The 70,480-nt window shown below is 41.3% G+C and overlaps 1 protein-coding gene across 5 annotated transcripts; it reads left to right on the forward strand.

Moving 5' to 3' along the window:
* The first annotated feature begins 2,883 nt into the window (after positions 1-2,883).
* Positions 2,884-58,637, forward strand: LOC130852549 (TRPM8 channel-associated factor 1). 5 transcript variants are annotated; one of them, XM_057733644.1, is made up of 9 exons: positions 2,884-2,962; positions 33,596-34,229; positions 46,704-47,698; positions 47,986-48,083; positions 49,219-49,432; positions 49,750-49,989; positions 51,026-51,363; positions 52,842-53,092; positions 55,674-58,637. In XM_057733644.1, exons 2-9 carry the CDS (start codon positions 33,610-33,612, stop codon positions 55,681-55,683), a joined length of 2,766 nt encoding a protein of 921 aa, XP_057589627.1. In that variant the 5' UTR covers positions 2,884-2,962; positions 33,596-33,609; the 3' UTR covers positions 55,684-58,637. The 5 variants fall into 5 exon arrangements, with proteins under 5 accessions (XP_057589627.1, XP_057589626.1, XP_057589631.1 ...); XM_057733643.1 differs by lacking the exon at positions 2,884-2,962 and adding an exon at positions 23,891-24,023; XM_057733648.1 differs by lacking the exon at positions 2,884-2,962 and adding an exon at positions 23,891-24,023 and having other exon boundaries at positions 33,599-34,229.
* Positions 58,638-70,480: the final 11,843 nt, after the last annotated feature.

Genomic DNA, 70,480 nt, shown 5'->3' on the forward strand with positions numbered 1-70,480 from the left:
GAGCCATGTGGAGGCTAGGAGCAGTGAGGGGGAAAGGGGGGGTACAGAGCACTGGTCAGCAAGTTCCAAATGAATAACCCAGCAGAAGGTGGGGGCTGTATTAGTCAGAATTCTCCAGAGAGAAACAGAACCAATAGGATAGATGGATGGATGGAAGGATGGATGGATGGATGGATGGATGGATGGATGGACGGATGGATTGAGAGAGAGAGAGATTTATTGATATTATAAGGAATTGGCTTCCACAGTTATGGAAGCTGGCAAGTCTCAAAATCTGCAGGGTGAGTCTGCAAGCTGGAGGCCCAGGAAAGTGGATGGTGCAACTCCAGTCTGAAGGTCAACAGGCACAGCACTCAGGAAGAGCCCATGTTTCAGCTGGAGTTTGCAGGCAGGACAAAGGCCACGTCCCAACTTGAAGGCAGGAAGAATTCCCTCTTACTCAGGGGAGGGTTAGCCTTTGCATTCATGGACACAAGCTCTGCTGCCTTCTCCCTTGCCTCCTTTAGTTGAAACTGGCATGCCAGGAGTCCTCTCACTTCCTGCCAAAGTCTGATCTCCCTCAGAACGACCCTGCCAGGCCTGACCTGGGATTGGAGGGCAGGCAAGGGGGTTCACTTCTCAGAAGTTTCCAGAAGTGGGCAACCTGGCAGCCCCGGCCCAGAGGGGCAGTTTCTGACTACAAAGTCCTCTGAAGTGGTGAAGGAAAAGCTGATGTTTGTGCATCTGAGTGGGGCGTCCTGGGGGACCTAGTGGATGCAGATGGATGTTGAGGGACTGCAGACTGAGTGCTGCTAAAGACCCGAGTTCCTTGGCCTTGAGATTTCTCTTGTTCTCCTTCTCTCTGCCAAGACAGCTGCATTTCGCTCTTGCCATATCCCTCCTCCTCTCAACAACTGACAGTCAGAACACAAAGCACATGCCTGCCTGCCCACAATCTCTTCCCAGACACACCCAAAGAGCCCCCCATTTTCACTTGGGGCTGTTTTTGCTGTGCAATTGGTCACAGAGTTTCAGAGCTAAAACATCTCATCCAATCTCCACCTACATCAAAAAAGAAATAAGGAAACACAGGCAGCTGAAAGGATGAGCACAGGTAGAGATGGAGCAAGACCTTGACATTCGGATATCTAATGAGACTCCAGAAGTTTCAGCACAAAATCCCTGAGGGCAAGATCACTGGCCCAGTCCTCTAGGCTTTGCTATGTGTGTGTGTTTGTGTGTGTGTGCGTGTGCGTGTGTGTGTGTGTGTGTGTGTGTGTGTGTTTTGGGGGCTGGCAGGAGACAAGGCGAGTGCAGCCCATGAACCTCCTCCAGCCTGCAAACACAAGCAGATTGCATGGACTTCAGCCAGCAAATTCCCTGCCAATGGGGACCAGGTTGTTCTGCTCAGCTCCTCTCCTCCCCTTGCTGCCTCCCCCCCAACCCCATCCCCCTCACCCCTCCTCCTCTGACGTCACCAACATGCTCTTTGCAGACTGGCTCTGGGGCTGGGGAGGAAAGTCTGGCTTAGGGGAGGGCCTGGGAGACAGGAGCCCACGCAGAACTTACACTGACAGCCCCTGGGAGTTTAGAATGTCCTTTCTTACACATGTGACTTGTATGTCAACATCTCTGAGAAGCAGCAGACCTTTAAGTGGCAGTAAGAGAACAATGCAAGTGTTCTGTTGATAAGGTGTTCTACCCACAACACTTCCCTACCTATAAAAGACTAAATTATCTGGGGGACAAAGATAAACACTGCAAAAGGGAGAAGGTGAACACGAAAGACATAAGGGAACTGGGCATGAAAAGGGTCTAGAATTGAGGGAGGCCTGTTGGATCCAGGACACAAAGGAACTAACAGGTTAAACCCGCTCAGAAATAAATGAAAGAGGAGAAGCAGAGAATGGGACCTGAGGACATAAACAGAGATCCAAGGGATGAGATGTTGGCTTTGAAGATGGAGCAAGGGGCCCAAGCCAAAGAATTTGGGCAGCCTCTCAAAGCTGGAAAAGGCAAGGAAATGCCTTCTCCTCTAGAGCCTCCAGAAGGAACCCTGAGCCCTGCCTACACTCTGATGTACCCAGTGAGATGCTTGCTCGCTAGACTTCTGACTACAGAGCTGCAAGAAAGCAAATGTGTTGTTTCAAGACACTAAGTTTGTGGTCATTTGTTAGGGCATCCGTAGGAAAGGAATGCACTCCTCAGCTGGTAAGTAGGAGATGTGGCAGTGGCTTCAGAGACCAGGCTTTCAACAGCCACACCTTTCTGTCTCTCCCTCACGCCCAATATCTGTCACCTATTTGTTGGTTAACAAAAAATTTTAACACCTTCCTGTTTTGTTTGGCTTATAAAACAATACATGTGATATTTGAAAACCATTCAGTGGTTATGAAGATAAGTATCAATAGCCAACTTCTTCATTCTTAGCCCTTCCCCCTATATAAGCACCATGAGATTGTTTTCCTCTTACATAAGAATGTAACCATATCCTCCATTTTAGTGCAACTTCATTCTTTTAATTAAAAATATGTCAAGGACGCATAGACTTAACCCGTCCTTGGAAATAACTCTGCGTTATACTATATGAAAACATATTATTATTTTCAACCGCTCACTGGTTCACAGTCTGACGGATTTCTTTTTCGACACATTGCCCTGCTGTCCCCCCAGGGCGGGGGCGGGGGTATCCATCCTGGATTTGAGGCCGCATCTTCATGCAGAAACTGACACAAAGCGGAGCCTCTGCGACTGGGGCAGCCAGCCAGGCTCCGCCCCCGCCGCCGCGGCCACCAATCAGATCCCGGGAGGGCCCCCCTTTTCGCCCCCACCCCCTCCGGGTCCTTTCCACGTCCCAGTCCTCCGCCAGCCGCCCAGTCCCTTTTCTCCTGAGGAGCTCCTGTCCCTTGGGAGCTGCCGCCGCCCCCTCCTAGCCGGTGCTCTCTGCCCCCAACCCGTGCTGCAGGGAATAGCGGGGCTCAGGGTGAGTGCGGGCCCGCGCTGGGTTCTGGACAGGAGAGGCCTGGCGGTGACACAGGCCACAGCCCAGAGCGCCGGGGGCCGGGTGGGGATGCGGATGCCCGGGATGTGCGTTTGTGTGGGGTCGAGGAGGCGTGGGTGCTGCCCTGGGGCCTCTGCGGGGAGGGCAGCATTTGAGTGCCACCGAGGACTGCTTGCTGTTCACTTCTCGGCTGCTTCTCTGGTGTCTCCCTGCAGCTCCATCTCTGTCCCCTTGTTGCTTCACTGTTATTCACCCTTGCTTGTCCGGAGGCGCGGGAGCCCCTGTCTTCTTGTGCTTTTTTGTGCTCCGCGGGGAGCCTTCGAGATTTGAGCCGAAAGGAACCATGGAGGCGATGTCATTTCACCTCCTGGGGACTTGCTCTTGAATCCTTTGGGGGTAGCTTGCTTCTGCAGAACCCCCCAGGTGAAAGTCCTCTCCTCCGCAAGCGCTCTACGCGCCCTCAGGCCCTCAGCGTGTCTCTGTGGGGGAGGGAGGGGCGAGGTGTGGGGGAGTGGGTGCGGGGAATGGGGCGGACTGTTTGGTCTGCAATTCATTTGACCAGAGGCAGTCAGTGTTGTACTGAACAGTTCCCAGGTAAACAGCCCCGAGCTGGCCGCTGACTTGGCTCAACCTGCAATGGAGGGAGAAGGCTTTACGTAAAGGAGAAAAAGATTTACAAACCAGATAATCATGGAAACTTCTTGGAAGAAATGCGGGTTTAAACACATAAAGGACAGGATGTATGTCTAGCTGACCATCCATCCATTCTTCCATGACCCAAAACATTTATTTGGAAATTGACTTCACTTCAATACTTTGTTTTCTTTTTTTTTTTTTGGTTTGATTTTTTAAAATTTATTAATAAAAGGTATATAAAACATATAAAGATAATAAAGTGAGTGCCTGACCATAGCCTAGGTTAAGAAATAGGACACAGCAGTAACTTAGAAGCTCCTCTGTATCCTAGGTCATGCCCATCCTTCTCCTTTCCCTGAAAGATAACATCTGTCCTGATTTTTTGTATTAATCATGTCTTTGCTTTCCTTTATAGTTTTACCATTTGTGTGTATATTCCAAAAACATATATATGTGTTGGTTTTCCCTATTTTTTACGTTCATATTAATGGCATTATACATATTCTTAAATTTTTGAGGTTCACCCCTGTTGATGATTCCTTCATTTTCACTGTTTATGGTTTGAATATACTATAATTTATCCATTCTACATTTGTTGGTTGTTGCTTCTTTGGGATTTGTGTTATCTATTGCTGTGTAACAAATTACCCCAACACTTAGCAGCTTAAAACAGAACAAACAAACAAAAAGCCTATTATCTCACAGTTTCAGTGGGTCAAGAATCCAGGAGGAGCTTTGCTGGGAGTCTGAGTCAGTTGTCTGTCACAGGCTCTAAGCAAGGAATCCGCTAGGACTACAGTCACCTCGAGGTTGGGTGGAGGGAACCCCTTTCAAGTTCACTCATATGACTGTTGGCAGGCCCGTTTGCCTCACTGGCTTTGGTTGGATACATTAGTTCTTTGCCACATGGGCCTCTGTATAGGATCTAGTCACAGCATGGCAGCTTGCTTCCACCAGAGTGAAGGCTTCCAGAGACAAGGACAAAAGCCAGAGTCTTTTTGTAACCTAATCTCAAAAGTGATATCCCATCATTTTTGCCTTCTTCCATTCATTAGAAGTGAGTCACTAGTTCCAGCCCATACTCAAAGGGAGGGAGTTAAACTAGACCATGACTATCTGGGGGCAGGGATTATTGGGGGTCCTTTTAAAGGCTGCCTACTACAGGGGATATTAACAAATAATATCCTCTGACTATCTTGCACATGCCTTCTGGTTCACATGCACCAGTTCACTCCTGTTCCTTGGAATGTACACCTAGGTGTAGAATACTGTGTTATAAGACTTGTGTATGTTCAGCTTTATTAGGTTATTGCTAAACTGTTTGTAGAGTGTTGAGCCACTTTGCAGTCTTCCAGCAACAGAAGAGAGTTCCTGTTTTTACACATACCTGTCACAATTTGGTATTATCAAATTTCATTTTTAGCCAGCCTAGCAGGCATGAAATGGCATTCCATTGATTTTGATTAGCATTTCTCTGATAACTAATGAAACTGACCATATTTTGTATAATGATGAGCTATTGTGCTTTCTCTCTGAGAAATTCTGCTTCCTCTCTTTTATTCATTTTCAGATTGGGTTGTTTATCTTTTTATCTCATTGGAATGCTTTCTTTATGTAATCTGGATGTGAATCAATCTCTGGCTAACCATATATGCTGCAAATACCTGCTTTCAGTTGAGTGCTTAGCTCTTCTTTCTCTCTATGTCTGTCTATCTCTGCCAATGAACTGTTTTGAATTTTAATTTCAATTTTACCATACTTTCCTCTAAAAGTTTTTAAAGTTTTATATTTGGCAATGTCTTAACCCACCTGGAATTTTCTTGTTATACTATTTACTCCAAAAGAATAATCAACTGTCCCAGCACCAGGGATCTGCATGAATCAAATTTTTCAAAAATGCATGAATTTGTTTGAAGTTCCCTATTCTCTCTCATACTTGTCTACCTCTACACCAATACAAAATTGTTAACTACTATAGTTTTACAATAACTCTTTAAATCTGGTAGGAGCTTCTCCCACCTCTTTATTCTAGTTCAAGAGTTTTTTTTAGCAATTCTTGGACCTTTGACCTTCCATATAAATATTTAAATAAATTTCTCAAGTTCTTCAAAACAGGAAGCAAACAAAGAAGCAACTTGCTGGAATTTTTGTTGATATTGCATTAATTCTGTGTATCAATTTGAGGAAAAATGGCCTCTTCAAGGTGAATTTTTCCATCTATGAACTTGGTATATAATGCCATTTATTTAGCTTACCGTTAATTTTTTTAATGTTTTGTAATATTTTTTATTGTTTTCCTTTTGCTCATTTCTGTTAACTTTATTTCTAAATACGTTATATTCTTACTGCTATTGTGTTTTATGAAAATTACATTTTGTAGCTTATTGTTTGTTGCTGGTGTATAGAAATCAAATTGCCTTTTCTATATTGATTATAAATTTGATAACCTCCATTAATAATTCTAAATTTACCTATAGAGTCAGATTTGCTACAAAGGCAGTTATATCATCTGAAAATGATGACAGTTTTATTTCTTCCTTTCTAATCCTTATACTTTTATTTTCTTTTTTCTGTCTACTGCGTTGGCTAGGAACCCCAGTATAATGTTAAATAGAAGTAGGGAGGGGTGTCTTGTTTTATCCTTAAGATAAGAAAGAAAAAGATTTTACTATATCAGCTTTGAATATTGCATTCATGATGGTTATTTTGTAAATGCTTTGTCCCATGATAAGAAAGTTCGTTTCTCTAAGCACTTTTATGAGTAAATCTTTCACGGAATGCTTCTCCTGTAGCTATTGATTTTCTTGTATGATTTTTTTAAGAATGTTACTGTGGTGAAAAAGGGAGTCCAACTCGAGGATGGACGATGCCTTAGAGGACTGGGGTGGGGAGGGTGGGGGGGACTCCGGGGGGGGGGGGAGTCAAGGAAGGGAGGGAATACGGGGATATGTGTATAAAAACAGATGATTGAACTTGGTGTACCCCCCCCAAAAAAAAAATGTTACTGTGGTGAAGTTTAGTATTCAATTTTAAATATTAAATCAAATTTACATTCTGGAATAAATTCTCTATGATAAATATGTAATAACTTTTAGATATAGATATAAGGATAAGCATTAGATATTTGCATCTATATATGTGAATTGAGATTGGCCTGTAAATATTCTTTATGATACTAAGCTTGTCTGTTGTTAATATCATTTCATAAAATAAGATGAGTAGTATTCTCACTATTGCTATTCTCTGGAAGAATATGTGCAAGATTGGAATTATCTGGTCAGATATTACTTCAAATCACCAGCAAAATACTCAGAATTTGGAGTTTAGTTTGTCAGAGAGTGTTAAACTTGTCAGTCCAATTACGTTAAGGATTATAGGACTATTTAGGTTTCCTGCGGAATCAGTTTTCATAAATTGGATTTTCTAAGATATTTAACCAAAATTAATGGAACAAACTTGTTCACAATATTCTCTCATTATCTGTTTAAATATTTTCTATTATTATGATCCTCTTTTCATTATTAATGTGTGTATATTTTCTTTCTCTTTTTTGGTTTAATTTTGCCAGAACTTGGACTACTTTGTTAGCTCTTTCACAAACACACAAAAAAAACTGTGTCTGTTTTCTTCATTATTATTTATTTCTTCTTTCTGCTTTCTTTGAATTTTTCTGTTATTTTCTAAGCTCTTAAAGTGTATGCTTAGCTTATTAATTTTGAGCTATCATTCTTACATAAGCTCTTCAGGCTATAAATTTGTGTCACTGCTCTTTAGATTTATCTTATAAGATTTGATATGAATATTTTGCTATCATGCTTTAAATATTTATCATTTCCATTATGGTTTCTTGTTTGAGCCATGAAATTTTAAGAAATGTGTATTTGAATTTCCAGTCACTCCATAAAGAATGTTTAATTATCTTCTAGTAAATGTTGCCCAGTTAATTTATAATTAATTCAGAGAATTATGATACCAGTTCCTTTGAATTAGTGAAGCTAGCTTTATAACCTAGCACATTGTCAGTTTTATTTGTGTGCTTGAAAATAATGTGCAGTCTCTAGTTATATATATAATGTCCTGTATATACCTTTAAAACAAGTGTGTTAATTATGCAATCCAGATCTGCCATATCTTTACCAATTTTTTATTGGCTTGAATTATCAATTACAAAAATAGGAACATTAAAATCTCTATGATAGTGGATTTTGAAATTTCTCATTGTAGATCTGTTTATTTTTACTTTATATATTTTGAGACAGTGTTATTAGGGAGTTGGAATAAATTGAAAATGTTATCATAATGTAGGGATATAAAATATTATGGCTACCTCTTTTTTTTTTTTTAATTCTTTTTTTATTTTATTTTTTTTTGGGGGGGTACATTAGGTTCAACCATCTGTTTTTATACACATATCCCCATATTCCCTCCCTTCCTTGACTCCCCCTCCTTGAGTCCCCCCCACCCTCCCTGCCCCAGTCCTCTAAGGCATCTTCCATCCTCGAGTTGGACTCCCTTTGTTATACAACAACTTCCCACTGACTATTTTACAGTTGGTAGTATATATATGTCTGTGCTACTCTCTCGCTTTGTCTCAGCTTCCCCTTCACCCCCCGCCCCCTCCCATACCTCGAGTTCTCCAGTCCATTCTCTGTATCTGCATCCTTATTCTTGTCACTGAGTTCATCAGTACCATTTTTAGATTCCGTATATGTGAGTTAGCATACAATATTTGTCCTTCTCTTTCTGACTTACTTCACTATGTATGACAGATTGTAGTTCTATCCACCTCATTACATATAGCTCCATCTCATCCCTTTTTATAGCTGAGTAATATTCCATTGTATATATATGCCACATCTTCTGTATCCATTCATTTGTTGATGGGCATTTAGGTTGCTTCCATGTCCTGGCTATTGTAAATAGTGCTGCAATAAACATTATGGTACAAGTTTCTTTTGGGATTATGGTTTTCTTTGGGTATATGCCCAGGAGTGGGATTACTGGATCATATGGTAGTTCTATTTGTAGTTTTTTAAGGAACCTCCAAATAGTTTTCCATAGTGGCTGTACCAAATTACATTCCCACCAACAGTGCAGGAGAGTTCCCTTTTCTCCACACCCTCTCCAACATTTGTGGTTTCCAGACTTTGTGATGATGGCCATTCTGACGGGTGTGAGGTGATACCTCATTGTGACTTTGACTTGCATTTCTCTGATGATGAGTGATGTTGAGCATCTTTTCATGTGTTTGTTGGCCATCTGTATGTCTTCTTTGGAGAAATGTCTATTTAGGTCTTCTGCCCATTTGTGGATGGGGTTATTTGCTTTTTTGGTGTTAAGCTTCATGAGCTGCTTGTATATTTTGGAGGTTAATCCTTTGTCCGTTGTTTCATAGGCAATTATTTTTTCCCATTCTGAGGGTTGCCTTTTAGTCTTGTTTATGGTTTCTTTTGCTGTGCAAAAGCTTTTAAGTTTCATGAGGTCCCATTCGTTTATTCTTGATTTTATTTCCCTGATTCTAGGAGGTGGATCAAAAAGGATGTTGCTTTGATGGATGTCATAGAGTGTTCTGCCTATGTTTTCCTCTAGGAGTTTTATAGTGTCTGGCCTTACATGTAGGTCTTTAATCCATTTGGAGTTTATTTTTGTGTATGGTGTTAGGAAGTGTTCTAATTTCATTCTTTTATATGTTGCTGTCCAATTTTCCCAGCACCACTTATTGAAGAGGCTGTCTTTTTTCCATTGTATACTCGTGCCTCCTTTGTCAAAGATAAGGTGCCCATATGTGTTTGGGCTTACTTCTGAGTTCTCTATTCTATTCCATTGATCGTCCTTTCTATTTTTGTGCCAGTACCATACTGTCTTGATCACTATGGCCTTGTAGTTTAGTTTGAAGTCAGGAAGCCTGATTCCACCAACTCCATTTTTCCTTCTCAAGATTGCTTTGGCTATTCGGGGTCTTTTGTGTTTCCATACAAATCGTAAGATTTCTGGCTCTAGTTCTGTGAAAAATGCCATTGGTAATTTGATCGGGATTGCATTGAATCTGTAAATTGCTTTGGGTAGTACAGTCATTTTCACGATGTTGATTCTTCCAATCCAGGAACATGGTATGTCCCTCCATCTGTTTGTGTCATCTTTGATTTCTTTCATCAATGTCGTAAAGTTTTCTGCATACAGATCTTTTGCCTCCTTAGGCAGGTTTATTCCTAGGTATTTGATTCTTTTTGTTGCAATGGTGAATGGGAGAGTTTCCTTAATTTCTCTTTCTGCTCTTCCGTTGTTAGTGTATAGGAATGCAAGAGATTTCTGTGCATTAATTTTGTATCCTGCTACTTTACTAAACTCATCAATTAGTGCTAGCAGTTTTCTGGTAGAGTCTTTAGCGTTTTCTATATATAATATCATGTCATCTGCAAAGAGTGACAATTTTACTTCTTCTTTTCCAATTTGGATTCCTTTTCTTTCTTTTTCTTTTCTGATTGCTGTGGCTAAAACTTCCAAAACTATGTTGAATAATAGTGGTGAGAGTGGACACCCTTGTCTTGTTCCTGTTCTTAGAGGGAATTCTTCCAGTTTTTCCCCATTGAGAACGATGTTGGCTTTTGGTTTTTCATATATGGCTTTTATTATGTTGAGGTAATTTCCTTCTATGCCCATTTTCTGGAGAGCTTTTATCATAAATGGATGTTGAACTTTGTCAAAAGCTTTTTCTGCATCTATTGAAATGATCATATGGTTTTTATCCTTCAATTTGTTGATATGATGTATCACATTGATTGATTTGCGTATATTGAAGAATCCTTGCATCCCAGGGATAAACCCCACTTGATCGTGGTGTATGATTTTTTTAATGTGCTGTTGGAGTCTGTTAGCTAGTATTTTGTTGAGGATTTTTGCATCTATATTCATCAGTGATATTGGTCTGTAGTTTTCTTTCTTTGTGACATCTTTGCCTTGTTTTGGTATCAGGGTGATGGTGGCCTCGTAGAATGAGTTTGGGAGTGTTCCGCCTTCTGCAATATTTTGGAAGAGTTTGAGAAGGATAGGTGTTAACTCTTCTCGAAATGTTTGATAGAATTCGCCTGTGAATCCATCTGGTCCTGGGCTTTTGTGTGTTGGGAGATTTTTAATCACTGCCTCAATTTCCGTACTTGTGATTAGTCTGTTCATGGTTTCTATTTCTTCCTGGTTCAGTCTTGGAAGACTGTATTTTTCTAAGAATGTATCCATTTCTTCCAGGTTATCCAATTTATAGGCATATAGTTGCTTGTAGTAGTCTCTCATGATGTTTTGTATTTCTGAGGTGTCCGTTGTTACTTCTCCTTTTTCATTTCTAATTCTGTTGATTTGCATCTTCTCCCTTTTTTTCTTGATGAGTCTGGCTAATGGTTTATCAATTTTGTTAATCTTCTAAAAGAACCAACTTTTAGTTTCATTTATTTTTCTTATGGTTTCTTTCCTTTCTTTTTCATTTATTTCTGCTCTGATCTTTATGATTTCTTTCCTTCTGCTCACTTTGGGGTTTCTTTGTTCTTCTTTCTCTAGTTGTTTGAGGTGTAAGGTTAGGTTGTTTATTCGATCATTTTCTTGTTTCTTAAGGTAGGACTGTATTGCTATAAACTTCCCTCTTAGAACTGCTTTTGCTGCATCCCATAGGTTTTGGGTTGTTGTGTTCTCGTTGTCATTTGTTTCTAGATATTTTTTGATTTCCTCTTTGATTTCTGTAGTGATTCCTTGGTTGTTTAAGAGTGAATTGTTTAGCTTCCATGTGTTTGTATTTTTTGCAGTTTTTTTCCTGTAATTGATATCTAGTCTCATGGCGTTGTGGTCTGAGAAGATGCTTGATATGATTTCAATTTTCTTGAATTTGCTGAGGTTTGATTTGTGACCCAAGATGTGATCTATCCTGGAAAATGTTCCATGTGCACTTGAGAAGAAAGTGTAGTCTGTCGTTTTTGGATGGAATGTCCTATAAATATCCATTAAGTCGAGATGGTCTAATGTGTCATTTAAAGCTTGTGTGTCTTTATTTATTTTCTGTTTGGATGATCTGTCCATTGATGTAAGTGGGGTGTTCAAGTCTCCCACTATTATTGTGTTCCTGTCGATGTCCCCTTTTATAGCTGTTAGCATTTGCCTTATGTATTGAGGTGCTCCTATATTGGGGGCATAGATATTTACCATTGTGATATGTTCTTCTTGAACGGATCCCTTGATCATTATGTAGTGTCCTTCCTTGTCTCTTGTAATAGTCTTTACTTTAAAGTCTAATTTGTCTGATATGAGTATTGCTACTCCAGCTTTCTTTTGACTTCCATTTGCATGGAATATCTTTTTCCATCCCTTCACTTTCAGTCTATATGTATCCCTTGGTCTGAAGTGGGTTTCTTGTAGGCAGCATATAGAAGGGTCTTGTTTTTGTATCCATTCAGCCAGTCTGTGTCTTTTGGTTGGAGCATTTAATCCATTGACATTTAAAGTGATTATTGACATGTGTGTTCCAATTACCATTTTCTTAATTGTTTTGGGTTTGTATTTGTAGGTGTTTTCCTTTTCTTGTGTTTCCTACTTAGAGAAGTTCCTTTAGCACTTGTTGTAAGGCTGGTTTGGTGGTGCTGAATTCTCTTAACTTTTGCTTGTCTGGAAAGCTTTTGATTTCTCCCTCAAATCTGAATGAGATTCTTGCTGGGTAGAGTATTCTTGGCTGTAGGTTTCTCTCTTTCAGGACTTTCAGGATATCCTGCCATTCCCTTCTGGCCTGCAGAGTTTCTGTAGAAAGGTCAGCTGTTATCCTGATGGGTTTTCCCTTATATGTTGTTTGTTGCTTTTCTCTTGCTGCTTTTAATATTTTTTCTTTGTGTTGAATTGTCGTTAGTTTGATTACTATGTGTCTTGGTGTATTTCTCCTTGGGTTTATTCTGTATGGGACTCTCTGTGCTTCTTGGACTTGGTGAATTATTTCCTTTCCCATGTTGGGGAAGTTTTCCACTATTACCTCTTCAAATATTTTCTCAGAACCTTTCTTGTTTTCTTCTTCTTCTGGGATACCTATAATTCGAATGTTGGTACATTTAAGGTTATCACTGAGGTCTCTGAGGCTGTCTTCTAGTCTTTTTATTCTTTTTTCTTTTTCCTGCTCTGTGGCAGTTATTTCCCCCATTCTATCTTCCAACTCACTTATTCGTTCTTCTGCCTCAGTCATTCTGCTGGTTATAGCATCTAGAGTATTTTTAATTTCAGTTATTTTGTTATCCATCGCTGTTTGTTTTTCTGAGTTCTTATGAACTGTTTCTTGTACTTTCTCTATTTTGTTATCGAGATTTTGTATCATTTTTACTATCATTACTCTAAATTCTTTTTCAGGCATTTTTCCTATTTCCTCTTCATTTATTTGGTCTTGTGGGTTTTTTTCCTGCTCCTTTGCCTGCATGGTGTTTCTTTGTTTCCTCATGGTTGTCCAAACTTTTGGGGTTGCTTGTCCCTCTTGAGTTGGTCCTTCTGTCTGGCGTTGCTTGCATCCGCAGAATGAGACCAAGTTCGGTTGTCAGCTCTAGAGTCCAGGCTCTTTCCCTATGGCTACCTCTTAATGCTTTTGTTTTGAATTCTTAATTTGTTCGTATATCATTAAATCAAGTTTTTTTTTGATTGGTGTTTACCTCATTTATCTTTCTTTCATCCTTTAAATCTTTCTATATCTGTGTTTTAAATATATATGTTGAATTTTGTCAAAAGCTTTCTGCATCTATTGAGATAATCATATGGTTTTTACTCATTAATTTGTTAATGTGGTATATCACACTGATTGATTTGTGGATATTGAAAAATCATAGCATCCCTGGGATAAACCGCACTTGATTGTGGTGTGTGATCTTTTCAATGTATTATTGGATTCAATCTGCCAGTATTTTGTTGAGGATTTTTGTGTGTATGTTCATCAGTGATATTGGCCTGTAATTTTCTCTTTGTGTGGTACCTTTTTCTGGTTTTGGTATCAAGGTAATGGTGGCCTCAAAGAATGAGTTTAGGAGTGTTCCTTCCTCTGCAATTTTTTGGAAGAGTTTCAGAAGGATAGGTGTTAACTCTTCTCTAAATGTTTGGTAGAACTCACCAAAAGCTTTTGACAAAATGCAATACCAATTTATGATGAAAACTCTTCAGAAAGTGAGCATAGAGGGAATATACCTCAACATAATAAAGGCCACATATGACAAACCTACAGCCAACATCATACTCAATGATGAAAAGCTGCAACCATTTCCTCTAAGATGAGAAGACAAGGATGTCCACTGTCATCATTTTTAATCAACATAGTTTTGGGAAGTCCTAGCCATGGCAGTCAGAGAAGAAAAAGAAATAAAAGGAGTCCAAATTGGAAAAGAAGTAAAACTGCCACTGTTTGCACATGACATGATACTATACATAGAAAATCCTAAAGGTGCTACCAGAAAACTACTAGAGTTCATCAGTGAATTTGGTAAAGTTGCAGCATACAAAATTAATGAACAGAAATCTCTTGCATTTTTATACACTAACAATGGAAGACCAGAAAGAGAAATTAAAGAAACAATTCCATTTACCATTGCCTCAAAAAGAATAAAATACCTAGGGATAAACCTACCTAAGGAGGCAAAATATGTGTACTCAGGAAACTATAAGATGCTGAAGAAAGAAATCAAAGATGACACAAACAGATGAAAACATATACCATGTTCTTGGATTGGAAGAATCAATATTGTCTAAATGACTAGACTACCCAAGGCAACCCACAGATTCAGTGCAATCCCTATCAAATTACCAATGGCATTTTTCACAGAACTAGAACAAAAAAATTTAAATTTGTATGGAAACACAAAAGACCCCAAATAGCCAAAAAAATCTGGAGAAGGAAAAACGGAGCTGGGGGAATCAGGTGCCCTGACTTCAGAATATACTACAAAGTTACAATCATCAAAACAGTATGGTACTCTCACAAAAACAGAAATATAGATCAATGGAACAGGATAGAATGCCCACAAATAAACCCATGCACCTATGGTTAATTTATGACAAAGGAAGCAAGATTATACAATGGAGAAAAGACAGTCTCTTCAATAAATGGTGCTGGGAAAAGTGGACAGCTACATGTAAAAGAATGAAATTAGAACATTATCTAAGACCTTACACAAAAATAAACTCAAAATGGATTAAAGACCTAAATGTAAGATCAGATACTATAAAACTCTTAGAGGAAAGTGTAGGCAGAACACTCTCTGACATAAATCGCAACAATATCTTTTTCAATCCATCTTCTAAAGTAATGGAAATAAAAACAAAAATAAGCAAATGGGACCTAATAAAACTTGAAAGCTTTTGCACAGCAGAAATTGTAAACAAAATGAAAAGACTGCCCACAGAATGGGAGAAAATATTTGCAAATGATGCTACTGACAAGGGATTAATTTCCAAAATTTACAAACAGCTCATCCAGCTTAATATCAAAAAACAAACAGCCCAATCAAAAAATGGGCAGAATACCTAAACAGACATTTCTCCAAGCAAGACATACTGATGGGCAACAGGCACATGAACATGCTCCACATCACTAATTATGAGAGAAATGCAAATCAAACCTACAATGTGATATTACCTCACACCAGTCAGATTACCATCATCAAAAAATCTACAAACAAGGACTTCCCTGGTGGCACAGTGGTTGAGAATCTGCCTGCCAGTGCAGGGAACATGGGTTCGATCCCTGGTCTGGGGAGATCCCACATGGCATGGAGCAACTAAGCCCCTGTGTCACAACTACTGAGCCTGCGTTCTAGAGCTTGTGAGCCACAACTCTGGAGCCCACATGCCACAACTACTGAAGCCCACACACCTAGAACCTGTGCTCTGCAACAAGAGAAGCCACCACAGTGAGAAACCCAAGCACCACAATAAAGAGTAGCACCCACTCACCGCAACTAGAGAAAGCCCACACACAGCAATAAGACCCAACACAGCCAATAAATAAATAAATTTGTAAACAAACAAATCTACAAACAATAAATGCTGGAGAGGGTGTGGAGAAAAGGGAACCCTTCTATACTGTTGGTGGGAATGTAAATTGGTACAGCCACTGTGGAGAACAGTATGGAGAGTCCTTAAAAAACTAAAGTTAGAGTGCCATATGATTCATTAATGCCACCCCTGGGCATATATATGGAAAAAACCATGATTTGAAAGGATACATGCACCCCAGTGTTCATTATAGCACTGTTTACAATAGCCAAGACATGGAAGCAACCTAAATGTCCATTGATAGATGAATGGATACAGAAGATGTGATACATATATACAATGAAATATTATTCAGCCATTAAAAAGAATGGAATAATGCCATTTGCAACAACATGGAGGGACATGGAGATTATCATAGTAAGTGAAGTAAGTTGGACCGAAAGACAAATATCATATGATATTGCTTATATGGGGAATCTAGGGGGGAAAAGATACAAATGAACTTATTTACAAAACAGAAACAGACTTACAGACTTCGGAAACAAACTTACGGTTAGCAAAGCGGACAGGTAGAGTGGAGGGATAAATTGGAAGTTTGGGATTGACATATATACACTATTATATTTAAAACAGGTAAGCAATAAGGACCTACTTAAAGCACAGGGGATTCTGCTCAATATTCTGTAATAACCTAAATGGGAAAAGAATTTGAAAAAGAATAGGTATATAGAGATGTATAACTGAATCACTTTGCTGTACACTAAAACTAACATAACATTGTAAATCAACTATAGTCCAGTGTAAAAGAAAAATTTAAAAAATAAAGAAATAAATAAAAACCACAATGAGATGCCAATACATAAGAAGAGTATATATGTCATAAACTTATATATATATTTTTTTAAATCCTGGGTTTTTTAAATTTTTCTTTGAGAATTTGTAACTTACTGAATAATTTAATCCAGTTATATTTATTGTGATTAGTAATACAATTAGATTTATTTTTACCAGCTTATATTTGCTTTTAATTTTTTCTGCTACGTCTCTTTCATTCCTATCCACTCTTTCTGTTTTTCTCCTTTTTTCCCCCATTTTACTCCTCTCATTTGGAAGTTACATGTTCTAATGTTTCAGGTCAGATGTTTTGCAGTAACTCTAGTTGTATAGCACACTTAACCCATAACATTTATTGAAGTATAGTTGAGAATTAAAAATTGTGTATATCTAAGATGTAAATGTGATGTTTAGATATATGTATACATTGTGAAATGATTACCACAATCAAGCTAATTAACCTATTGATCACTTTGCATAGTTTACCATTTTTTGGTGAGAACAGTTGAGATCTACTATCTTAGCACATTTCAAGTATATAATTCAGTATTGTTAACTATAGCCATTGTGCTATACATTAGTGCTCCAGAACTTATTCAGCCTGAATAACATCTGAAACTTTGCAACCTTTGATCATTATTTCCCCATTTCCAACCTCTCCCCAGGTCCTAGTAACCACCATGCTACTCTCTGCTTCTATAAGTTCAACTTTTTTAGATTCAGCATGTAAGTGAAATTGTACAGTTTTGTCTTTCTCTGTCTGAATTATTTCAAAACTTAGCATAATGCCCTTGAGGTTCTTCCTTGTTGTCACAAATGGCAGGATTTCCTTCTTTTAAATGGCTAAATTCCATTGTGTTTTTTATGCCACAGTTTCTTTATTCATTAATCCATTTGATAGTCACTTAGGTTGTTTCTGTATCTTCCGCTACTGTGAATAATGCTGAAATCAACATCACAGTGCAGATATTATATCCAGATACTGATTTCATGTCCTTTGAATATATACCCAGAACTGGGATTGTTAGATAATATGGTAGTTCTATTTTTAATTTTTTGATGAATCTCTATACTGTTTTCTATAATGACTGAACCAGTTATATTCACATGAACAATGCACAAGAGTTCTCTTTTCTCCACATCCTCACCAACACTTGTTATCTTTTGTCTTTTTGATATTAGAACTTCTAACAGGTGTGAAGTGATATCTTGTGGCTTAGATTTGCATCTCCATGATGATTAGTGGATTTGAGTACTTTCCCATATACCTGTTGGCCACTTGTATATCTTCTTTTGAGAAATGTCTGTTTGAACCCTTTGCTTATTTTTAATTGCTATTGAGTTGTTTGAGTTCTTTATATATTTAGGATATTATTAACTCCTTATTGGATATATGGTTTGTAAATATTTTTTCCCATTCTGTGGGGTTGTCCCTTTACCCTGTTGTTTCCTTCCCTGTGCAGACACTTTTTAGTTTCATATAGTCCCACTTGTTTATTTTTGCTTTTATAGCCAAATAAAAGCATATCCAGAAATTTACTACCAAGCCCAATGTTAAGCTTTTTTCCTATGTTTTCTTCTAGTAGCTTTACAGTTTCTGAGCTTATGTTTAAGTATTTAATGCATTTTGAGTTGCTTTTTGTATATGGTGTAGGGGAAGCATTCAATTTCATTTTTCTGTGTGTGGATATCCAGTTATTCCAACACCATTTATTGAAGTCACTATCCTTTCCCCATTGTGTGTGCTTTACACATTTGTCAAAGATTAGTTGAATGTATGGTTTTAGGATACAAAATCAACTAACAAAAATCAGTTGTGTTTCTATATATTAACAGCAGTTTAGCAATTTCCTGAAAGGGAAATTTAAAATAAGAATCCCAATTTACAACAGCATCAAAAACAATAAATACTTGGGAACCAATTTAACCAAGAAGGTAAAAGACCTGTACACTGAAAACTATAAAATATTGATGAAAGTAATTAAAGACACAAGTAAAAAGATATTCTGTTCATTGATTGGAAGAAGTAATAATGTTGAAGTGTCTTTGTTTGCAAATTTGTATATAGAAAAGCTTAATGAATGAAGTTAGTCATCTGCAAACAGAGGTATCTGCAGACAAAGACAGTTTAACTTCTTTCTTTCCATTTTGGATGGCATTTTTTTCTTGCCTCATTGCTCTGGCTATAACTTCCAGTACTATGTTGAAAAAAAGTGAGAAGGGGACCCCTTGTGTTGTCCCTGATCCTAGAGGAGAAGCTTTCAGCCTTTCACTCTTGAGTATGATTTTAACTGTAGACTTGTCATATATAGCTTTTATTATGTTGAGGTACATTCCTTCTATAACCAATTTGTTGACAATTTTTGTCATGGAAAGAAGGTTGTATTTTGTCAAATGCTTTTCCTGCATCTGCTGAAATTATTTTATCCTTCATTTTGTTAATGTGGTAGCACATTTATTGATTTGTAGATGTTGAACCATCCTTGCATCCCTGGAATAAATCCCACCTGATCATGGTGTATGATTCTTTTAATGTACTATTGAATTCAGTTTGGTAATATTTTGTTGAGGATTTTTGCATCTATATTCATCAGGGATGTTGGCCTGTAATTTTCCTTTCTTATAGTCTTCTTGTTTGACTTTGAAGGTATGAAGGTATGGATAAGGTTCAAACAATGCAATAACTTTAAAACTGTTTATCTTCATTAACCCCCATCTTGCAGCTGTGCTATTGTTGTTGTATAGTCTTTATGTTTCTATATCCCACGAGATGCATTTGTTTATTTAAATAGTCAGTACTGACTGATATTTGCCTATGTATTTACTCTTTCCAGTATTCTTGATTCCTTCCTACAGGTATATACTCCCATCTGGGATCATTTTTCTTAATTTTGAAGTACTGCTTTTTATACTGTATTGCTAGCAAATTCTCTCAGCTTTTGTTTATCTAAAATTGCTTTTATTTTGCCTTCATTTTTGAAGGCTATTTTTGCTGTGCAAAGAGTTTTAGATTGGCAGATTATCATCCCCTTCTCCTTCTCCTTCTTTTTCCAATACTACTGTATTCTGGTTTCTATTATTCCTTTTGAAAAGCCAGATGTATTATTGTTACTCTAAATAGAAAGTATCTTTTATTTCTCGCTGACTTTCAGATTTCCTCTCTGAATTTGTTTCTTAGCATTTGACTATAATGTGCCTAGGTGTTTTCTTTGTATTTATTCTGCTTAGAGAATGAGGAGGGTTTTTTTTCAATCTGAGTTTTGATGTTTTTCATCTTTTAGGAATTTTCAGTCATTAATATTAGCATATTGCTTCTGTTTCATTCTCTCCCCTCTTCTTCTGGGAGTCTAATTACACATGTCATGATTTTTTTACCATGTCTCATAATTCTTACTAAAGTCTTTCTCTATCCTTTCATCTCCTTATGCATCATCCTTTCTTTCCTCTGTGTGTTACTTTTGGATACTTTCTATGCTTCTTGTTGCAGTTCACCAACTTTTTGGTCATTTGTGTCTAATACGCTATTACAGCGAACAGTTGAATTCCTGATTTCAATAATTATTTTTTATTTCTAAAATTTCCATTTTAATATTTTACAAGTTTTAATTCTATCCTGGAATTCTCCAGCCAGTTTCTGGTATTTTTGAACACACTAATCACAGTTATTTTAAAGTCAGCCCCTGCCTAAGAACTCAAATGTCTGAGCCACTTGTGAGACTGTTTCTTTTTTGTTATTTCTCTTGAGTTCTTGACAATTCATTCTTTTTTTAAATTATTTATTTATTTATTTATTTATTGGCTGAGTTGGGTCTTCGTTGCTACGCATAGGCTTTCTCTAGTTACAGCGAGTGGGGTCTACTCTTCATTACGGTGCTAGGGCTTCTCATTGCTGTGGCTTCTCTTGTTGTAGAGCACGGGCTCTAGACATGTGGGCTTCAGTAGTTGCTGAATGTGGGCTCAACAGTTGTGGCTCACAGGCCCTAGAGCGCAGGCTCAGTAGTTGTGACACTCGGGCTTAGCTGCTCCAAGGCATGTGGGATCTTCCTGGAGCAGGGATCGAACCCGTGTCCCCTGCATTGGCAGGCGGATTCTTAACCACTGCGCCACCAGGGAAGTCCTGACAATTCATCCTTATTTTTAGCCTCCTTATAAATGTTTGATTGGATGCAGGACACAATGAATGAAAAATCAGAAAGTTCTGGTTGATGTTATTGTTTTTCAAAGAAGATTTTTTTGGGATGGGGGACAGATAAAGTACCAGCAGATTACTTTAATACTATCAAAGGTTAGCTTTAAGCTTTCTTAGAATTAGTCCATTTCTGGTTTTTCCTTTATCCAAAAGCATAGAGCTTACATCTCACGTATTATTCTTATTCATATGCCATGGTTTTTCTCATGTCTCAACTGAAAGCAGAGAGTCTTGATAAGAATCACTTACTTTGGTGGGACTTGACCTCCATATTTCCATAATAGTACAGCTACTAAAATGACAACTCAATTGATTGACATTTTAGCCACTCTCTTCTGCAAGTTTTGGGGGTCTCTCCCTGTGCATGCATAGCTTAGGCGTTAGCCAGTGACTCAAGGGGAATTTGTACATAGATTTTTAGATTCACTTTTCTGAGGTTTCTTCTTATCTGAAATTTCACCCTTTGAGTTCTAGTTGGTTTGGTAATCTTGAACCAGTAAGACTGACATTTCCTGCATGGCCTCAGCCATTCATGTCCTGTGTCTTCCTTCCCTCAGGATTGTAGCTTCTCAAGTTCTGCTTATATTGTTTGCTCTCCGAAGTTTTCCCTTGTTTCCTACATTTTGTCCAACTTTTATTGCTGTTTTTAGTGGAAGGGTTGTTCCAAACAAGGTATGTTCTCAGTGACAGAATTGGAAGCCTCTCACCATTTTGTCTTACATCTCAGATTATTTATCTAAGGTTATTTTATTTCTTCTTAAGATATATCCTTTAGAATTTCTTTGAAAACAGATCTTTTGATAATAAATTCTCAAAATTTGTTGGTCTGAAAATAACATTTAACACTCTTGTAATAGAAGGTAGGGGACTTCCCTGGTGGTCCAGTGGTTAAGACTCCACACTTCCAAAGTAGGGGGCACGGGTTCCAGCCCTGGTTGGGGAACTAAGATCCCACATGTCGTGGTGCAGCCAAAAAACAAACAAACAAAAAGTAGTTTAAAGAAGGTAGTGCCAGGGTGGCACTAGGGATGAGAAAGCAGTGAGAGTAGCTTTTGGGTAGTTTCTAGACTATTAAGGATGGTGCTGCTTTGAATATCCTAGTACATGTCTTTTGGTGACATGTGTACGCATTTCCGTTGGGTCTATACTTAAGAGTGGTATTACTAAATAGTGTTATTTTTTATTTCAAAATAAGTTTTGTAATATTTTAAAAATACAAAATGTCTAAAGAAAAAAATTACTGGCCAACCCTTCCCACTTCCTGAGGTAGCCAAATATATCCTAATTTTTCTGTTAGATAAACAGAATCATACAAATGTAGGTCATTCATTTTTCACTGAAAATATATGTTGAGAGCATTCCTTGAGGGTTGACTTGAGCTCATCTTTTCAAAACTGTGTAACATTTTGTAGTATGGGCTTTTAATAACTTCTTCATTCATTCCTATGTTGCTGAGTATTTACAGAACTTAATATCTCAAAAGTTACTTCTGTGCTTTCAGGATTTCATGGCAGTCTCTACTACTCAGGGCAGAAACTGGAAAGTAAAACACAATCTCCAGGGAAAGTAGAAATAAGAAAGGATACAGGATTTATAACTGAGCTAGTAATGTGGAGTCTGAAACAGAGAAAGAGAGGATAGAACCACTTGAAATTTTGGGAGACATAGAAAGAAAACAAAAGGCTTAAAGGAGAAAATTAAAAAGAGCGTGAAGATGAGGAGAAAACTTACAATACAGAAAATTTGTAATTTGGTCAGTTTTCTATGTCTACTTTTGTTTGTTTCATTGAGGAGTGATCCTGGGATTGCCTTCCTCACTCCACATTCATCTATCTTGTCCATCCAGCCATCAACTGGACATCACAGAGCACCTGTTTACAGCCACATGAAGTGGGGACTCTAAAGAAGAATAAAAGAGTTCTTGGCTTCCGCTTACTCTAGTTGGGGAATTGTAATGAAACCCTGAAGTAGCCCAGTATGTGGTACTGTCTCCTCTTTACTTTGAATTCATATACCTGTGGAAGGTCCAGCCTGGACACTGTCTTGTGCTAGGGGAGAAAGCTTTAAAATTGTCTCTTGCTGAGGATAGTTTGGTCTGGGGACACCTTCTCCTCAGGTACCCAGCAAATAGGGGCCAGGGTGGTGGTGGGTGAGGGGTGAGGAAACAGGACAGTGTACAGATCTTGCAAGCCTTTGGGGCCAGCCATAAAAAGGGGCAAGTGGTTGTCACCCCTGGTTCTAATGCTGAGCTCACCAAGCCAGATGAGCAGATACCTGATTCTGACAAGACCTAGGCAGACATAAAGTCAGATCCTGGCTCAAAAGGCAAGTGTTGGATTCCACTTTTTCTTGATTAAAATGAGTCAGGGGACTTCCCTGGTGGCATAGTGGATAAGACTCCACACTCCCAATGCAGAGGGCCTGAGTTCAATCTCTGGTCAGGGAACTAGATCCCACATGCATGCCGCAATTAAGGAGCCTGTGTGCCTCAACTAAGACCCAGTGCAACCAAATAAATATTAAAAAAAAAAAAAATTAAGATATTTGAAAAAATAAAGTGAGTCAGAACTAGAAACAAAATTCAAGAAACCCATACACAGGGAAAAATCATATTTCTAGAGGAGTCACTACCAGCTGTTTGAGCAAGGATATTTTATCTATTTGTAGTTGATTAAATTTATCTATTTTTATCACAGAATAATATATATTACCATTGAAACGTTAATGAGGTATATGAAGAAGAAGTACAAGTAATCTTCTCTTTACTCTCTGATTCTTATAGTTTGATGTGGGTTTTCCACAAAATTTGTGTTTATGTAAGCATTTAAAAATATTTTTAAATTTATTTGTACAAAAATGCAAACTCCCCGTTTTACTACCACGTTAAATGTTTATTAAAATATAAATATAAATATACACGAACTCCTGGCAAATATATATAGATTTAGCACATCCTTGGAAACAGTTGTATGATTTTATATAAAAACTATTTATCAACCTACTCGCTTGCTGGTAATAGTCTCACGGATTTCTTTTTCGACAAATTGCCCTGCCACACTGCCTGGGCGGGGGCGGGGGCGGGGGTCTCGATGCTGGATTTGGGGGTACCTTTGCCAGCAGAAACTGACACAAAACTGACCCAAAGCGGGGCCTCTGCGGTTTGTGGGGGCGGCCGGCCAGGCTCCGCCCCCACCGCTGCGTCCGCCAATCAGCTCCCGGGACGGCCCCCCTTCTCCCTCCCTCACCCCCACCGCTGCCCACCTCCACCCGCATTATCCACCACCATCTCTACCAATTTTCACATCCAGGGCTGTGTGCACCCTCTCCGTGTCACATCTCTGTACAGGAGTCCCTTCCGCCTCTGAAGTAGCGGGTGCGGATATTGCTGGACGACGGGTGAGTCTTGCACAAAGATGGTTTCTGGGACCAAAGCAGGCCACGGAGCACCGATCGAGTTCCCTGAGCACCAAAGCAGGCTGGAGAGGGAGGGACGCGGCGGGGGTCCCGGGGGAGTGGGCCCAGCGGGGCTGAGAAAGTGGTCGTGTTTTGGGCCTGAGAATCCTTGGGCCTAAGGAGGCAGATGTCTTTCAAAGAGGGTTCCCTGTGGTTTCTCCATGTCTGTGTCTGGCTCTGCTTGTTTTTCTACTACTCTGGCTCTTATTTCTTTAATGCTGTATTTTTTCTCCTCCAGGAGGGTAACCATTAAAAGTCTAATGCATTCCTGCCCTACCTAAACATTTTGCATAATAAAATCTTTCAAAGCTACAGATAAGTACAGAAAATAATGTAACCGATTTATCAGATACGACATTTTATCACCTTTCCTTCAGCTCCCTCTTTCTCTCTTGAAGTCACTCCCTCTCTCTCTCCCTCTGTGTGACTCTCCTTTTTGCGAAACAAAATCTGATGTTTAAAACCTTTTCCCCACCAAGTGTCTTGCTGCCATCCTCAGAGGTAAGATAGGTTGTATCCCTCCCATGTATATTTTTGTCCTTCTATTATTTATTTTTACGTATGAGATATATGCATTTTTGTTTTGAATTTTAAATTTTTCATGAAACTCAGTGTTTCGGAGTTTTGCCTTGGTGCTACTAGTCTTGGCATTTCAGACCCAAAAGGGTCTTAGCAAGCAAGTCACCAGCCCTCCTTGTTTAGCTGAGAACCCTGAGGCCTGGAGAAGATAAAAGATATCCTCTCCATCACTCCTCGACTGAGCAGGATACTGAATTCAGGTTCTCTTGATTTCTGTTCCTGGCGTTTCCCTGCCAGTGAGCTCACCTACCCACATGCTCCTATTGAATATTGTTTATATGATTCACTTTGGGGACAGGGGATTGAAGGGAGATGGAGAAAGGAAATATGACTTGGATTTGGACCAAAACCCTTCAAGATAAAAAAAAAAAATGCCTTTTTCTGAGACGTATTTAGTAAATCTTAGGATGACTGGAATATTTATTTTATTTAGCAAGCATCATACAGTTGTACTGTATTTCAGACACTGATCTCAGGTTTAAGCCTTAGAATAAATCTGTAACATAGGTGCTGATTTTATCATCCCCTTTTTACAGGTCATGAAACCGAGGCACAGAGGAATTAAGTTACTTGTGCAAAGTCACTCAGCCCGTAAAGTATAGCACTAAGGAGGTCTGAGTCCAGGTTATCTGGTGACCCTCCGAGTTCCTAACCATTATTCTACATTATTCTACCTTAGCACCTGAGCTAGGTGAAATCACCACACAAAGTAGAAACTTGCAATTCGGAGAAGGGAGGAGCAACTGTCCGGTCATCAGAAAGGACTTAAGGAAAGAAAGGGGATTTGAGACCTACAGAGCATAAGTTTTAGCCACCTATTGTTTGCTTAAAATATATTCTTATTTTTAATTCACAGAAGTAACACAAGTAACAGTGCAAATGGCGCAGAGCTGTGTAAAAGTTGCCCTCCGCTATTACTCAAACAATCTTAGCAGGCAACGATGTATCTCTCCTTTCAGCCACGCAGGGCTACTTTTTATTACAAAAATGAAAGCATGTTCAACAATTTCTACAGTTTTATTTTCCGCTAGGCAATATGTCAAGTACATTCCTCCAACGAAATGGAGATCTAAGCTCTTCATGAGAATTGAGTAATATTCTGTAGATCGTGTCCTATGGTTTGTTCAGCCGTCTCCCTTACTCATGAATCGTCGAGAAGTTTTGTCTTTAATAAGACGGCCGTCCCCGCTGCCAGGATGGGGGCCACCGCAATGCCGAGCCGATTCAGGGCCGGCGACACAAAGAAGTGCTGTCCCCTGCCAAGCGCCGCCCCTCGGGCCTGCGGCCCCGCCCAGGAGGCGGCGGGGAGGCGGAGACGGGCCGGGAACCCCGCCCCTCCTCCCGCCCCGTCTGCGCCCAGCTCGCTCGCCCTGCGCTGCTTGCAGGGACGCCTCTTCGCCTCCGAACCGAGCCGTCCCCCTCTGCACCCAGCCCTGCTTCCTCCAGCTGCCCCCGTGGAAGCTGCAGGGCGACCTGGTGAGCAGCCCTCTCCGAATGCCCCGCAGGCCGGGCCAGGGGCGGGTGGTCGAGGACTGAGCTCGGGTAGGGGGAGGGCGGTGCCAGAGGCCGAGGGGGCGCGAGGGGGGCGCAGGAGGACCTGCAGGCTCTGGCGCGCGACGAGGGTTCCCGGTGCCCAAATAGGGGGCAGAATCCCTCGCTGTTGTGTCCGCCTTCCTGTGGGAGATTGGTCTCTCTTCTCCGGTTCTGCATCCCTTTTGCCGCATTGCTCCTCTTGGGGTTCTGACATCTGATGTTTGCTTGATTGCTTTGTGTGGTCAAGTTACGTACAGGCCTGGCCTAGAGAAACAGCATCTAATCCGCAGCTTCATCGAATGAGACTACCTTGGCCCAGGGAGGTGGCAGGCCTTGCTCAGGGACACACAGGGAGCTGGTGATAGAGCATCACTCTGTCCTACTGCCCTTTGATCTTTGCAAACACTGTCTCTAGAACTGAGATCCCTCGCCCACTCTCACTGTCCCCGTGGAGACTAGGGTGTGTGTGTGTGTGCGCGCGCGCACACGTGTGTGTCTAACAGGGGCCCATGGTCTGTGTACCTCCAACCCACCTAGACCTCCGAGCCAGCGGGCCTGGAGAATTCCCTGCCAAGGCACGCAAGCTTTTCCGCTGTCTCCCCTGCTCTCACCCCTCCCCCTGCTGCTTCCCCCCACCTCAGCCCCCTCTCCACTCCTCTGACGTCACCGACACGCTCTTTGCAGACTGGCTCTGGGCCTGGAGAGGAAGGGAGGGAGAGGGATCCCACACCAGAACTTAGTGCTGACAGCCCTCAGAGTTAAGGAAGGCCCTCTCCCACATTGTCCATTTCCTAGGACACCCTCTGAAGCAGGATGGCCAACAGCTAGTAAGAGGCAGCACCTGGATTTCTTCTTTTAAACTCAGGTCTCACTCCTGGACTTAGACTCCTCCATTACGCTGTTTTCCTGGGAGTTACTGAGAGAAAGACAGAGAACCCCGGGGGAACTTAGGAATTAAGAAGGGAGTGCATTAAGATTGAATTAGGGGAATAGAAAATCAAAGTTTTGAATCACGCCTGCTTTTATGGGGATGGGGGGAGGAATCCGTTCTGGAGGGCCGCAGAGGGCCTGCAAAGATATTAGTAATGGTCTGTTTCGTAAGCTGGGTGGTCGGTATATGGATGTTTGTTTAATTTTTAAGTTGTTTTCTTATTATTTTACCATCCAGATTCTTCCATTACGTATTCTTTTAAATGTATGAATTAAACCATTTTAAGTAAAAAATCAAATAAATAAGATTGAACTGGTAATATCTAAGACAGAATGCAAAAAGGGTGGAACCCACCACAACTCTGGCTACTGTTAGCAGAAGATAGTGGACGCTGGAAAAGATATTGGACATATAAGTAAAAAGAAACAAGGGGTTCATGGAAAAAAAGGCATAGAATTGGGTGTCTGTGATATGAATTGTTTTTCAAAGCCAGAGTAGCTGTATGCTGAAGAAGTGATCCCAGGTTCGCCCTTACACCCACATCCATCATCCCCCTGTGGAGTACCTCTTCATTCTTACGGGAAATCCAAATGTATATAACACATGTCCCTTGACCTCAGATACTTACTCTACTTTGGGGATTTGAAGTCAAACTATAATGCAGGATGTGGTGCAGTATTGAAGGCAGGCCCACTACTCTTCTTCCCTTCTAAATGCGTCTCTTAAAGGGAGACCCTGTTTAGGTACCATAGGGCCTCTTTGTGGTAAGGGATTTGTAAAGCTCTCTCCCTGAGTTACAGGTTGTGCCTGAGGTGCCTTCTGCTTCAGAAGTGCCTTGCCAGGACACAGAAGCAACCTAAATGCCCATCAAGAGATGAATGGATAAAGGAGATGTGGCACATGTATACAATGGAATATTACTCAGCATAAAAAAGCATGAAATTGAGTTATTTGTAGTGAGGTGGATGGACCTAGAGTCTGTCATACAGAGCAACGTAAGCCAAAAAGAGAAAAACAAATACCGTATGCTAACTCATGTACATGGAATCTAAAAAAATGGTACTGATGAACGCAGTGACAGGGCAAGAATAAAGATGCAGGTGTAGAGAATGGACTTGAGGACATGGGGGTGGGCGTGGGGCAAAGGCGAAGCTGGGACAAAGTGAGAGAGTAGCATTGACATATATACACTACCAAATGTAAAATAGATAGCTAGTGGGAAGCTGCTGCATAACATAGGGAGATAAACTCAATGCTAGGTGATGACTTAGAGGACCAGGATAGGGAGGGTGGGAGGGAGTGGCGGGAGGGAGGGGATATGGCGATATATGTATACATACAGCTGATTCACTTTGGTGTACCTCAAAAACTGGTACAACAGTGTAAAGCAATTATATTCCAATAAAGAGCTTTGAAAAAAAAAAAAGGAAGTGCCTTGGGTTCCATTAGTCAGCGGGCCTGGGGAGAGAAAGCAGGATCCATGGAAGGAGAACCAAGGATGAAGAACTAAAGGGAAGAAATAAGGGATTCCCCCAGGCTATGTTCATCTGCGCTCACCAAGCTGGGATGGTAAACAGGGGTGCAGGCACAAAGAAACATTTGGTTGAAAAGTCGAGTGTGAGAGTCATTGGTAGCTGGTTAGGGTGGGGACAGACCCGCTGCAAAGTTCAAGGAAACTCTACAGAGGAGGAAATCAGATTTATTGGTGGGCAAATGCACAACTTGAGAGACCCAGGAAGACATTTTAGGATGAGTAAGATAGGATCAGTTGATGAATCTAGTTATTTGTATATTCAATCATTTCCTGTGTTTCCTCGATTGAGTTTATATTATCTGTGCTATTTTTAATTGTAGTAGTAATACATACAATTGAAAGGATGCAGACTTGTATAAAGAGAAAGAATACTGTTCACCTCTTCCTTTCCTATGCAGTCAGTGTTAAACTTGTTGAAATGTGGCCCCCATAGTTTTCTGTTTATATAAAATCCTAGTAACAGGCTTATATATTTCTGGTACTTAAGAAGGTGGACTCCAGGGACTTACTAGGTGGCGAAGTGGTTAAGAATCCGCCTGCCAATGCAGGGGACACGTGTTCGATCCCTGCTCCAGGAAGATCCCACATGCCACGGAGAAACTAAGGCCATGCGCCACAACTGTTGAGCCTGCGCTCTAGAGCCTGTGAGCCACAACTATTGAGCCCATGTGCCACAACTACTGAAGCCCGAGCACCTAGAGCTGGTGCTCCACAAGAGAAGCCAGGACAGTGAGGAGCCTGCACACCGCAATGAAGAGTAGCCCCCGCTCTCTGCAACTAGAGAAAGCCTGTGTGCAGCAACGAAGACCCAACACAGCCAATAAATAAATAAATAAATTTATTAAAAAAAAAAAAAAGAATGTGGACTCTGGTACTAGATTTCCTGGGTTTGGATGATAGATCCACCACTTACCACCTATGTGACTTAAGCAAGTAACAAGTTCTCTGGCCATCAGGTTTTTTGTTTTGTTTGCTTTTTGGTTTTTCCCATTTTTAAAATTGGTATAATAATAGTACATCCCTCATAGGTTTATTGTCAGGATTAAATAATGTATATGAAGCACTTTTAATGATGCCTGGAACCTGGGAAGACTGTATTGTCATCACGACTACCAAAATTACTAGGACTACTATTATTAGTATCTGCATCCATACAGAGGTGGGTTTGTGTCCTGCATAGTATAATGATTTGAAATTTTCACTTCAGATATGCTAGGACATTCTTCTAGGTAGAAGAAAAGTAGATTTAATTCTGTTCTTTATAATAGCTGCATGATACTCCCTAATACAGATGGTCACACTTTACTCAAACATTCTCCTTCTCACAGCTTGTCTTGCCACACTCACAGCACCATTCACAGCATTGCTATCAGACTAAGGCCGGCAGGGCAGCCTCACTCACGGTACAGGAGAAGGGAAAACCAGCAGACAGAAGGGCGCTCAGCTGTTTCCACCCAAACCCCACTCACCTCAGGCCACCCTTCAAGCCCAGGTACCAGGTAGAAGGAGGAGACTCGGCAGGAAAAGCACCCATCTTCTCCCTTGTCCTCTAATTTTCAAATCTCCAGGCCACCTGTCCATCCCTTTGTCACTTCTCTACAGATATTTCTTCTCTCACGAACTAGCTCAGAGTATAACTAGTGAGACAAAATTACAAGTTCCCTGCTCTGGGTGTGTTTGGAGTATCTATGCTGGCAGCAGCATGGCAGCTCTTTACAGGGTGTGTATGGGTGGCTGGCTGGGGGCTGTGCCCCAGAGTCTCACGATGGGTACCAAGGGCTATCCGGGGGATACGTGGAAGTTGGGTAGCTGTGACTTTGGGTTAGAGATCCCGCACCCACGGGAGTCAAAAAGGTTCTAGGAAACATTGATTGTCATCTGTCTATCTCCCTGTCTAGGTTTTCATTTATCTATCTCCATTTGTAGTTTTATGTGGCAGTGACCATCCTTGTACCTATATCTTTAATACTGGTATTCTTATTTTTGTAAGAAAGGTTATTAGTAGGATTGCTGGTCTAAGGGTGGTCACACCTTTGAAACTGAGTGACCACTGTTAGATTGCTTTCAGATTTCTCAGTCCTGCCAGCAGGTTGTGCTAGTGTTTCCATAGCTTTTGGGACATTGGACATAATTATCTTTACTTTCCTCTCCTCCTCTTCCTCTTTCTTTTTTGCCCCCTTTTTTCTGGACAATCTTATGGGTAACATACATTGTATTTCAATTGCCTGATCAGTGATATTGAGCATATTTTCATAGATTAAGTTTTCTCTTCTGTGAATATCTTCTCTTAGGAGGGTAGGATTTCGATGGATTGAAAGATGTGGGAGAGGGAACAGGAGGAAAGAGAATGGAGAATCTAAAATAAAAGCAGGGCATGTCCAGGAAGACCAAGTATCCTGGAAGCTTGCATGAGATACGCTGGAAAGTAAGGAGGAGCCAGCCCTGGCAGCCTTAAACCCCAGGAGGAAGCTCAGATTTTCCCCTGTGGGCAAAGGTGAAGCTCTGGGGGTTCTTTTCTCAGGAATTATACAATCAGTGGCTGTAGAAGAATAAAGACGAGAACAGATACTGGTGACTTAGAAGCTGGATCCGTTTAGTCCAGGAATGAATTACTGAGGACCCAAACTAGGTTAACGGCAGTGTGATTGCAAACCGTGAAGGGCGACATTGTGACTAGCTGAATATGGAGCAGCAGAGAGAACGGACACAACTGTGACCCCTTGCCGTTTGCTGTCCTGGCTATTTGTGGACCCCAGGAGGAGCAGGGACACGACAAGCTCTTATTAACCAATTGTTTGCTGATTGTATCGTCTCAGTAGTTTTCTGGGGTGGAGGTTACCCGCTTTAACAACTAGGGGCCTCGAGCTTATGTAATTTACCCAAGAGGAGCTAGTTTAGAGAGAAAAGAATAAATTTAAGACTTTTTAGTTTTAGAGACAGTTACAAATGGCAGAATGTGCTTTCAGTAGAGGTCTTGAGTTTATTGCTTATGTCAGGACCAGGGCCTTTGCATCCGTGGCCTGGGGAAGGCACAGAGAAGGCCTTTGCCAAGGATTTTTTCAGGGACCCGTGGAAATACATGATAATGAAATATAATCATTAATATTAGTACTGGCTCCAAAATATGAAACCTATAAAATCAGAATCAACAAATGCTTAATCCAGTGTTGGTAAAATCTAACATTAGGTTAGATTTTTTTTCACTTTATAATAATTCCCTATTTTGCACATACTTAAATAGCTTATTCTTAACCAAGTAATTTTAAGCAAAGATATATATATAAAAAATAATTGAACACATAAATATATCTACCCATATATATAGATATAGATATATAAAATACATAATGGGAGGGCACTTAACCTATGCTATTCCTTTAATCTTCAGAACAGTCCTACATGGTAGATACTCTTATCCCTAATCCCTGCTAAATGAACGAGGAAGCTAAGTCTGAGAAGTGTTGCCTGATCTCAGTTAGTAAACAGCAGAGCTGAGATTCAAACCTAGACAGCCTAACTCCAGAGCCTAAGCCTGCAATTGCTTCTCCATGGTACCTTGAGTGAGCATATTCTCTCACAAGGAAAAAGTGTAAGGGCCAAAGATAAACACCTAAGGAATATCTGCGTTTTCAGAAGAGGGAAGGGAAGGATAGGAAGGAAGTGGTTCAAGAGGTTACACATGATGAGGTTGGCTCAGGCCATAGGGTTAGAGGTGGTAATAGCCTCAAGGACCAGGAGAGCAGCATTGTCCAGAGCCAGACCACTGAATGGTCAATGAGGGTGATGAGGCCTGAATGTCCTGACCGTTAAACACGTCTGTCCTTGAGGGAAGTGCTTCAGTAAAGTGCATACAGAGGTCAGACTGCAGAGTGACCTTAAGCAGGAAGCTCGTGGTGAGGAAGCAGAGGGTTTTTGTGAGTACACATCGACAGGCATATACACCTTTCTCTGCTATGTCCAGGTGCAAGTAAGAATCTGCCGTAAGTTCATAATGTGTCACCGTCTGCTTCTGGTTGTTTGGGACCTGGACTCAAGCCAGAGGAATTCTGCTTTCCTCTTACCCAGCCTGTGACTGTGACCAAAGAACCCTCTATGAGGACCCAGACTTTTCAGCCTGAAATTCTGGCCCCAAGCTGAGATTAACAGGATCAGTGTGGGAGCCGAATGGGGAGGAACGAGGGTGGGGAGACAGCATGCTGCACCTCTGTGTTGGTTTCCAGTGGTTGCCACAACAAGGTACCACAAACTGGGTAGCTTGAAACAACGGAAGTGTATTCTCTAACAGTTCTGGAGGCTTAGAAGTTTGAAATCCAAGTGTTGACAGGTTTGGTTCTTTCTGGAAGTTCTGAAGGAGAATCTGTTCCATGCCTGTCTCTTACCTAATGGTGTTTGCCAGCAATCTTTGGCATTCCTTGGCTCCTAGAGACATCACCCCAATCTCTGCCTACATGTTCTTGTAGCCTGTGTATCTCTCCCCTGTGTACCTGTGTCTGTATCCAAATATCCTTTTCTTATAAGGACACTAGTCATTAGATTAGAGCCCACTCAAATCCAGTATGACCACAGCTTAACTTGATTACATCTGCAAAGGCCTTGTTTTCAAATAAGATCACACTCACAGATATCAGGAATTCGTACTTAAACATGTCTTTGAAGACACAATTTTGCCTGCATTCTTTGCTTTCATTTGCTTCCTTCTGTGATGGAAAATGTCGAGCTCTTTAGTTTGGCCATAAGAGTATTAGCTTACAGGACACAACTGGGTCTCCTAGATGGGAGACACTGACAGCCCTGGTGAGTGCTTGAGTCAGTTCACAGTATCGGTCTCATCTGCTTAATGGGAAGAATTGCCCCAGCTAGTGGAGCAATGAACTGCTTGGCTTGTTTGTTTCTTTATCCATTCTTCACCAGGCTGAGTCTTTGCTCTCCTCTCTGCAGAAGCCGATCCAGCCATGGCAACTCCGTCTGCTGCCTTTGAGGCCCTTATGAGTGGAGTGACAAGCTGGGATGTCCCGGAAGATGCCATCCCGTGTGAACTGCTTCTGATTGGAGAGGCCTCCTTCCCGGTGATGGTGAATGACATGGGCCAAGTCCTCATTGCTGCCTCCTCTTATGGCCGAGGCCGCCTGGTGGTGGTGTCCCACGAGGACTACTTGGTGGAGGCCCAGCTCACTCCATTTCTCCTCAATGCAGTGGGTTGGCTTTGCTCTTCCCCTGGGGCCCCTGTTGGTGTACACCCATCCCTGGCTCCTCTAGCCAAAATCCTTGAGGGCTCTGGTGTGGAGGCAAAGGTTGAGCCAGAAGTGAAAGACTCCCTGGGGGTTTACTGTATCGATGCCTACAATGAAACCATGACTGAAAAGTTGGTCAAGTTCATGAAACGTGGAGGGGGCTTGCTCATTGGAGGCCAAGCCTGGGATTGGGCCAACCAGGGCGACGATGAAAGAGTTCTGTTCACGTTTCCTGGGAACCTCGTGACCAGCGTGGCCGGCGTATACTTCACCGACAATAAAGGGGACACGAGTTTCTTTAAAGTCTCTAAGAAGATGCCCAAGATCCCAGTCTTAGTTAGGTGAGTGCATTGCCCCAGTGGGTCCCAGGTTAAAAAGCAGACAAATAGTTCTTGTCTTCAGGCTCCTCCCAGCAGAAGAGAATTCGGAGCTCACCATAAATCAGCCAGAGTATTAAAATACCCTGAGGCACAGGAGGGCCAGGGTCCCTCTTGCTGCTGCCTCCTCAGACCAGATCACTCAGCTCTTTTAGGGGAGAAACATCGTAGTGAGCATTATGTCCCCCAGCATCTAGCTTAGTAAAATCTATTGCTGAATCCCAGGGTTGACATGACTAATCCAGGAAGGTCATAGGTAAAAGCTGCTTGCAACTGAAATGTAAGGAAAAGGAAAATGGACATGAGGCGTCCAGTAAGAAAAAGTCTAGAGAACTGTGGGAAAGGTTTTAAAATGTCCAGCCAGATGCCATTAGGATGGAAGTAAAAACTAGAGGATTCAGAAGTTGAGATACCAGAAAGATGGTACAAGTTCTGTGTGCTAGATCTTAAATCTAGGAGTTAACGATGACCTTTATCTCGAGAAAGAAAAGACCTGATGATGGAGAATGAAGGAGGCAGGTGATGGTGCAGAGACAGGCTACACGGAAAGTTCTTTGAGGGCATTGCCCAGCCTGTTCCGTTCACATTGTGCTCCAACACCTCATACAGTGCTGAACATGGAGCAGGTTAGTAGGTGCTCAGTAAACACGTATCGGATGGATGATTGGATGGATGAAGAGAGAGGTAAGCTGGTGTAGTCCCAGAAGTAGAAAAATCACATCAGGCCATGCCCTATGTTGTACATGAAAACTCTCAGCATCCTTAGAGACAAGAGCATTGGTATTTCTGACCAAGGGGAGCAGAGTGAGGTAGGATTGGGTGTGGAGGGCACACCAGAGTTGGTACAGAGACTGAGGAGATGAGCTGTGGCCTCTCCTTGGCATGGAACTCCTGAAACACCCCATGACTCCATTCTCACATGTGCAAAGAAGAAAGAGTTGTTCAGAGGCACAGGGATTGATCAGGTTGATCAAACTTCAGCTTACCAATGATCTTCATTCTAAGGAACAGGAAGTAAAAGCATAGTTCTATTTCCTAACAGCATAATCCCCTTTAGTTGTCTTAGTTGCCTTAAAAGATGTTTTTTGCCATCAAAATCATACCTCTTTTTTCCTTTGGCTATATCTATATCATCTCTCATCATCGCTGAATCTGAATATTTTCCTTTTTGGTGAAATCGTGTGTGTGTGTGTGTGTGCGTGCATGTATGAAATCAACTTGAAGGGTAATGCAGGGGGAAAGTCTGACTTGATAAGGGAAATTCATGGACTCTCCCGTGGAGATTAGGGGTTATTAGCATTGATTATTCACTAGGTAAGACTGCATCACAACTCTTGACTGTGCTTTTACAGGTAGGTATATTATAGTGTTACTTATATGTTATGAGGGTCATTTTTTGACTTGTGGATGGATTGACAGCAATGATTTCCTAAGCTAATTGGCTGAGATGAAGTAAAGAGAAGAAAAAGGTGCAAGAGAATATATGTTTCTGTGTGTGTATAGTATATATATATATTTCTTAACTTATCTACATAAAGAAATACCTATGCATAGGTTGAGATGAGTAGAGAAAAAGAAAAGAAAAACCTCTCCTCCTCACCCCAGTTTCCTTAATACTAGCTCTCAAGCACCCAGTATGTGCACTCCCTCCAGCCCTCTTTCCCTCCCTCCTCCCCTCTCCCTTGCTCATCCCTTCATTTCCTTCCTTCTACTAAGTAGTAAATCCCAGAGTTCAAAAAATCAAAACAATGCTCAAAGTTCAGCATCGACCTATCTTTCTCTCACCTCCTGTTGTGGTGGTTACCAAACTATGCATTTATCCAAATTCATTAATTGTAAGGCCTAAATTGTGTGAATTTTACTTTATGTAAATTAAATTTCAGTTAACCTTTGAAAATATATTTTTTAAAACAGGACTTTAAAAATAAATAATCTGAGAAGTAATCAGATTCATGTATAAGGATTGCAATTCAGCATTATTTGTTAGCGGGAAGAGTAGAAAAGAATTATAGAACACTATACAATGGATTATTAACTAACCATTGAAAATATTGTTTCCAAAAATGTTTAGGGACATGGGAAAAATCTTTGGGGGTACTATTAAGTGAAATAAAGTAGGATACTAATTGTGTCCTACTAACATATTTTTCAGTATGTTCCCAATATTGTTAAAAAAAATATAGGTATGTTTAGAAAATATAACATAAGAAGAAAGCCCAAAATATCAGTATAGGTAGATCTCTTGATTGTGGGATAGTGATAGATGATTTTCAGTTATAAACTTTAATTTTTCAAACTTTTTAATTTTTTAAGAAGGCATATATTTCATTACCTTGCTTCACATGCAGTTCAGAAGTCACATTAAAAATCTTCCTTGGTGTACCCCCCAAAAAATAATAAAAAAAAAAACAAAAGAGAAAAGAAAAATCTTCCACATCTTCATGACACACAAATGCTTTCTATTTAATAAGCAGAAAATACTTTAAAAATGCTAACTCTCCTTAGGTCACTTTTTTTCCACTTTCCTTTCTAGTATCTCTGAATACATGTGTGTGCACACACACACAGTGTTGCCAGTACAGTTTACCCTTGAACAACTGGAGGGTTGGGGCAGCTCTCTACACAGTCGAGAATCTACATATAACTTGTAGTCAGCCCTCTGTATCTTCGGTTCTGTATCCTCAGGTTCAACCAACTGCAGATCGTGCAGTGCTGTAGTATTTAGTATTGAAAAAAAAAACCCTGTGTAGAAGTGGACCCGCATAGTTCAAACCTGTGTTCAAGGGTCAACTGTATTTTTGAATTATGATTCTTCTTCATGGGATACTCTTTTAAACTACTTTTTCAACATTTCTGGATCTCATTTTTTTTTAATTTTTATTTTATTTATTTAGTTTTATTTTTGGTTGCGTTGGGTCTTTGTTGCTGTGTTTGCAGGCTGTAGGGTACAGGTTCAATAGTTGTGGCACACAGGCTTAGTTGCTCCACAGCATGTAGGATCTTCCCGGAGCAGGGATCAAACCCATGTCCCCTGCATTGGCAGGCGGATTCTTAACCACTGGGCCACCAAAGACGTCCCTATTTTCATTTTAAAATTACTAAATCATAAACCCACAATACAACTCTTTTCATCTTTGCACATGGTTTTCCCCAAACATTCATGACTTTAGGGCCTTGTCATCTTAGTAGACAGTCTTCTTGTAATATGCATTTTAGAAATATTAGATAATACTAGACAGCAGCATGCTTCTATTAGAATTCAAGAGGGAAGATTATTTCCATCACAGGCTGTCAGGTTCACATTGAAAGCCCCTGTGGGTTTAGTTACTCTGCCCAAATGTCTTGTTATTTATTTTTAAACCCCCATTTGAACATGTAAGTATGAAATAAGATAGCTTTAACCTTGTTACTTGCACATTTCTTACTAAATTAAATTCTAAATAAGATATTGGGATGAACCTTCTAAGAGTAAACTGTCCACAGGTCTTATGAAGATGAATCAAATTTTTATCAGAAGAAATTACTACTTTTATGATGGAAAAATAAAACCTGAAGTAAGAAAAGCAGATGATCTACTTTTAGCCTGATGAGAATACCCTCAGATGTCAGGACACAAGTCTCACAGTCACTGCCCTCACTTCCTGCCTGGAAAGCACCACGATCTGCATTTAGAGTACTAGCCACCATGTCATCTGTATGGCCACGCCGCCTGTACTCTGTTCCCTGAGAAATTTCTACTCTTCCATCTGCTTGTCCTCAGTGGCCTCCACTGTACCTCCAGCTCTGAGGGCAATGGCTATTGTACTTTATATGCAGAACCAGTCCCACCTTCTTCCTATCAAGTATTTCATTTGAACAAACACTGGATCCATTGTCATAAACACAGCCTCATTTCAAGTCTCAGGATTCTAGTAAGAGATTTCATATCTACTGGGAAAAGCACAGATTTTAGTGGAGGCCAACCTTAGTAAGTTCCCAAGCTTTGTCTGGTGCTGGCTGTAAAACCCTGAGCCACAGGGAAGCCTCATCACTAAAGTAGGATTAGTAATGATGACCTTTAAGGGTGGTCGTGAGGGTTAAATGAATTAAGAAAGGTGTTCAAAGTACCTAAAGCACTTTAATTATTTTGACATCACCCTCATGATATGGTAATGTAAGCGTATGAGGTCATGAATATCATTTCCAACCATGGAAAATTACCTGCCATCCACCATTATGCTGCCTTGCCCCAAGTCATGTATGTTACTCCAGTTGTATAAGGTACTGATATTTTAAGTGGTATTTTTTCTGCTTCCTCCACCAAACTGAGGCAGCAGCCATGTATGTGCTATGTCTCAGGCATTATTTCTTCTTTCAAGAAAATGATTTCCAAATATCTGAGGATTAGAAGAGCAGAAAGATCTCCAATAACCAGGCCTGGAGGAAATCACGAAAACCAAGTAACCATTGCAGAAAGAGGGCTGTGATATCAAGGTTCAGTAGAACCCGGAAACCTAGGGTTGCCGCCGGCAACTGCACGCCATAAGCTTAGCGTGTGCTTTCAACTCTCTTTCTCCCTCTAAACGGAAAGTGCTAGAGCAGAAGGTCCTTGTCGCCTTTATTTCAGCTATTACTCTATTGAGCCGGGTTTTCAGTTTTCAGTGATCCCTGTATATTCACGGTCATCAGCGAGGCAGAGAAAAGCATGTTGAGTAATGGTCATGCTCTGAAATGTCCACGTGCTCCAGACTCCTGGCTTGAAAACAACACTGCGAAACCTGAAATGGCAAACATAAATTGATGCCACATATATAGATGTATAGATATAGATATATAGATATCTCCACTTCATTTCGAAAGATGATCAAGGGATATTATATACAAAACAGTCTTTTGAATTTCAGATTATGAAGATTTCAGGGTTTTGCAAATTGACTATCTACTTGAAGGCAGCGCAGGTGAAAAAAGAAAACTGCCAGAGTCCTGAAGATAACAACATGAACATGACTCCCCAAGCTGTTTGGAAAACAAAAGTATCTGAAGAGATATTAATGAGCTTATCTGTAACGAGGATCCCCGAGTCCTCGGAGGTTGTTGCTCGGATAGATGGACTGCTACCTGCAGATGTTAGGTCAGAGTCATGGCCCAGCGAGATGGGGTGAGCATACCTACCCAGCTCTGCACTTCTTACTACACTCCTAACCACGTAGGGTAGGATTGTACTAACGGGTTCTCACAAAATGAACCAGAAGTGTTTAGAGAGTGAATTCAAGTGGGAAGATGTGCCACTTTAGAAGAGAAACTACTCAATCACAAGTCAGTTTTCTTTTCCTTTTTATAAACATTTTCCTATTTTCAATTTCAAAATATATGCTTACTGGGAAAAAGGGAAATAGTCCCAAAGTATACAAAGCAAAAAGTGAAATGTCTTCGTCCTCCACCTCTGCCTCTTACTAACTCTTCTTCTTCCCAGAGGTAATCACTGCTTACAGTTTGGACCGTATCTTCTCTGATACTAACTCTACATGAATTCCTTCAGAAAATAAGAGGAGAGGGAAATTTTTGTAACTTGACTTATTAAACCATTATTTCTCTGATGCTAAGATCAGAAAAAGACATTGCAAGACAAGAAAACTACCGAACAATGTCCCTTATTGTTCTGCAAAAATTCTTAATAAAATATTGTAAATAGACTGCAATATATAAAAGGATAATACATCATGACCAAGGAAGGCTTATTCTAGGAATGCTTGGCTGGTTTAATATTCAAATGTCAAAATAATTCACAAATTAATTATTCTGTTAATTCAGAATAAATGAGAAAATCATATAATTCAATAGATGCACACAGACAAAAAACCTTTGACAAAATTCAGTATCAAATCATGATAAAATTTCAGAAAACTAGAAATAAAAGGGAACTTCTTCAATGTGATGAGTATTCTTTGAAAAACCTATAGCTGAGAACATACTTAATGATGAAACCCCGAGATTGAGAACAAAGAAAGGAAGGATAGCTGCTCTTACTATTTCTATTCAACATTGTACTGAAGGCTCTAGCCAGTGCAAAAAGGCAAGTAAAAAGGCATAGAGGTTAAAAATTAAGAAGCAAGTCTGTATTCATTGCAGAAAAGATGATTGTTTATGTAAAAAATTCTTAAAACTCTACAAAAAAGCTACTGTAATAATTGAGTTTAGCAAGGTTGCAAGATACAAGGTCCATATACAAAACTCAAGTATATTTTTATATGCTAGTAGCCAAAAATTGGTCATTGAAATTAAAAGTACAATATCTGTTAAAACATGGCCCCAAATTGTGAAATAAAATGTCACACAACCTGTATGCTGAAAACCACAAAGCATCACTGAGAGAAATTAAATAAAACCTAAAGAAATGATGAAATACACCATGTTGATGGATCAGAGCACTCAGTGTTTTTAAGATGTCAGTTTTTCCCCAAATGATCTATAACTTGAGTGCAATCTCAATCAAAGTTCAAAACGGTTCTAAAATTAACTACAAATGAAAGGAAAGTAACTTCATTTCAAGGTTTACTAGAAAACTAAAGTGATCAAAACGCTGTAAAACAGTTATCAGTCTTTTATCACATCCGGTTTGGGGTCATAATTAGAAACCTTTCCTCACACCTAGATTGTAAGATTTCACTCTTGGTTTCTTCTAGTGCATGTGTGGTTTCATTTTTAAAATTTATGTCTCAGATGCATTTGGAATCTTTTCCTGTGTATCGTGTGAAGTATGAGTACAGTTCGTCTTTCTCCAAATGGCGATCTAGTTGTCCCAATGACATTTATGAAAAAAATCTATCTTTTCCCAGTAATATAAAATGCCACCTTTTATCATACACTAATATCCATGTTTACCATGTTGCCTTTTTTAATAAATGTACATTTTTCTGAGTTGAGAATTAACTAGTTTTTATAATCTACCTTTTCACTCCGAACAAGAACTCCATTTCTCCCATCCTTGCACTTTTCTGTGCTCACTCCTTACTGTCCACATTCTTTTTTTTTTTTTAATGTATAAATTTATTTATTTATTTATTGACTGTGTTGGGTCTTTGTTGCTGCACAGGGGCTTTCTCTAGTTGTGGCGAGTGGGGGCTACTCTTCAATGCAGTGCACAGGCTTCTCATTGCGGTGGCTTCTCTTGTTGCGGAACACAGGCTGTAGAGCGCAGGCTCAGTAGTTGTGGCGCACGGGCTTAGTTGCACAGCATTCCTGCCCAGGGATCGAACCTGTGTCACCTGCATTGGCAGGCAGATTCTCAACCACTGTGCCACCAGGGAAGCCCCCTGCCCATGTTCTTTGGAAATCATCTGGTTTTCTGGTTCCAATTTGGTTTTGCCTTAGCTTTATTTCTTTGTTCGCTTTGTTGTTTTTTTTTTTTTTACTTTATTATTTTTTTTATTTTTTTTGGGGGGGGTACACCAAGTTCAATCAACTGTTTTTATACACATATTCCCGTATTCCCTCCCTTCCTTGACTCCCCCCCCCTCGAGTCCCCCCAACCCTCCCTGCCCCAGTCCTCTAAGGCATCTTCCATCCTTGAGTTGGAATCCCTTTGTTATACAACAACTTCCCACTGACTATCTCTTTTACAGTTGGTAGTATATATATGTCTGTGCTACTCTCTCGCTTCGTCTCAGCTTCCCCTTCACCCCCCGCCCCCTCCCAAACCTCAAGTTCTCCAGTCCATTCTCTGTATCTGCCTCCTTGTTCTTGTCACTGAGTTCATCAGTACCATTTTTAGATTCCGTATATGTGAGTGAGCATACAATATTTGTCTTTCTCTTTCTGACTTACTTCACTCTGTATGACCGACTGTAGTTCTATCCACCTCATAACATATAGCTCCATCTCATCCCTTTTTATAGCTGAGTAATATTCCATTGTATATATATGCCACATCTTCTGTATCCATTCATTTGTTGATGGGCATTTAGGTTGCTTCCATGTCCTGGCTATTGTAAATAGTGCTGCAATAAACATTATGATACAAGTTTCTTTTGGGATTATGGTTTTCTTTGGGTATATGCCCAGTAATGCGATTACTGGATCATATGGGAGTTCTATTTGTAGTTTTTTAAGGAACCTCCAAATTGTTTTCCATAGTGGCTGTACCAACTTACATTCCCACCAACAGTGCAAGAGAGTTCCCTTTTCTCCACACCCTCTCCAACATTTGTTGTTTCCAGATTTTGTGATGATGGCCATTCTGATCGGTGTGAGGTGATACCTCATGGTGGCTTTGACTTGCATTTCTCTGATGATTAGTGATGTTGAGCATCTTTTCATGTGTTTGTTGGCCATCTGTATGTCTTCTTTGCAGAAATGTCTATTTAGGTCTTCTGCCCATTTGTGGATTGGGTTATTTGCTTTTTTGGTATTAAGCTGCATGAGCTGCTTGTATATTTTGGAGGTTAATCCTCTGTCCGTTGTTTCATAGGCAATTATTTTTTCCCATTCTGAGGGTTGCCTTTTAGTCTTGTTTATGGTTTCTTTCGCTGTGCAAAAGCTTTTAAGTTTCATGAGGTCCCATTTGTTTATTCTTGATTTTATTTCCATGATTCTAGGAGGTGGGTCAAAAAGGATGTTGCTTTGATGGATGTCATAGAGTGTTCTGCCTACGTTTTCTTCGAGGAGTTTTAGAGTGTCTGGCCTTACATGTAGGTCTTTAATCCATTTGGAGTTGATTTTTGTGTATGGTGTTAGGAAGTGTTCTAATTTCATTCTTTTACATGTTGCTGTCCAATGTTCCCAGCACCACTTATTGAAGTGGCTGTCTTTTTTCCATTGTATATTCGTGCCTCCTTTGTCAAAGATAAGGTGCCCATATGTGTTTGGGCTTACTTCTGAGTTCTCTATTCTATTCCATTGATCTTCCTTTCTATTTTTGTGCCAGTACTGTACTGTCTTGATCACTATGGCCTTGTAGTTTAGTTTGAAGTCAGGAAGCCTGATTCCACCAACTCCATTTTTCCTTCTCAAGATTGCTTTGGCTATTCGGGGTCTTTTGCGTTTCCATACAAATTGTAAGATTTCTTGTTCTAGTTCTGTGAAAAATGCCATTGGTAATTTGATCGGGATTGCATTGAATCTGTAAATTGCTTTGTGTAGTACAGTCATTTTCACGATGTTGATTCTTCCAATCCAGGAACATGGTATGTCCCTCCATCTGTTTGTGTCGTCTTTGATTTCTTTCATCAATATCTTAAAGTTTTCTGCATACAGATCTTTTGCCTCCTTAGGCAGGTTTATTCCTAGGTATTTGATTCTTTTTGTTGCAATGGTGAATGGGAGAGTTTGCTTAATTTCTCTTTCTGATCTTCCGTTGTTAGTGTATAGGAATGCAAGAGATTTCTGTGCATTAATTTTGTATCCTGCTACTTGACTAAACTCATCAATTAGTGCGAGCAGTTTTCTGATAGAGTCTTTAGGGTTTTCTATATATAATATCATGTCATCTGCAAAGAGTGACAATTTTACTTCTTCTTTTCCAATTTGGATTCCTTTTATTTCTTTTTCTTCTCTGATTGCTGTGGCTAAAACTTCCAAAACTATGGTGAATAATAATGGTGAGAATGGACACCCTTGTCTTGTTCCTGTTCTTAGAGGGAATTCTTTCAGTTTTTCCCCATTTGTTCGCTTTGTTTTTAACACTGAGGCTCCTATTAATTCAGAATGATTTCTTGCCAATCACATCGTGTCACAAGAACTTTATCAACAGTTTTTCAGCGTTAATTATACATTATACTGGTATTTTTGCCCACCACTGCTTCATGTAGCAAATCCGTTCTTATATTGTATTGATTTTTGTTTTTCTAGATCTATAGCATAACCTCAAGTAACTTTTCTGGTAAACTTTAGTGAGTGGTAAATTTCATAAGTGTCTTACTGCAGCTGTGTATAATTCACAGTATTTTCATTGCCCTAAAATACTCTGTTTTTAGGGCACTGGTTTCATTTGTTTCTTTGCAGGTAATTTGTTTTTTGCTTTTCTTTGTATGGAAGTTCATAAACTTACCATGAATTGACCAGATGTTGTTCTTTATTGCATTTGTACTGCTTTGCATTCATATGGTCATTTCATTAACCTCAAATCTGTTTTTCAGCACAATGAAATTTTCACCTAATTTCATATTTATTTCTTCTTTTTTCTCTTTGTTCTTTGCTTTTAGAACTTCTGCTTGCTAGCCATTAGTCTTCTCATCTGCCCTGTGTTATCTCTTAATGAATCACTTCACTCACCTTCCCTGTGGATTTACTTATAGCCTTCATCTACATCAAGACTTATTTTCTGTAGATGTATTAAGTGGGATTATCTGTTTGGCAATTATATGTTTATTCTAATTAGTAACTTTTTATAGCAGCCTATCTTTTTTTTTTTTTTTCTTGGAGAGAGAGAATATATCTCAAAACTCTCCAATGATATACAATATTTATTTTGAACCTTCTCCAATTATCACTGTTATTTTGGGGGGAGTTGGTTATCCCTTTGTTTAGTTTCGTGTTTGTATTTCATGCTGTTAATTTTCATCAAATATTTGGTGATTCTGGTTTAAGCGTTAAATGGCATTGAAGTTCTAGATTGGTCATTATTGGTTACTGAAGTGTATTTTCTCAGAACAAATGATGATTAATCCCTGTTCTTTTTGTTTTCTTGATCTTCTCTTTCACATACGTGCAGTTACAGATTCTTCTGTTCTCATGGGTTTCTGATCAATCTGGTTTCATCTGATTTATATTTCTTGTAAATTCCTCCTGTCCCAGATTGCTGATTGCACCCTTCTCAAAATCTAATGCTATTATGGTTTTATTCTTTTTTTTAAAATAACTTTTGTTTCGTTTCAGAAAAGAGAGGGAAAAGAAAAGTAAAAATCCAATTCAAGTTTTTTATGAAGCAATTATTTATCTCTCCCTGCACATAAGCCACGGCTGTCAGAAATAACAGACAGGTCTCTGACGATGCCCCCAGCTCAGCAGTGAGCAGGACCTCAACTAGGGTCCTGCTGATGAAGTCCTACTAGTGACGCAGTGTCTGGGTCTCAACTTTGCATATTCAGTATTGCTCATCTTGTTATAACAGGCTAGTGTAAAAACCTTGATATCCGTGTAAATTACCTCTTCACTGACTGCACTTGTAAAACATTAATTGCATGAAATGTATCAGTTGCATAAATTTATGAACACATAAATTTATGACTCATTATAAGAACTAAAACTTTTTTTTAATTTTGTATGTATACAGTGCTAAAATTTAAAAATGAATGCTTTTTACTTTAGAATCAACAAATTAAAGATATACTAAGATGTTGCTAGAGAAATACAAATGTCACAAAAAATAGAATGTTCTGGTTGTCCTGGCCAGTGACTTCTTCCTTTAGGCAGGTGATCCTGGGAAGCACTGTTATAATCACAAGGTTGTTTGGTAAACTTGGCATCAGAGCAAGAACAGCTAGTTGAATGATTTTTAATGGCTAGTGCTTCAAGGAGGGTAATACCTTTATCTTCAGGAGAGTTTTGTACCTGCTAAGAGGACTATAGTTTCCCCATCAGTTAATTACAGCTCTGCCGACCACAAAGAGTACAACACAAATACTGCAAATATGCCACCTATCTGACCCCCAGTTTTCAATGTTTCCTTACAGCTGTCTCTGACCATACAATTGCCACAGATTTACCTAACGAGAGTGACTTAACTGGCTCTGGGATCTCAAGCTTATGGAGATCACTCTACCTCTTACCCCCTCATAATCCCACTGTCGAGGGCTGCATCCCCCATTTTGGGGGTATAGGTGTCCTGAAGTCTTACAGGAGTTTGTTACCCTTAGGCAGGAACAGCTGGTGATGAGAAAAGCCTTATAGCATGGATATTCATCACTCCTCTTGGGCCGGCAGTGAATGTGTGGAATTCTGGGTGTAGACAGTCGGTCCTCTGGGGTTCAACTAACAGGAGGGCCTTACTGGAGTTGAGGCCGGTGAGTTCCCTGCCCCACCTTTCTGATTCTTCACTAGTGCCACTAACTCACTCAGGTCTCTGTTGACTTTATTTGCAGAAAAGTAGCTGCATGAAATTATAAACAAGCCTCCTTATAAGAATGAAACCATGATTTCCCATTCAATTCTTTATATAGTGCTTAAAAGGCTGAAACAAACACTTAAATCTAGAATTCTCAAGATACAGCATTGGGTAAACCCAGCAAAACTTTCTTTGAGATTCCTTTGCGGGGGTCTGTGCACAGAGAACGAGCAGCACAGAATTAACACCAAGTCCCTCTGTCTTCCCTCGAACAAGTCTTCATACCCAGTGAGGTCAGGTCTGCCCACTCTTCTCCCGGTTCTCTTGTGAGAGCTAAAAATGATGTAAGGCTGACACTTGCTATGTGCTTGGTGCAGTGCTGGGCGCTTTGTGATAGAGAACACGTATGTCTTTTGCAGTTGTGAAGATGACCTCTCCGAGGACAGAGATGAGCTCCTGCACGGGATCTCTGAGCTGGACATCAGCAACTCGGACTGTTTCCCGTCCCAGCTGCTAGTGCACGGGGCTTTAGCCTTTCCCCTGGGGCTAGATTCCTACCACGGCTGTGTCATAGCGGCTGCCCGCTACGGCCGGGGCCGGGTGGTCGTGACCGGCCACAAGGTCCTATTCACCGTTGGGAAACTGGGCCCCTTTCTGCTCAATGCTGTCCGCTGGCTGGACGCAGGTCGCAGAGGCAAGATCGTGGTGCAGACAGAACTGAGGACTCTGAGCGGGCTGCTTGCGGTGGGGGGCATAGACACCAGCATTGAGCCCAATCTGACCAGTGATGCCAGCGTCTATTGCTTTGAGCCCGTGAGTGATGTGGGGGTCAAGGAGCTGCAGGAGTTTGTAGCAGAGGGCGGGGGCCTGTTTGTTGGAGCCCAGGCCTGGTGGTGGGCCTTCAAGAACCCAGGAGTGTCCCCTTTGGCTCGGTTCCCAGGAAACCTCCTCCTCAATCCCTTTGGCATTAGCATCACCAGCCAGAGCCTCAACCCCGGGCCCTTTCGTACTCCTAAGGCAGGGATAAGGACCTATCACTTCCGTTCCACCCTGGCCGAGTTCCAGGTTATAATGGGCAGAAAGAGAGGGAACGTGGAAAAAGGCTGGTTGGCAAAGCTGGGACCGGACGGCGCAGCTTTCCTGCAGATCCCGGCAGAAGAGATCCCCGCCTACATGTCGGTGCATCGGCTCCTGAGGAAGCTGCTAAGTCGCTATCGGCTCCCAGTAGCGACCCGAGAGAACCCTGTCATCAACGACTGCTGCAGGGGAGCCATGCTCTCCCTGGCCACTGGGCTGGCCCACTCGGGAAGCGACCTCTCTCTGTTAGTCCCAGAAATTGAAGACATGTACAGCAGCCCCTACCTGCGCCCCTCGGAATCTCCTATCACTGTTGAGGTCAACTGCAACAATCCAGGTGAGGAAGGAGGGGTGGGAACCTGGCAGGTGGGAAGTGGGGAGGATGGGGCATGATGACTTCAGCAGCTCAACTTGAGATCTGACCCCCTCCAGGGGGCCATCTCCGTCCTCTGCCACACACTCTCAAGGAGATGGGGGTTGGGTTTTTAGATAATGTTTGAAAGAGTACAGCCAGGGCAGCATGGAGGCAGAAAGATGTGCAGAGCTCATTAAGGGACCTGGAAGCTGGGTGGCAATGGAATCATGGAGGAAGGATAATGTCTACTCTTCTTTTGCTTTTGGCAGGCACCAGGTATTGCTGGATGAGCACCGGGCTCTACATACCCGGGAGGCAAATTATAGAGGTCTCAATGCCTGAAGCTGCTGCCTCTGCTGACCTGAAGGTAAGGCATGCCCCGTCTCACCACGTAATGTGGAACCCAAATACGGAAGCCAAGTGCTCTTGCTTTCATAGTCGGCATCTTGTTTGATCCTCCTACAAAACCTGCTGGCAATACAGGGCATGTACTTCCACCCCCATAGTTGCTTAGGATGAAGCAACTAAGGTGCAGAACAGCTAAGTGATTGATTTAAATGTATGGATTTGACACATTTCAGAGCCCAGGACTCAAACCTAACCAACTTCTGGCTCAAGTTTTGTGCTTTTCACTTACATGATAGGCTGGGGAACCAGAAAGTTGCCAGATGGGTAGCGCCCTAGCACACAGTCCAATAAATCTTAGTTCACGTTCCATCCCGTGTGCATCTCACATTGAAGCATGCGATCCTTCTGACTCCGGCTTCCTCCCTGTGACACAACACACCGTTGCTCACTTTCCTGGTCCATGGAGGCTCTGTCACTTTCACATGCACACACCCTATTCGCAAAAGTAAGCTGCCGTCCTGCTCTATCCCCCTCGTGGGTCATCATGATGGTTAGTGTCTGTTTTGTTCCTGTATCTATCCTGGAACTTGTTTAGCATAAACCCAGGGAAACAACCCCAGGACGCCTCCGAGGACAGGGGTCCCTCCATTGGCCCAGGATAGGGGCCTGGGAGAACAGGAAGAACTGAATCAGTCCTCCACTACATCAGCCAGTCACACTGCCTCCCACTGGGCCTTCTCTCTGGGCAAAAGGCAGGATCCCCTCTGCCCCTTCCCAGAGCCAGAATCACCACTGAGGAATAGGCAGCCTAGGATTCTGGCTGTTACGGAGACACCAAGGGACTCTGTGTGGGAGTCACCCTCCTTGGAATTAGCCTCTGGGTCACACCTGGTGCCCCTACATCAGCATCTCAGCATGACCCTTTGTGGAGCTGTTTGACGCCCCTGAGAATGAATTTACACTATCTGGTCCACACGACCTCGAGAGATGATACAATTTCATGGGTTTAGCACACAGGGCTTATAAATGATGGGATGCCTGGACTTGCACAGGGTCGTGGCCCTGTGACCCCTCCTGTCCCCACATCCTGGGCGCTCTCCCCTTCTGCTTGCGCATGGCCCAGGGTCACTCTGTGGGGGATCTCTCTGCTCCAGGTACAGATTGGCTGCCACACCGATGACCTGACCAGGGCCAGCAAGCTGTTCCGAGGTCCCCTTGTGATTAACCGCTGCTGCCTGGACAAGCCCACAAAGTCGATCACCTGCCTCTGGGGGGGCCTCCTGTACATCATCGTGCCTCAGAGCAGCAAGCTGGGCTCTGTGCCCATCACGGTTAAGGGCGCCGTGCATGCTCCCTACTACAAGCTAGGTGAGTGGACGCCCTGCAGTGAACCCCGAGGGGCAGGGAGAGCTGGGGCGAGGGGGGCGTTTGGGGCTGCCTCGTGTAGGAAACGAGAGATTCGGATGGGTGGAAGGAAGGGAGGTAAGCTTCCTTCTATTCAGCTTTGAGGCCAAAGAGATAAAGACCAAACCACATCACATCCATGGGCGCTTTGTAGAAGAAGGGTGGAGAGGGGGCATGTGGTTGTTCATGGCCTTGGTGTTCTCCTGCTTAGGTTCAAGCTGAATGTGTTAATGTAAGGGATTTGGGAAAATGAGTTTCAAGCCCTGTGTCCTATTTTCCAGGGGAGACATCCCAGGAGGAGTGGAAGAGGCGTATCCAGGAGAATCCAGGTCCCTGGGGAGAGCTGGCTACGGACAACATCATCTTGACTGTGCCCACTGCAAATCTTCGCACTCTGGAGAACCCTGAGCCACTGCTTCACCTCTGGAACGAGGTGATGCAGGCCGTCGCCCGGCTGGGGGCTGAGCCCTTCCCCCTGCGTCTGCCTCAGAGGATCGTTGCCGACGTGCAGATCTCAGTTGGTGGGTGCCCGGGGTGAACCTCTGTGCATGCTGCCCGCTTAGGGCCTTCCTTTCTTGAGACAGCCATGCGGTGGGCAGCCAGCAGGGTAAAAATGTTTTTATAGCAAGGCATAAAAAATGCAATCCTTGCTGTTTAAATGGAAAGGGGAAAAATGTGTCCAAAAGACTTGCCATCTCCCCCAGCAAAAAATTGGAAACTGCCTAAGTGTCCAACAGTTATGAAATGGTTAAGTAATGTATTTGTGTGTACCCTCAATAGATATTAAGGAAGACATTTAAAGTGATATTTTGATGGCATAAGAAAATATGATGAGATTATATGACAGGTAAAAAGTAGGCCTTAGAACTATATGTACACAGTATGTTAAAATATGTAACAGTTTTAGTCAGCATGTCAAGGATGTTATCAAACAGTGGGAATGGTGCAGAAAGCACATGCTGGGCTTTCGCAGACATCCTTCAGGGGACTTCAAGGAGTGGATAAAAATGACAGAGGGGCTTTTCCTAGGTCACAGGTGTTGGGAGAGAGCACTGAATAAAGGGATCTTTGCCGGTGGGTCAAGAGGCCTAAAAAATGAAGGGTGTATAGGAATTAAAGAACCATGAAAATCTCTCTGGACCCTAGTTTCCTTGGCTTACCTAGATGATCACTATAAAGTAGTGTCAACATGGGCCAACTTCATGTCTAAATAATAAGGGAAATCACAAGCTCTTAACTTTGAAAAAAGAGTATAGTGACAGGTTCACGTGGACAGAGCACTCTCATAGAAATAGAAAGGCTGAATAGTAACATGAACAGCAGTCTATAACCTGCCTCAGCTCCCGTAGCCGGTCAGCGTGGGGATGAAAGCGTTATTACAGGAGGAGAGGATACGGAGGAAAGCCCGGGAGGGTCTGGGTTTGCTTTTCTGAGCCTTTTGGGGTTCTGGAAGTCGTGGCAGGCACTGGCTGTTTTGGGAGGTACAGCAGAGAGAAGAATTTTGTTAGATGGGTGGGGAGCGCTCTGACCCTCTCTTCCCCCTCCTGCATTTCCCAGGTTGGATGCACGCAGGCTACCCCATCATGTGTCACCTGGAGTCGGTGCAGGAGCTCATCAATGAGAAACTCATCCGAACCAAAGGGCTGTGGGGCCCTGTGCACGAGCTGGGACGCAACCAGCAGCGGCAGGAGTGGGAGTTCCCCCCCCACACCACCGAGGCCACCTGCAACCTGTGGTGTGTCTACGTGCACGAGACGGTCCTGGGCATCCCTCGAGGACGCGCCAATATTGCTCTGTGGCCCCCGGTTCGGGAGAAGAGAGTCAGAATCTACCTGGGCAAGGGTCCCAACGTGAAAAACTGGAACGCATGGACGGCCCTGGAAACGTACTTACAGGTGCTGGACCAGCATGGGGGGGGGGTGGGAGTCCCACTGTGGGACCCTAAGCAGATGGTGTCATGGTGTCGGGGGACCTTCCCCTAATCTGCCTCCCACGCCAGGCTGCAGGAGGCCCTGACAAAGCCCAGGTGTGAAGCTTCTAGGTGATGATGCCTCTCAGGCCATCACTTTGCATGACCCGAAAGTGGACTTGATTGCCTCAGCCCCACCATTCACCCCAGGATTTTGAAGAGATTTATGAGAGTAGATAGCACTGAGAAAGGTTAAAAGAATGGTAGAGGCAAATGTAATACTACAAATATAGTTACTATCACTGGCTTTAAACCCAGACATACCTGAGACTGAAGCCAAACTGTGCTGTTTAAATAGCTGCCTAAAGACAAACACACCCCCATTTCACACACACACACACACACACACACACACACACACACACACACACACACAATATGTGGGAGAGGAGCTACTTTTTCCCTAGGTGAGTAAAGTGTCTTCTCATTATAACTTGGATGTGCCTCAGTTTCCACCTTGTAAGCAAACCAGGATTCCTCACTGGACAGGACATGGGGGTAGCCTTTGCCTTTTAGTTATCACTCAACACCCCGGTTCCAGCCCCCTACTCCCTGAATCGGTTCCCAGCTCACTGTGGAGAGTTTCATCACCTTGAATTCTGAAACTCAGTCCCCAGTCAGCCACACTCTATTCTGGTCTTTCCACCTGCTCAGCTTCTCACTGCTGATTCTTTCTGCCACAAGAATGGCAGTGAAGCTGCCAGGAGGCTCTGCTTTAACTTTGGCATCAGGACAGAAGTTCCTCCTCTGTGAAATCAAGTTGAGGTTGGAACTGCTAACGTTCCCCTGAACTCCCAAGCTCTGTAACCCAGCCTAACACAGGCTGGTTCCAACAGCCTCAGGATGGCTGCCTTTTCCTAAAATTGTGCCTTACTCTTAATTCTGGCTACCTAGACTATCTACTGTCTTCTGCGTCTACTGGGCTCACTTTTTTTCCCAAAGGCAGTTTTTGGTCACCTTGCAAGTTGACGTAGACCTAGTTAGTGCGAGTTACGTCAGGATAAGGGTGGGAGTTCCCTAATTGTTGGGGTTCAACTTTGCAACTATGAAAGACAATGGATTTTTTTCACTTCAGCCGATTTTAAATCCTCATGTAATATCCTATCACTGCTTTCATGATCTAGTGAGACAGATAATGATATTGGTAGTAAATCCTGATGTTAATCACTGCAGCTTTTAGCACAGCTGTCATTCACTGAGTGTCTGCTTTGCGTTGAGCCCTGCACGGGCTCAGGGGCCCTTCTCATCGTCAGAACATGAGAGAGTAGCACGTGAGGCCAGCAGGTAAAACAGCAGAGGGTCAGTGATATGAAACTGGTGTTTGAGGGGCTAAACTTATTGAGAGTGTTTGTTGGGTCTTTTGTAGACCAGATGTCTCACCCTACTTCTTCCTTCTCTTTCCAGCTCCAGGAGGCCTTTGGGTGGGAGCCATTCATCCGTCTCTTCACTGAGTACAGGAACCAGACCAACTTGCCCACAGACAATGTCGACAAAATGAATCTGTGGGTGAAGATGTTCTCCCACCAAGTGCAGAAGAATCTGGCTCCGTTCTTTGAGGCCTGGGCCTGGCCGATCCAGAAGGAAGTGGCAACCAGCTTGGCCTATCTGCCTGAATGGAAGGAAAATATTATGAAATTGTACCTCCTCACACAGATGTAAGGAGTGCCCAGCGAGGTGGCAGGTAGAGAGGTTTGGGGAGGTAGGCAGAGATGGGGATTCACTCCTCGACCTCTGTCTCTTAGGTTCTAGCCTTGCCCTCTCAGCTCATGGCCCCCGAATTGTAGTTATAGCTCTGGGGATTGGGTTAAGAACATAGAAAAGAGTGGAATCGGAATTTCTCAGGAGCAAAGCCTTCTGTTTATGAGCTCATTCCTCTGCTCTCACCATCAGATTCCCTCCTGACCCTGCACTGGGCCGGTGCTGAGAGCTTTGGTCCCTGTTCCTATGGCAGCCCTTGGTTCACCATCACAGGCCATACCCCATAGAGGGTGGTTCTCACCCTGAGGACTCCCTGGGCTTTTATTTTTGATCATTTCCCCAAAAACCTGACCACAGAACCCAACTGAAACACTGATTTACCATTATATTCAGACAGCTCCCTGATGACTTGTGTATTTTATATCTTGGGTAGTTTTCCAAAAGCTTTGAAAAGCCGTCTGGGGTAGTACGAAGAGCCTATAACTAGGGTTAGCTTTAGCTCTTGGGAAAGTCGTTTTGTCTCTGAACTCCCATTTCGTTGTGTGTGAGATGAGGGTAGAGATCCCTGCCTCGCAGGGTTGTGGTGAAGACTCAGGCTGGTAATTCTGAGGAGTGTGGACACCAGGCATGCACTCTAAGGGGTTGTTATATTTCATACTGGTCCACAGAGTAGTGAGTTTTCCTGCTCCCCATTCTCCTCCCACAGCCCAGGGGTTAAGGTCATCATCTCTCACAGTTGACTTCCCACATCCAAGTCCTGGTTCCTCCACCAATTAGTTATGTGACTGTGGGCAGGGTCCTGTGACTCCATTTCCTCCTCTGTAAAATGGGATCTATTTCATTGGACTGTTGTGAGGATTAGATTTTAGTATCTCTAAAAGTGACAGTACCTGGCAGTTAGTAGGTACTGAGAAAATGTCAGCTGCCACTGTTATTATCGAATTAACACAATGTCACTTAGATCAGGACTGCACTTGCAGACGGCATTTACAGATGCAGTGAATTGATCCTGTCCCATCCTACACTTTATACACTGACTCTGAAAGGATTCTGGTACATTGCCCTATGACCTAAAGGAAGGTCTCTGATATTCATAGAGGGGTTTTAAAAGCTACTTGGGGTTTGGTCTCCTTCTTCAATTCCTTCTTTCAGGTAAAATCCCTTCTTTGATAAAGAGTAAAAGTCACTTGAAAAACTAGAACAATTCCATGAGGATGTTTATCCTTAGCAAACAAGGAGCATCCGGCTGAGTGATGGTGTTTATGTTTCCATAGTGACACAGATTCCTGTCACTGTTTGTCACATAAAGTCCATGCACAAATAGAAATCTTTACTTTGGAGCAAGATAACTGGATGCAACTGACCCAAATTTCATTATTTACAGTACATTCAGAGATTTTAACTTTTCTTGCAGTCCTTATTCAGAACCGCCTAATTCTTTGTAGTTTGAGCTAGAGTTGGGGCTTCAGGATTAATGCTGTGTACATCCAGCCAGTTTTCCTCTAGCTCACTTCTTTTGATTTAGTGGCTTTAATGCACTGTTTCATTTGCTTTATTGGGAAATGGGTGGATGCATAGACAATAAGATTTGACCTAGACAATGTTTTTCTTTGGATTGTTTTATTTGTGTCATTTTTTAATACTAGAATTATTTTCCCTTATTTCATGAATATCTATCATCTAGGTACTTTAAACGTAGATGTTGAGTATTCATTCAGCATTTAAAATAATTGCTGTCAATTAGTGGGTTGTTGAGTATATGCCAAGTATAGATTGTTTCATTTAATCTTCACAATAATCTTATGAAATAGAAAGTTACAGCTCCCATTTTTCGAATGAGTGAACTGAGTTTTATGGAGATTGAGTCAATTGCCTAAGCCTTTGTTGCTAATAAGTGATAGATCTGGGATTTGAACCCAGGCATTCTGAATACAAATGAGTGTTAGTAACGGCAGTGCTTTGAACAAGCAAATAAATGAGGAAATGAAGAAATGAACCAGCAAATAGAAGGACCTTCATGTCCCTACTTGCCAGCATTTTGGCTGTTTGTACTTACCTCTCATCTAATTTTATAAGAACAGAAAGTCCTTTTGTTTACCCCAAATGCCAGTTCAAAGGAAGACTTTGAGGTAGGCTCCTGAAGTGCTTCCCAACAGACAGTGCTGGGATGATCCCTTTAGTATCATCCCAGTCACCTGGGTTCCGGGATCTTAGGATTTCAGTCCTTCTCTCTAGGGCACCATGAAAGCATTCTACTAGCTTATTGGATTTTGAATGATGGGCTATTTTGGTAAAGTGTCTGACTCCCCAAAGTCCCAGATGCTGCATGTTCTCAGAAATGAAATTAGATCCTCAGTCATTTAGAATAATTTTTATACCCATTCTTGCCCTCTTTAATCCATTTTCAGCAGTACAGCCCTGGGGATCTTTTAAAAATGTCAAGTTATCCATATCACTCCCCTGTCTAAAAGCTTCCAATGGGACTTTGAATTTAAGATGATGAACTGAACATATAAGTTTACTTCCCTCCCTCCCCAGGCCCCACTGAAACCGAAGTCAAGAAACGTAAAAGAGAATTGACACATCTCAGCAAAGAAAACTGAAGGAATTTGGTTGTAAGTGAAGAAGATCTCAACACATTTCTGGAAGAGAGAAAGTGGAAGAAGCGGTAATGAAAGAGCGCATCTCCTTTCAGACAGAATATAAGCTGATAAGAACACATCACCCCAAGGAGACCTGGGCACCTGAAAAGTCTATCTACTAAAGAATTATGTCAGTTGTGAAATAGAACCCCATCCCATTCTACCCCAACCTTTGTGCACAGAACACAGGCAACCTACCATTGGTTTCTGTGAAGTCTGTTGTTGTTGTTGTTGTTGTTTGTATAGAGGAATTGAATAAACTGCTTGAGAAGAGGTAGGAGTTGGTGCTCCAAAATAAATTTCTCTTTTGTGGAATAAGTGAGCCCCTAGCCTACTAGCTAATTCTCTACTGATGGTTGAGATCCCTGCTCAAGTAGCCAAGTGCTTTCAGTAACAGAAAGGCTTAATGGGGAAGCAGATAGACCACACAATGGCAGAGGGAACCCACAGCAACTCCTATAAAGACAGTTATATTGATTCTAAAATGCAAATGGTCAGCTAGGAATTCCCAGACATTGAGCCTTAGGGGTGGGGGTTGGGGGAGGACCAGGAGAGCAGCATATAAGAAAAATAACCAATTAGAATCAGGAGGTTTGAAAGATGCAGCAAACTTTGGGGGAAACAGAGTTAACATGGAAAAAAATGACTTTAAAATCTGTATCTTTGGAGACATCTGAGGTGCATTTGTAAGATAAAAACAGGATGCTGCAAAGAAAGGGAAAACCCTGAAAATAAGATGAGCCCTTAAATTGAAATAAGACTGCCAAAAATACTTAGTAGACAGGCTGTAAAATAAAGTTGAGGCACTCTCCCTAGATATAGAACAAAAAGAAGTAGAAAATATAAAGAGAGGAAAGAAACAGACAATCAATATCTTACTGTTAGGAGTTTCTGGAAGAGAACAAAGAAAAAGGGAAGAAAAAGAATTGAACAGAAGTAACTGTCTCCAAATTGAGAGGACCCCATACAACCTACATCTAGACACAATCTTGTGAAATTTGGAATATTAAGGATAGAGTGAAGATATTGAAAGTGCCAAGAGAAAAAAATAAAATTAGGTCATCATATTTAGCTCAAGTAAAAAGGGATGAAAAATAAATTGGGAGCAGATTTTTCATCAGCAACACAATGCTAGAAGCCTATAGAGGAGTGTCTTCACACATGGAAAATCTTTGTACCCAGAATTCCATAGCAAGCCAAACTGTCAAGATTCAAGTCAAAAGAAAGAAATTTTCTGACATGCAAGTTTTCAGAAAGTCTGCCTTCTTTGCACCTGGAAGGGAAGTTCTCTCTCACATGCTAAAGAAGTTCTCCAGCAAAATGAGGATGAAAATCGGGAAAAAGGAAGAAATGGAACCCAGAGAATAGTGGACTTCACCCAGGATGGCTGACTCCAGAGTGACAGTTATCCAACAGGATGGCTGACTCCAGAGTGACAGTTATCCAACAGGAAGGCTCACTCCAGAGTGACAGTTATCCAACAGGAAGGCTCACTCCAGAGTGACAGTTATCCAACAGGAAGACTCACTCCAGAGTGACAGTTATCCAACAGGAAGGCTCACTCCAGAGTGACAGTTATCCAACAGGAAGGCTCACCCCAGAGTGACAGTTATCCAACAGGAAGGCTCACTCTAGAGTGACAGTTATCCAACAGGAAGGCTCACTCTAGAGTGACAGTTTTGCAAGAGACCCATTTCAGATGAGAGTACACAGTCTCAGGCTCTCTGGGGAAAATATGCATTCTGTGCCATTGACATTATCCTTGAGAAGTTGGAATGTTTGAGAATATGGAGGAGATACATTCTTTAGTAAACAAAAAAGAAAACAAAACAATATGTCAAATTCAGGTCTAGTTATGAGATAATAATTAAAAAATACTCATGGAATGTGAGAAGAGACTCAATTTGACATTGGCAGTAGGTACATTTCATTTCAAGTGACAGGAATCATGACATTGGATATGTTTGGAAGAAAATATCCTAGCTTCTACTTAGCTCTCAGTAAACAGTATTTACAAAGCCAAAATAATATAGGTACTATTTATTGATATTCAGTGTTCTGATCAGCCTATAGATTATACCTGAAAGGCTTAATCCTTTATTCAGAAATGAAATGGAAAATAATTAATCCTGAAAAGGAAAAAGAAAGCAGAAAGAGGTTGAGAATTAGCTGGGGGAAGAGAGGTGGAAGGAAGAGTAGAATTACTTATCTATTCAAAATGGGGATGAAAAGATAAAGTCTACAGTTAATGGAACAAGGACTAAAGGATTAGTTACTGTTCAAAACCATAAATTAAACCAACAGAAGTATTAAAAATGACATCTATCAAAAATTTGGGAAAGGATAGGCAAATGAAAGGTGGGAATGGTATAAGTTAAATCCTTATCTTTTGTAATGGGGAATTATTAAAGATTGTCTAAAGTTAATAATTCAAGAAATTGTTTAAACATATTATTTAATGTTAGGAAGTTAGTTAACAGAATATCTAAAAATAGAAATTGTTAAATGCATTGCCTCTAGGGTATGGGATTAGAGTTAAAATGGTGGGGTGGGAAACTGTGTTTTTCATTTTAAGTCCTTCTGTACTATTTAATTTTTTACCTTGTGCATGTATTACTTCGAAAAATTTTTAATAAACTCAAATAAAAATTCTTCAATCACTTCACAGTGACTAAGATACAGTTCAATCAAGACACTTAAAATGGCTTATAAGGCCCTCGAGTATTTGGATCCACCTGATGCGTCCAAGGCTCATCACATGTCCCCATTACTGTCTAGTTCTAACCACAGTAAATACCCTCCAGCTCTTCAGATGCACTTCCCCTTCTCTTGTTTCTACAGGAGTTCCACAAAAAACAAATCCTGTTCAAATATCACCATGTGTCTGCTGATGAAGCTTACTGTCTAGCAGGTTTTCAATATCTGTTGAATGAATGAATGTGCAACAGGGTATTCATGAAAATCGCCAACTAGTGTTCTTTCCCAAGGAGGCACATGCTGTTTGTCTGTATTCCTGGAGCATTTCAAGACTATGATGTAGCTTTCCTGAACTATTCATTTGACAGTTTTGATAAGTTTTAGTTGTATGAGACCAGATGATGTCAGAGGATTTCTGTCTCTCTGTCAGTGTCTTTGGTATGTTCTTTGCCACATTGCCTCAATATCATAATCAATTTTCAGCTATGTTTTCCATGAAGTTGGGAGAAACAGTCAACTAGTGGACATCTTCAGGCTCCCAAGTTTCATGTATCCTGCTATGCTTAGTCTCTTGGTGGCTCTTCCTTCTTCATTAATTTACTTTTTCTATTGTCTACCTTCCAACGCCAACTGGAGCTCTCTAATGAGTATTGACATTACTGCCAATCTTCAACAACTGCATTTATTGGAAATCCTTCCTGCCTTCTCTTCATAAGATCACTCTCTGATTTATCTATGTCCCCACCTGATGTCACAACCTCACCTAATATATGTACTTAACTGGCCAGTAAATAATCAAATACTGCCCTAAATATTGACTATTCTTGCTGACAAAAGTGAGACGCCATTCTTTCAAGACTAGTTTACACCTATGTTCTTTAACCCTTCAAAGATTTTGAACCCCTACTTGGCTTCCATTTTGAAACAGATTTCTTTCATTGACCCACATATTTGGAATCAGTCTTCCAAGTGTGGTAGAGAAGGGGTGGAGGTGATCCTTAACTTTTCAGATATCTTCTAGCTACAGATACACAAAAACAATTTCACATCTAATTCAAGAGAGTTACAGAAGTGTTACTTATTTGGATTCTTGTGACTTAAATGCTCTAAAGATAAGCATTTTGATAGGGAAGCTGGGGCAGTTTATTTCCAATGCTCTAGTGTCATGTTAGGTGATTGGCTTCATAGGTGCTCATTATATTAGAAATAAATAGAATAAATGAATGAGTAAATTAAAAACAAGGTATGCATTGACCAGTGATGACAGTGTCAGGAGCTAAGGATTGTGTTAATGCAAATATGTGCACCTGAGGGCCATCAGAACGTTAACTCTGTTCATCTGTACTGTATGTGAACTGATATATAATTATTTAAGAAATATGAACATGGAGGTACTAAAAATTTCTTGCATGAACTGCCTAAATTGACATATGTAGTTCAGAATGCCTAAATTGGATTAATGTAGTAAGATTGCAAACTTATTTAATAATTGAGACTGAGATGGTGTGAAGGGGAAGGGGCAAATGACCAAATTGAATGTGCAGTATAAAAACAAGTCAAGTGGTTGGGAAGAGGCCCCAGAGAGACACAGAGAGAAGACACACTGCCTCCCCCCCACCCCACCACCCCGTGCTTCTCAACAGTAGAGCAGGCTCTACCTATGCCTAGTACTATTATCTGTGAAGTGTCTGTGATTTAAACAGGAGCCAAGAACCTGAAAAGAGATTATAAGCTCATTCCTCACCCTTTGTCAAGGTTAATGGAGACAGGAAAGGAAACTCCAACTTTTTTTTTACATAGAATTTCTCTTTTCCTTGCTGTCTGTGTAGCCTTGGAGCCAAACTGTTACAAAGCAAACAATAACAAGCCTTAGTTAAGGCTTTTGAAGTTTAATCACAAGACAATTGGCACCACAAGCTTATTTGTTGATGACAAAACTTAGAGCAGACTTAAATCCCAGGTCCTCATAGGGAAACTTTGAGATAAACTATAAAAGGGCAAACAGTTGACTCATATCAGTAGTATCTGGGTGACCTTAGGGTAAATCCTAGTGGATCTCTGGTACTGGATAAAGAAGGGCCTTTGATGGGGTGGGGAGGAGAGAATATCTTCAGGTATAGCAGGTGATGGCATTAATACTCTCCATTCAAAGACCATCAGGAACACACCTGTAGCTGAACAAGTTGGATGTATTACTTATTGCAGCTGGGGAAATGCACACCATAGGCAACTGTGGAAGTCTAAGTAAATGAGTGTTAGAAAGAACCTATTATAGGATTTGGGTTTGGGTAGGTAGTTTAGGGGAGGGTCTAGGGAAGCAAGGCTTTGTTCTAGATTGGATGCTATCAAGAAGCAGGGGCAATCCCATGACTGAGTTTCTCAATAAATCTCATCCCTAAAGTGGGCTGACTAAAGTGAGCTTAAAGCTGTAATTGGCTTTTTTTTTTTTTTAAAAAAGCAGCAGTTACTCACTGTAGACAAGAGAGAAAAAGAGAGAGAGAGGAAGAGAGAGAGATGTTTGGTATTTTGCAGTTGGCTGGAGATCCTGTTTCCATCCAGCTTTATTTATCATAGTCTCAGAGTGACCTTGTCTGATGTCTATGTTCTGTGAAATTGTTTATGTCCAACAGGGCAAAATGGTCTTGTTCTAGCTGTGTCAGACAACTTCCTGGGTGTCAGGGGCTGCTGTTTTTTCTTTCCTAATGCAAAAGAATAAAGAAAGAGCCTTTGTTGCTCTTACAGAAAATTCAAAACTGTACTTCTCTTGACTGAGCATATGGGATAAGTTAGAAAAAAGAAATAATATTGCAAGGCACACAAGAGATATCCTGGGGAAGGATGGTTCCCTGATGATCCCCTGACTTGGTGGAACTCTTGGTTATAAACCAAAATGAAGGCAGGACCAAGCTCCGTACTCAAGGGGCACTCACTGATTGTCTGAAACATCACCACTCCTCAAATGTAGATTCTGAGCCATTCCTGGGAGGCAAAGAAAGCAGTCATGAGAGTAGCAGTTTGCTTTTACTTAGGAGGGATAACAATATACCATTACAATGTATGTAAATTCATTTGCTAACTGCTATAATTGGGCCACACAGAAGGAACTGAAATTTAAAACAGAAACTGGAAGATGCTCTGCCATTAAATGGATAAAGCCTCGGTGAAAGGATAACAGAAACCATTTCTCCAGTGCTCAAATTTCCCTTGTTAAACTTACAATCTCTGTTGAGATAGGAGATTAAGGTAGTAAAGGTCCATGGCCTCACCCAGATTTTCAATATTTTGTTAGCACTAAACTTAATGAAGCCACAAGAGACATACTTCTCCAAGTTAAATTAAAACCTTGTTTTACCTGCCCTCTTTTAAGAAACATTCATAACATGTTTCTTAAACATTCATAAAACCATTATAAAATTTTGGCTTCTGAAATATGCATTTCCTACATTTGGACATCCTCTTCTATTCTAGCCATCAAGTCACCTAAAAATTCATTCAATAAATATGTATCGAACACCTACTGCAATGCTAGTTACTGTTACAGGGTCTGGAAATACAAGATAAACACAATAAAGCTTCTGCCCATGTTCCAATTTGAACATAAAAATGAACAAATAAACATGTATCAGGTATGATAAGTACTGTGAGGTATTATAAAAACTAGGATGGGGAAGAGAGTGTTTTGGGATAGAGGACTGGACAATGGGTAGTAAGGTTCAGGAAAGCCTCTCTGATGAGATGACATTTGAGCAAATTCTTAAAGGAAATGACGGAGCAAAGAGAGGTAAAATTATGCTTGGCATATTGAGAGCAGCAAGACAGATATGAGTTTCATCCCTAGAATAGTCAATAGCTACTTTCTCAGATGTAAGTCTTGACCACAGATTTCTGACCTTAACATTATGACAGGAGCCATTAACCTAATGGGACCTCATAACTTTTGAATATCTGTCCTCAAACTGCAAAGTCAAGCCACTTTTCACAATAAATTTGCCCTGTCCCCTCTGAAATTTCTATGACTGAAAAGAAAGAGTGGCTCATCTCAGTAGCTGTTATGGCCTCTACCAAAGGGACTGAATGGAGACATGACTCTATACTTTTCTATACTAATTTCTGGGACCCTGTCAATGACCCAGTGGCTCCAGTAAGTATTAGAATTTGGAACCAAATTCACACAGAGAAAATATCTGGAAACAATTGACAAAATTTGCATAGCAACGAAAGTCTTAGTCTTACATATTGATGCCCATCAGGACAAATGTGTAAAGAGTAGTGGGAACTATAGACTCAGTCATTCCTGACTTATTCTGTATCCACCCTCCCCCCACCCCAACCTGCCCAAGCTGAATGGTGTCCATTCGACCTCAGTTAAAATTCAAAGACACTTTGGATTGTGAGTCTCAATATATAATGCAAAGCCTTAAGAAGGAAAGCCTTAATGGAACTTTGGAATAAATCAATTTGGGAATAATTGTTTACATTTACAGGGGAAAAATAATGTTGCAGGTCCTTATAGGACTAGGAACTTTGACATACTCTTCCTCTGTTGGAATTTTGTTATGGAGATATTTGAACTTCCATGATTCCCAATCCCCAGACAAGAGCCCCTCTGGCATCTTGTTAGTTGCAACCCCTGTGGGATTGTGTGTGAAGATGTATAAATCACACGGGTGTAGGTGCGATTATAGGAAATTTGATCTGCTGTGTGCCTACCCATTGGGTCTGATATTTCAGAGCTGGAGGAAGAAAGAGCACCCCCTCAGCCTTGGGCTAAGTCAGCTCCACTGGCTCCCAGATGGCTGAAATCTTCAGTACAGAACCAAACTTTATGTCTGACCTGGAAATAGAGGGAGTTTAGAAATGTAAGAAGCCCCCTCCCTTGTTCATCGCTGGAGGGAGAGAATTTCAGCCTTATCTCTGGAGTGGCAGTGATATTTTCTAAGACATCTTCTCTGATTGGAATATTACTGGCTCTTACCCATATATATATTCCATACACTATGACCCAAAAAGAAAATATAAGCCCACATTAATTTCACAAATACACCAAAGGAGAATATGAAAACCTTTATAACTCTGTATTAGGCCTGGCCACCTGTCAAGATGGCCAGCAAACTCCAGCTTCATTGCTTTAAATAAATATGCAGGCAGGAACTTGCCTTTGGAAATAGACCATACTATAATTGGAATAAAGGTTATCAAACATGCATTACAGAATGAACACTGTGGGTGAGTCTTTCATAAATGCTCTCAGGTTGATGACTTTGCACTTTACTCCCACTACAACACAATTTTAACAAATACACTTGAGTATTTTAATGTTAGGCGATATAATTATAACGGTACTTATATTAGCCTGGGTCCTCCAAGAGTCAGAAGCCAGATAAGGTCAGGTGTACAAGAGGTTTATTACGGGAAACACTTGTGAGGGAAAATGGAGGGGGACCCAGAAGAGGCTGGAAGAGCCATCAGACTCTGATATCATTTTAACCTTTGTGAAGGAGAGAGTAAGGAAGGAAGGCTTACATTGCATTGTAGGTCTCAGAAAGTTTTGTCAAGGGAGAGTCCTTGAGCCAAAGTCACCCACCAAAGAAGTCCCATGTCTACATAGCGCCCCCACCATACTTAATCACTGGCCAGCAGAAGCTCCTGGGCAGCGCGGCCTTGGCGCCAAGGATTCTAGAGCACACCAGCTGGGGCCGTCTGTCAATTGCATACCAGCTCCCTGCAGTTGGAGATCTGAGTGGAGCATTTTCACGGCCATGAAAGCACTCATCCTTCAAACAGCTGTAAACACCTGTTCTGGATCATCTTAGTGACTTAATTAACCTCCCCAGTGATTCATACCAATAAAGGCACATAGATGGATTCAACCATCTCTATTCCTAAATTAGAATGTAGCTAATCCTTTCCAGATTCTTGAGGCCCCTTAGGGAAAGAATATATGGGACTGCATTAAGTTTAACTCATAACTAAAAATAATTGAAGAAGGAGGCCAGTGACCATTAATGCTAGCCCATAGTTGGAAAGCATGTGTATAAAGCAACCCCTGTATTTGGCTTAGTGAGAAACTGGAATTACTGCAGAGATTTTCCTCTATTTGACAAAAATGGACTGATGTACCACTGTAACAATGACAATGCTGATTTGTGTATGCTTATTGCATATGTTAGATGATTAAGGATTGTATTATTTATAACCCCAAACAGCCTGTCATTGTAGGGCAAAGGTTGTGGATTAATTAACATGTTTGGCTTAAGCTAATTCATATCTACCCTTGGAACTGGAAACGGCTTCATTTCCGCCTGAATCTTATAGGGGAGAAGTAGATTATCTGAACAAAACTGGGATTTGGCTAGAAAGGACAAGAGAGGTGGGGTAGGAGATAGACGTTGAGGAGGTAACCCCAGTGTTTCCTATGTAGTATTCCTTAAAAATCTTCCTACATACTCGGAACTACAATCTGAACTCTGTAGTATACCAGCCAAAGTCCCTTAAAACCTGGCCCAAATGCCTCGTAGAGCTGGCACTATATAAGTCCTGTTAACAAGCTTCACTCACAATGAACATTTTCTCTTTCTTAAACCAAGCTTTTCACACTCACACCTTCAAGCTGTGGACTATGACATAGCCTCACATTGTAACACCTGCCACTCTCATCTGCCCACAAAGATCATAGACATTTTTCCAAAGCTAAGTTTTAGTGTTACCTCTGTAAGTTCTTCTCTGATGCCTTGATTAGGAATAATTGCTTCTTCCTTTCTGTTCCCTTGCACTTAACTTGCAGCCAATTCAGCACCCATTTAAATCCATCTGATACTGCAGTTGTTTCATATCTTCTCTCCTCTCTAGACTTACTGACCAGTGTCATCTCCAGCTCCCAGAGCGCCTCACAAAATATGTGCTCAGTGAGAATACACTGGCTTTCATGGACTAGTTTCTGTGTTCTCCTGGGTGGGAGGAAAGGCCTGCGGGTCCGCACCTTCACTTGAGCAATGACCCTTAGTCATGCCCATGTTGGTCACCATCTTTCATTTCCCAATTTTTTAAATGGACTCTTATGCTGTGCCCTATGTTGCTTTGTTTCCATTCTTCAGCCAACCCTAGCTCCCAGATGGCAGGTACATTGGTGATGGTGGGCCTGCATTTGCTCTCTGACCCTGGAAAAATCACCTTTGTTTGAAACCCTTTCTTCTATCAGAGCAACACCAAAATATTCTCAGGAGTCCTTTTAAAACAATATGGTAAAGTAAATACAGCACTTTACCGTAAAGACTGAGATTGACGTAGGTAGAAACAGGTTAAAACCTAAGAGCACAAACTCACAAAAGAGACCTTGAACTCAGCAGTGACATGGAACTCAGCACTGACCATGAACTCAGTCTGACCCTTCTTCAGTGTCCATTTCCCAGTTTGCTTCCCAAAGGTCAGTTGTTTCCTGGTATGAGACCAAGAACTCAACTAACTTCACCCCACATTGGGTCTCCATCCTGAAGTATTCGGAGATTCTGATCCATCTTCTCCAAACTGTCTTATATAGGTTTTGCCAGGCTCTTTCTCTCTGAAACCTGACTGCATTTGGTTCTCTGCCAAACAGGTTTCCACTAGTCCTCCAAAGACTTAGTTATTTACTCACCAATTCAACAGACATTTCTTGAACATTCACTATATGCGTGTTTATTCAACATACACATATATTTATTGATACCACATGCCAGAAATGAGCCAGAATCAATGGTGGGCAAAAAGGAGACAGAGCCTACACTCATACCATGACAGCCTATAGAGAGAACAACATTAATCAGATGAACATACAAATAAATGTAAAATTACAGCCTGGGTAAGAACTAAGAAGCAGAGGTATTTGGTGTAGGTGTATCAGAAGGAGGATTTAGTATAGTCTGGAGCTTAGGACAGTCTTTCCTAAGGAAGTAATAACTGAGCTAAGATATGAAAAAAGAGTCATTTTCTAGGAGAAGGAAATTGCACTTTGGTAGGAGGGAGTTTTGCACATTGAGGAACCTTAAAGGAAACCCCTGGAGAGGAGCTTCGCCAAGATGGTTGAGCAGGAAGACCGAGAGCTCACCTCTTTCCACGGGCACACTAGAATTACAACTATTTACAAGGATTGTAGAGCAAGGATTTATGAGAAAAACCAGAATCTACCGGAGAAGATCTTCTACAACTAAAGATATAAAGAAGACACCACAATGAGACGGGTAGGAGGGGCAGAACCGCGGTACAATCAAGACCCATACCCCCATGCAGGTGACCCACAAACAGGAGAATAATTAAAATTGCAGAGGTTCTCCCCAAGGAGGGAGGGGTCTGAGCCCCACACTGGGACTTCCCAGCCCGAGGGTCTTGCACCGGAAAGACAAGCCCCCAGAACATTTGGATTTGAAGTCTAGCAGGGCTAACTTTCACAAGCGTCAAAGGGCTGTGGGAAATAGAGACTCCACTCTTGAAGGTCGCACATAAAATCTTACACACTCTGGGACCCAAGGCAAAAGCAGTGAAATGAAAGGAGCCAGGGTCAGGCCTGCTTATTGGTCTTGGAGAGCCTCCCAAAGAGGCACGAGGCAACTGGGACTCCTTCTGGGGACACAGATGCTGGCAGCAGCCATTTTGAGGTGCTCATCCCGCCATGAGGCACTGCAGCTGGCAAGTGCCATTTGGGGATCCGTTCTCTAGCTTAGTAGAGCTGGGGCCTGACCCCACCTACCAGCCAGCCAGCCCCAGTCCTGAGACACCCCAGACCAAGTAGCTAGCTGGGTAGAAACACAGCCCCAGCAAACAGCAGGCAAGCTACGAGGACCCCTTGAAACCCCAGCCACCCCAGGACACACCACTGCCCACCAGCGAGGCCAGAACCCAGACTCACCCACCAGCAGGCCAGCACTAAGCCCTGGTACCACCAAGGCCCTGCAGCCCCACACAATGGAATATTACTGAGCCATAAAAATGAATGAATTTATCACTGTCGATAACATTGTTGAATCTAGCAGTTTTATTCAGTTATGCTAACTGAAATAAATCAGACAAGAAAAACAAATACTGTATGATTTCACTTATATGTGGAATCTAAAAAACAAAACAAATGAACAAACATAACTAAACAGAAATAGAGTCATAGACACACAGAACAAAGAGGTGGTTGACAGAGGAGGGGTGGGGAATCTATGAGGGAGATTAGGGTACAAACTTTTAGTTACAAAATAAATCAATCACAGGTATGAAATGTACACTCAGAAATATAGTCAATAATTATGTAATATCTTTGTACAGTGATAGATGACAACTAGACTTATCAAAGTGATCATTTTTAAATGTATAGAAATATCAACTTACTATGTTATGTAACAGAAAACTAACATAGTTTAAAACAAACTAATTCATAGAAAAAGAGATCGGATCTGTGATTACCAGAGACTGGGTGTGGGAGGAGGGGGAACTGGATGAAGGTGGTCAAAAGGTACAAACTTCCAGTTATAAGACAAATAAGTTCTAGAGATGTAATGTACAACATGGTAAAGGTAATTAACATGTTGTACCTTATACATGAAGGGTGTCCAGGGAGTAAATCTGAACCATTCTCATCACAAAGAAAAACATTTCTTCTACTTAATGTTGCATCTATATGAGATGATGGATGTTCACTAAACTTGTGATGATCATTTCATGATGTATGCAAGTCAAATCATTACACTGCACACCCTGAACTTATGTAGTGCTGTATGTCAGTTATATCTCAGTAAAACCAAAAGGAAACAAAAGAAAGAAAAAGAAGTTATATTTAAAAAAAAGAACTATAGTAGATGAAAAGGAAAAGTATTCTCCATTCCCAAACACCCCGGAATCACTTGTCAGCGGTAACCATGATTACCAAGTTCTACACACACACACACACACACACACACACATGCAGAAGATGTGTCTATATAAAATCTTTTTCTATATTAACGAGATAATATTACACACACTAACCAACACATTTTGAACATTAAAACTTTTAAACATTTACATACTAGTACTTGCAGAGTTACTTCATTCCTTTTAACAGTTGGAAAGTCTTCCACTACATGATGTAGCTTAATTTAACCACAGACTTATTGATAATTAGAACTTACTGATTAGGTAATTTTCAGTTGTCTTTGGTTTAAAGAACAGAAATTTACTTTCTCTTGTGTTGGGGAAGCTACTAAAGTAGTCTTGTTCAGGCTCCAGAGACGGCACTAGGCCTCTCTCTGACCGGACAATGATGCTAAAGCTGGCTACATGCCAAACTGCTGAGCTACACCCAAGCCAGCAGGGGTGGCTTCAGCACACACTGTAAACCATTATATAAGATACGGAGTAAGTCATGGGACTTCTTGCACCTTGAGGGTCTGGCCAGCCCCCGGAGATCAAGAATATTCCAAGACTTACGAGTTAAGACCAAGGCATTTATGACAACAACCAGAGCTGCAGACTTGCATGTAGGCTGATTATAATCAGCCTGCGGCCTGCTGCTAAAAGCTGGGCTCCTTCGAGTGGCAAACTGAAGTCTGACCTGTGGGGTGAACACACCGCCCAGAACCCTCCCAACTGGGACTCCAGGTTGCTGTTCAAGGGACTTCCCAGTGCTGCTTGGATCTGGATGTGGGTGCTTTCCCAATTCGGTGATGTATAAACCTCTATCTTTACTATTCTTTCTTAGTTATACTATTCTTTTCTTAATTCGTATACTGTGATCTTTGTTAATTCAATAAACTCTCTCTAAACTCTTGTTTAACTGAGTGTAGAGTGGTTATTTTGCCAGCGAATCCTATGAACCTTGAAACCGAAAGTAAGACTATCGGAAAAACATGGTAGTTCTGGAGAGTAGAAGTCCAAGATCAAGGTGTCAGCAGCGTTCGTTTCCCTGAGGCCTCTCTCAGTGCCTTGGGGAAATCACCTTCTCATCGTGTCCTCACACAGTTTGTCCTGTGTGGGCATCCCCAGCATCTCTTCCTCTTCTCACGGGGACCCCAGTCATGTTGAATTAGGGCCCCATGTCACTGGCCTCATTTTAATTCAATCACCTCTTTAAAGACCTTTTCTCCAAATACAGTTACTTTCTGATGTAAAGAGATTGAGACTTCAACAGAGAATTGTGTGGGGAGACATAATTTAGCCCATAACAAAAGGAATTTCACAACGTATTAAAATAAGTATCAGCACTTCATTCCTGGTTGCCTCCACTCTCAAAGAAAAACAAAAGTGCTTTAAAATGCTGAAAGTATATTTTGGTAAAGATCCAAGGAGAACTAGAGTAATAATTACCATTGCATTAGTTTAAGAGCAAAGGGTGAAAATAAAGTCATTCAGCACTGCCAAGTGTGTATCAAAGGCCAGGAAGTAGGTGTGGAGCCCTGACTTAGGAAGGAGTTCACTGGTGACCTTGGGAAGGAAATGAAGTGGTAGAAGCAGAAGCTGGGTTGCAAATTTTGAATCTCATTCTTGGCAAAGGGAAGGGTGAGCTGCAGGGAAGAAATGACACATTCTATGCAGAGAGGCAAGAAACAGAGTTTACCCAAGTATATTTTTATCCAGGAAGAAGTCAAAAAGAGATTTTAAAAAATACAAAAAAATACAAAATACAAACAAAATACAAAAAAAAAAAAAAAAAAGAGGGAACTGGACAGCAAGATCCTGGAGGAAGTGCTACCTATTTTACAAAGAGAATGAGCTCGAGATGCAGTGAAGATACTGGCCTTGACAAGCCCAGAGACAGAAGAGAATACGAGTGAAGTGTTCACTACATGTTAAAATTCAATGAGGATGTGACATTAACTGCTGAGTTTAAGTAATGCTTATAAAGAGACAGTCATGAACCTTTAAGACAAATAGACACATCCCGTAACTTTATGAACAGTGCGATGATTTACATATATAACCAGTGTTAGCCCCAAACAGGGGGCGGGAGGAGTGTTATAAGAGGGGGATCTAAAGCCCCCTTCTCCATAATCACCCTCAAGTATGCACGCG

The sequence above is a fragment of the Hippopotamus amphibius genome, chromosome 4 (genome assembly GCF_030028045.1).
Source record: "Hippopotamus amphibius kiboko isolate mHipAmp2 chromosome 4, mHipAmp2.hap2, whole genome shotgun sequence".
In the NCBI taxonomy this organism is placed as follows: Eukaryota; Metazoa; Chordata; class Mammalia; order Artiodactyla; family Hippopotamidae; genus Hippopotamus; species Hippopotamus amphibius.

Excerpts from the sequence above, each read along its gene's own strand:
- LOC130852549 (XM_057733644.1), top strand. The coding sequence starts at position 33,610 with ATGGCAACTCCGTCTGCTGCCTTTGAGGCCCTTATGAGTGGAGTGACA. Across the intron at positions 48,084-49,218 it reads CTGCCTCTGCTGACCTGAAG|GTACAGATTGGCTGCCACAC; the intron begins GTAAGGCATGCC and ends TCTCTGCTCCAG. Across the intron at positions 49,990-51,025 it reads CGACGTGCAGATCTCAGTTG|GTTGGATGCACGCAGGCTAC; the intron begins GTGGGTGCCCGG and ends TGCATTTCCCAG.